The following is a 59,518-nucleotide window of genomic DNA, read 5'->3' on the forward strand; positions in this document are numbered from 1 at the left end:
GTTCCCTTCTCATCGAAATTCTGTTCCTCCTCTTAGAATAAACCATTTTTAAATTTTGTGTGTAAACTTGCAGACTTTTTTTCTAAGCATTTATCTATGGAGATAACATACACACGTTTTGTTTTGCACAAATATTGGATAATGCTATGGACATTCTCCAATTTTTTCCCCTTAATATCTTAGGGAAGAGTCTAGTTCCAGGAAGATGGAGGGAGCACACATTTCCCCCACTTTGTTCTTAACACATCCATAAAATATAGATGGACTGTCACACAGCTATTTGAGGACTCTGAAAAATAAATAGCAACACACGGATTGGGTACACTAGACTTCTAAGGACCACTAAAGTGGTGGTGAGTCTTCCTTTTTTTTTTATTCTTCACGTATCGTCCAGCCTTACAGGCCAAAACACAGACGTGAGCACTGTGGTGCGGAGATCCGGAAGCAGCCTAGCTCGAGGAACAGGAGGGGAAGGAACAGCTGAAGCTCAGAGAGTGGGGGAAATGCCCCCCTTACCTCTCCTTTTCCCCATTTTTTTCGTGCTGAAGCTCCCAGGTAACCCCCTGGCTGCCAGTGGGAGCCTGCAGGAGCCAGAAGCCTGAGGGAGAGCCTCGCACATCTCCACTGAGTAGAGCTGCATCACCAAGAGCGCGGGACTGAGCCGATGCCCTTTTTTTCTCTCTGAAGGATATGGCTGAATTGCAGAAGTGGGCAATTTTGGGCCAGAGGACCAAAAAAAAGGGGAGCCCCAGGGAACTAGAAAGTGCTAGGGAGAGAGCAGAGAGGGAAGAGCTTAAGAAAGTGACTCCACAAAGTTGTTTATGAACACCTGAGCCCTTCCCCACCTACTCACACTGTTCACAGTGCTTATGGGTAGAGCTGATCCTAAGTCCATACCAAAGACAGCCGAGAACCGAGCTTACAGGTGAGCCCTGTCAGGCCTCAGACTGACCGCAAGATGGGGCCTATATGGGATGAATCCAAATAGCATTGCAAAAGCTTTGAAGACTGAAGTGACATTGGGACCAAAACTCACAGAAGGAAGGTTGGAGTCTTCGGCCTGAGCCTCACCTGATCAATTTCCTGCTATAATAAAACAAAAATATCAACATTTTCTATAGGACTTAAAAGTCGCATCTCGTCATGTAACATTCAAAATGTCTAGAATACAATCCCAAATTATTCAGTATATAAAGAACCATGAAAATAATTATAATGGAAAAAGACAACAGAAGCCATTATAGACTTTAAAGTAGTTAATAATAAAAAGCTCAAATATGCAGTCATTCCTGAAACATATTAAAATAGAAAGTATCAGTAAGGAAATAGATGATATAAAGCAGAACCAAAGGAAAATATTAGAAGTGAAAAATACTGTACCATTTTAAAAATTAACTGGATAGACTCAATGGAATGGAGATGATGAAAGAGATTGATAAAATCATCCAATATGAACAGAAAAATGTCACTGAAAAACGAACAGACTTTCAGGGACCTGTGGGATGATATCGACAGGTCTCGTCATGTCACAGATGGATAAGAGAGTGCAGTGCTGGCTGGGTGCAGTGGCTCATGCCTATAATCTCAGCACTTTGGGAGGCTGAGGCGGGCAGATCACGAGGTCAGGAGTTCAAGACCAGCGTGGCCAACATGGCAAAACCCCGTCTCCACAAAAAATACAAAAATTAGCTGGGCATGGTGGTGGGTGCCTGTAATCCCAGCTACTCGGGAGGCTGAGGCAGGAGAATCATTTGAACCTGGGAGGCGGAGGTTGCAGTGAGCCAAGATTGTGCTATTGCACTCCAGCCTGGGTGACAGGGCGAGACTCTATCTCAAACAAACAAACAAAAAAGTGCAGTGCTTTACAAACATCTGTATAATTAATGGCTGAAAAATTCCCAAGATGGGTGAAATCTTACAGATTCAAGAGGCTGAGTAAATCCTAAACAGGATAAATTCAAAGAAGTCAATGCCCAGACACATCATAAACTGCTGAAAACTAAAAGACATCTTGAAAACAGCCAGAGAAAAATGATACATTACCTATAGGGAAACAACAATTTGAATGACATCAGAATTTTCTTTTTTCTTTTTTCTTTTTTTTTTTTTTTTGAGGCGGAGTCTCGCTCTGTCGCCCGGGCTGGAGTGCAGTGGCTGGATCTCAGCTCACTGCAAGCTCCGCCTCCCGGATTTACGCCATTCTCCTGCCTCAACCTCCCGAGTAGCTGGGACTACAGGCGCCCGCCACCTCGTCCGGCTAGTTTTGTATTTTTTTAGTAGAGACGAGGTTTCACCGTGTCAGCCAGGATGGTCTCGATCTCCTGACCTCGTGATCCGCCCGTCTCGGCCTCCCAAAGTGCTGGGATTACAGGCTTGAGCCACCGCGCCCGGCCGACATCAGAATTTTCATCAGATCATGGAGGTCAGAAGGAAGTGGCCCAATTTTTAAAGTGCTGAAAGAAAATAACTATCAATTCAGAATTCTTATCCAATGAGGTATCCCTCAGGAATGAAAGTGAAATAAAGACATTGTCAGATGCATGAAAACAGAGAGGACTGGCAGCAGCTGACCTGCTCAAAGGAACTGCATAGGCAGCTGGTCCTTCAGAGGAAAACAGCACCAAAAGGAAACTTGCAACATCAGGAATGAAGAAAAGCAACCAAAATGGGTAAAATAGAATAGACTAGTCTCCTCTTGAGTTTTTATAACATGTTTGATTGTTGAAAGCAAAAAAATAACATCATCTGATAAGGTTTTCAACCTATGTAGATGCAATATATAAGACAACTGTAACAGAAAGAGGGGAGAGTAAAGGCACCCACACGGTGGGAAGGTTTCTGTATTCCAAGTAAATTTAAGTGACAAAAATGGTTCTAAATAGGTTAATGTTTTCCTTTCAAAACTTTATACAAAGATATGGTCAAAATCATAATAGATAACATGGAATACTAAAAATGTTCCAATATGCCAGGTGCCGCGGCTCACGCCTGTTAATCCCAAGACTTTGGGAGGCCCAGGCGGGTGGATCACCTGAGGTCAGGAGTTTGAGACCAGCCTGGCCAACATGGAGAAACCCTGTCTCTACTAAAAATACAAAAATTAGCCGGGTGGTGGGTGCCTGTAGTCTCAGTTACTCAGGAGGCTGAGGCAGGAGACTCACTTGAACCCAGAACCCAGGAGGCAGAGGTTTGCAGTGAGCCAAGATTGTGCCACTGCACTCCAGCCTGGGTGACAGGGCGAGACTACTCCATCTCAACCAAAAAAAAAAAAAAAAAAAAAAAAAAATTCAAATAACCCAAAAGAAAACAGGAAAAGGGGAACCAAAGAACAAAAAAACAGAGAAAAAGAAGCCACACACGTTAGTAATTACATTAAATGTAAATAGTATAAACACACCAACTAAAAGACAGTATCAGAATGATTTTTCGAAAACATGATTCAGCTATATGATGCCTATAAGAAATTCATTTTAAATGCAATCATATGAGTAAGTTAATAGTAAAGGACAGAAAAAGATGGACCAGGTCGGGTGTGGTGGCTCACACCTATAATCCCAGTACTTTGGGAGGCTGAGGAGGGATCACTTGAAAACAACAAAAACAAATACAAAAATTAGCCTGGTGTGGTGGCACATGCCTGTAATCCCAGTTACTCAGGAGGCTGAGGCATGAGATTTGGTTGAACCTGGGAGGTGGAGGTTGCAGTGAGCCAAGATCGCGCCATTGCACTCCAGCCTGGATGACTCTTGTCTCAAAATAAATAAATAAAATAAAATAAAATAAAATAAATAAATAAATATCATAAAAATGCTAACCAAAAAAGAAAGCAAAGTGAAATTGGTTTCAGAGCAAAGGAAATTACCAGGGATAAAGAGGGTTTTTATACAAAAGGTTCAGTTCACCAAGAAGATGCACCATGTTTAAAGGTGTACGCACCTGGCAGCAGAACTTCACAGAGCTTCTGTGCCCACAGTGCACAAGCATAGTGACACTCTCTAAAACCTGCTGGACTTACTCTAAGTGTGGCAAGCATCATCCCTAAAAAATGAGACAGTACAAGAACAATAGAACATAAGATTCTCCGTATGCCCAGGAAAAGCAGGGTTATGACGGGAAGCAGACGGCGATGGTGGACAGGTGAATTACTGGAAAAAGGCTAACATGACAAAGAAGATTGTGCTGAGGCAATATATGTGAAGCAAATCTGACAATGAAAGGAGAACTAGACAAATTCACCATTACAGTTGAAGACTTCAATACTCCTAACAGTAATAGAACTAATAGAAAATCAGCCAAGACAGAAGAACTGAGAGTATCATTAATCAAGTGGCTGTAATTGACATTTATAGCACTCCACCCAACAACAGCGTGATACATATATTCTTCCAAGGGCACATGGAACATTCTCTAAGACCATATCCTGGTTTATAAAATAAACCTTAAAGAATGTAAAATAACTGAAATCATACAAAATATGTTTCTGACCATAATGGAATTGAACTAAAATTCAGTAATAGAAGGATAACAGGAGAATCTGAAATTGCCTGGAAGTTAAACAACATACTCATAAATAAACCACCAAAGAGGAATTCTCAAGAGAAATCAGAAAGTATTTTAAAGGGAAGAAAAGTGAAATTATAGCATATTAAAATATGTGGGCACACATAATGCAGTGCTTAGAGGGACATTTATTGCATTGAGTGCTTTTATTATGAAAGAAGGTTTCAGATCAATAATCTGAGTTTCCACAGTAACAGAAAACGATAAGTAAAATGAACCCACATCTAGCAGAACAAACGAAGAAAAAAAGCAGACACCAATGAAATTGAAAACAAAAATGGAATATGAATGAAGCCGGGAGCTGTTGCTTTGAAAAAATTATTGAGAAACCGCTAGTAAGACTGAACATTTTTTAGAAAGAAGCCATGCATATCAACATCAGGAATGCAATGATTTATATTTTACTGTTTTTTTTTTTTTTTTTTTTTTTTTTTTTTAAATAGGGTCTCACTTTGTCATCCAGGCTGGAGGGCAGTGGTGCAAACACGGCTCACTGCAGCCTCGAACTCCCAGGCTCAAGTGATCCTTCCACCTCACCCCCCCCCCCAAGTAGCTGGGACTACAGGCATGTGCCACCACGCCCAGCTGATTTTTGTATTTTTTTGTAGAGATAAGGGTTTCACCATCTTGCCCAGGCTGGACTCGAACTCCTGGGTTCAAGGGATCCCAAAGTCAGGTGTGAACTGTGCCTGACCTTACTGATTATTAGTGATGCTAGCATCTTTTTCTTATTAATCAGTTATCTTTACTTCTTTGATGAATGGTCTGCTTATGTGTTTTGCCAATCCTTTAAAATTGTTTTGGAAAAAAATACAGAAAAGCGCACTGACTCTTTTTTTTAAGTGAGTTTCTTTCTCTTACTGACCTTGTTAGGGTCTCTCTATATATCTGATATCCATCTTCAGACAGATATTTTGTGAATATTTTATACAGCCCATTGCTTTCCTTTATGCTTTCTTTTGTCTTATAGAAAATACCAATTTGCACACTCAAATCTCAAACCTTTCGTTTACAGATGGGGGACTTTGTGTCACTTTCAGAAAGACTTACCCTTTGATTATAAAAAATGCAACATTGTCGTCCGATGGTTTAAAAGAAAAACTTTGCTTCCGGTGTTAGTGCTTTAATCCAATGGAAGTTAATTTTTTGTGAATATGAAGTAAAAATCTAACCTTCCTTTTTTTTTGAGACCAAGTCTCACTCTGTTGCTCAGGCAGGAGTAGAGTGGTGTGATCACAGCTCACTGCAGCCTCGACCTCCCTGGGCTCAGGTGATCCTCCCACCTCAGCCTCCCGTCACTGGGACAGCGAGTATGCACGACCATGCCCGACTAATGCTTGCATTTTTAGTAGAGATGGGGTTTTGCCATGTTGCCCAGGCTGGTCTCCAATTCCTGGGCTCAAGCCATCTGCTGGCCTTAGCCTCCCAAACTACTGGGATTACAGGCGTGAGCCACCCTGCCTGGCCCAATCTTTCTTTTTAATCAAATGGTAGCAGATGGGTTTAACACCATCTGGCGAACAGTCCTTACTGATATAGAGTGTTACATCATTTTAAAAAAATAAATTCCTATAGATACGTGGGAAGGTTTTTAGGTGCTGCTCTTCTATGGATCAGTTTGGACAAACCTGAGCTCACCATATTCTTCTAAACTGCAAAATAAATTTCGCATTTACTTCATATCTGGGAGGCCAAGTCTCCACATGCCCACCTTGTTCTCTTTTCTTGGTTATTTTCTAAATATAAACTTTAAAATGAGCACGTCAAATTCTATTTTTAATTCCATTTGGCAGTTTCATTAAACTGCACTGAATTTACTAATTTTGAAAGATTAACAGCTTTCTAATATTGAGTATTTTTATCCCCAAATATAGTATGTCTCCATTTAGGTCGGTCTTCCTATATTTATTTCAGCAGGATTTAAAGTTTTCATGAATAAAAAGTCTTGCACACCTCTCGTTGGATTTGCTCCCCACCTCCATCAAATTTTCTTTCTTTCTTTTTTTTTTTGAGACGAAGTCTGGCTCTGTTGCTCAGGCTGGAGTGCAGTGGCCGGATCTCAGCTCACTGCAAGCTCCGCCTCCCGGGTTCACACCATTCTCCTGTCTCAGCCTCCCGAGTAGCTGGGACTACAGGTGCCCACCACCTCGCCTGGCTAGTTTTTTGTATTTTTTAGTAGAGACGGGGTTTCACCATGTTAGCCAGGATGGTCTCGATCTCCTGACCTCGTGATCCGCCCGTCTCAGACTCCCAAAGTGCTGGGATTACAGGCTTGAACCACCGTGCCTGGCCCAAATTTTCTAAACGGTTTCTGCCAATGTGTAGGGAAAGGACTAAATTGGAAGGAAAATTATTACCTTTTCTGATAAATGGGAGGAGTATATGAGTGAAAACAAAAATTAAGGATGCTGTCATTAACCAAATTGTTTCGCAATTACCTCAAAAGAGAACTGGAAATGGCCCAACTGGAAATGACCCAGTTCATCAATAAGAAACTGGCTAAAGAAAACATTATTTCCACAAAATGGAACCCTACGTAGCCTTTAATGGAAAGCTCTCAATGTACTGAGAAGTGGAAAGAGCTCCAGGAGAGTTTAGGTGTACAAAAGATGGTGTATGTAACATGTTACCTTTTAAGAAAGTGAAGGCTAATGAAAATATCTGTATCTACATTAAGAACCTCCGGATTCACAAACTAACTAGTGGCTACTTTCAGGGCTAGAAGAAGAAATGGAGTGATGGGATGGGCAGGGAGCCTTCAGTGTTCACCTTTTCATGCGGCTTTGATTTTTAAACCGTAAGAATGCATTAACCATTAAAAAATAATCCTAGAGAAAACAAAAGAGAAACAAATACAAACCACCACTCTTCAAGATATGCCCTCCCACTGAAGAGTCTCAGCTGTGTGATTCTGAAGCTAGACTAGTAACTGAGCCGCCTGGAGGGTCCTGCAAGTGGAGCGTCCCACTCAGGAGGCCACGGTCTGGCAGCGGAGAGAACAGCGCGGGACCCCTCCACTTCCTGCTGGTCTGCAATGGGGCTCTGGAACATTACAATATTTAAAACTCTGCAAGTTTTGGATGATAAGGTATAAATCCTGGATTTTCACCCAAAAATGAACCTTTTCTAGGAACAGAATTTTGACATGATTCTGTTAACCCACAATAAAATACACAGTACAGCATCTTCAGACTGCTGCTGATGCTCATCCAGCATTTCTGAAAGCCCTAGGTCTGACTTCATCTCTCCCTTGTTCTGGATCCAGGTTCTGCTTCACTTTCTTCCACAGCAGGGACTGTCGCCGGGGCGTCCCACGATGTGTACATCATAATGCGATGCTCCAGAAGCCTGTGTGACTGCTACTTGTAGAATAAAAGGACACAGTCTTCATGGCTACCATGAAATTGATGGCCAATATTACAATTTAATAAAAACAAAATATAAACCATAAATCTCTTTTAAAATGTTGTGCATTTTAAATAGTTGGGTTTCCTGTTCTGTAAGTGGGAAGGTAAACTGGTCAAGTTCTTCAGAGGGCAATGTAGCTTTATTGGTATTAAGGAGTATGCCTTTGATTTAGCAATTTTGCTCCGAAAAGTTTTCTGATACATCCATACGTGCAGATATACCGAACAAAGGTGTTCACACGGTGCAGGACACGGATCAGAGTGTGTTACATCCACACTGCCTGCCTCGAGTCATAAGCTGGACCTTGACAGGAGGAAATGCAAAAAAGGAAAGCGTGGAAGAGTCTTAAAGCATGCTAAGAACACAAATGGGCCAGGTGCTGTGGTTTACGCCTATAATCCCAATACTTTGGGAGGCCGAGGCAGGAGGATCGCTAGAGCCCAGGAATTCAAGACTGGGCTGGGAAGCATAGCAAAATTCCATCTCTACAAAACAAAAAAATTAGCCAGACATGGCAGTGTGCAACTGTGGTCCCAGCTACTTGGGAGGCTTGAGGTAAGAGGATCGCTTGAGCACGGGAGGTTGAGGCTGCAGTGAGCTGTGATCACACCACTCCACTCCAGGCTGGGTGACAAGAGTGAGATCCTGTCTCAAAAATAAGAGAAACTCACAAATGGAAGGACACTCTGCCTCCAGTATTTTCATATGAAAAGAGGTGTTCAGAGAAGTGCGTCTGAGGTCCTCACACGAGCAGTTCAAGGGGCTAAGGGGTTGGTTGTGGGAGGTAAGCCTGTATCTGCAGCTAGGAGTTTTACTGTGCACATATGCTTTTGATTTTACTAATGAAAGATGGTCCAAACCAGTTAAGGATGACTATTTTGGTTGTGTGCGGTGGCTCACGCCTGTAATCCCAGCACTTTGGGAGGCCAAGGTGGGCAGATCACTTGAGGTCAGGAGTTTGAGACCAGCCTGGCCAACATGGTGAAACCCTGTCTCTACTAAAAATACAAAAATTAGCCAGACATAACGGCAGGCACCTGTACTCAGGAGGCTGAGGCAGGAAAATCACTTGAACCCGGGAGGTGGAGGTTGCAGTGAGCCAAGATCACACCACTGCACTCCAGCCTATGCAACAAGAGCAAAACCCCATTAAAAAAAAAAGGGGGGGGGATGACTATTTTGTGAAAATTAACATCGCTATTAGTTCATGTTTTATTCTTAACACTTAGGTTATTGACTAATACCTGTGACAACTGCTGCATCCATTTCTGTTTCATTGTTTTAGAGTTTCAGGATTTCAGAAGAACTGGGAAGTTCCTCTGTGTCCAGGTTGCTGTCTGGTTTTTGAGAACCTGGGAAGTCTGGACTAAGCACATACTTTCTGGCAACAGCCTCCTAGGACAGCCTCTCGTACTACCCCATGGACAACGCATGGCAACCCAGCCTGCTCCTGCGTTGCCCTCAGGCCTCAGCCTGTGCTCACTTGTGGATACTTACACTCAGCCCCCGTTTGTCATCTGTGCTTTCTACAATGACCACATAGCTAAATGTTTCCTTGAAGCCCAGCTCAAGTATTCCTTTGCTGTGTAGTGTCACCCAGCCATGGAACAAACCTGTATAATATCACCCAGCCATGGTACAAACCAGAGTAAAGTACCATCCCCACAGAAGATCCCTGTGAACAAACACCAGACTCCGTGCCTCAACTTCAGGCCACTAGACGTTTCCTAAAATGTAACTACATATGGTAGAAGTCTGGAGCAACAGGCTAGCATTTAAAGCCAAAATTATTCCTGGAAATAAAAAAGAGGAAAAGAGGATAGCCAGCAGTAGAATAATTGCATAGTTACAGATTAAAGAAAAATTCATGATTGAAAATGTCTTCTACTCTTGCTCAAGGACTAAGTAGAGATGAGTAGCACAGGTGAGGGCTAGCGTGGGTCAATAGTTTATTGGCAGACAGCACAGGAATGCTGCCAGAATGAATACAGTAACTGCTGCAGCTAGAAAGGCAGATCCAATCATACAGGATGGAGAACAGCCTCCCTGCGAAGGCCGCACAGGCACCTTCTTACCTTGATGAGAGGAAGATCTAACCAACACGTCATTACCAGACTGCCTTAACTGCTGAGAACTAGACTGACAGGCATTCTGAAAGTCAATGGACATGCGTTTTCACTCATGTACTTCCAACCTGTAATACTTTTAATTTAACGAATTCAATTTGGTGGAGGCAGAGTCAAAAAAAAGCAAGCTACCAAACTTGCAAGATTTTCTAAAAAATCAAAACATGGTTTCACAATGATGATATAAGTTTACCCCTCACTCCAGATAATTTAGTACTAGCTGGGCGCTGTGGCATATGCCTGTAATCCCAGCACTTTGGGAGGCTGGGGCAGGAGGATCACTTGAGCCTAGGAGTTTGAGATAAGCCTGGGCAAAACAGTGAGAGCCCATCTCTAAAAAAAAATAATAATAATTAGTGGCTGGGCGTGGTGGCTCACACCTGTAATCTCACCACTTTGGGAGGCCGAGATGGGCAGATCATGAGGTCAGGAGTTGGAGACCAGCCTGACCAATATAGTGAAACCCCGTCTCTACTGAAAACACAAAAATTAGCCAGGTGTGGTGGCGTGTGCCTGTAATCCCAGCTACTCAGGAGGCTAAGGCAGGAAAATTGCTTGGACCTGGGAGGCAGAGGTTGCAGTGAGCTGAGATCACGCCACTGCACTCCAGCCTGGGCAACAGTGAGACTGTCTCAAAATAAATAAATAAATAAATAAATAAAAATAATTAGCTGGGCGTGGTGGTGTGCTCCTGTAGTCCCAGCTACTTGAGAGGCTGAGGTGGGAGGACAGCTTGAGGTCAGGAGTTCGAGGTTGCAGTGAGCTGTGATTGTACCACTGTGTTCCTGCCTGGGTGATACACTGAGACCTGGTCTCAAAAAAATATTTTTTTTTTAATGGAAAATACTCCTATACTAATTAAAATCAGAACTGTTTATAGTTCTTAAAACAAATTTTCAAAATATTTGAAATTTTCATAATAAAATGTTGGGGAAAGAAGATTCCAGTCAACAGAAATCCCAGTTCCTCATCTACTGTGCCGTGCAGAGGGACCTGCAACCAGGGCTGCTGCCTGCTCCCTGGGTTTGGCCTTGGGCCAGCCCTTTGCCTGGGCGGCTCAGACCCCTCATTTGTGAGATGGGCCGAATGACCCACTGCAATGGGTTGTTCTGCAGGTTAAATGCTAAATGTGAGAATACTCTCAAGTTGTAAAATATGCTATGCCCCTTCAAGGTTTTACTGTTACAGACATTTCAACTGATAGTATTATAAACAGGTTCTTGTTAAACTAAATATTATCTAGTGTTTCTCCAGCACACTATGGTTTTAAAGAAGAAAAGAAAGGTGGCCACTGAGTCCTATACTTTGTCAAGGGATGGGAGATGCAGTGAACAGCAAAAGGAGCCCTCAGCAACTGCAAATCCTCACAGTGGCATCTCTCCAAGTGCAGGAGTCAAGTTCTTATAGCTCAGATAGGGCTGAAGTTGGGAAAAATCAGACAGAAACACATAAAAAGAACCTAAATAGAATTCAGAATTTAAGTGTCAGGTGAAAAGAGTGAGTCTTAAAATTAGGGCAGGAAAACGATTTGTCATTCCTCTATTCCTCTGAAAAGGCAGCAGAGTTAGTAAGTTTCCAAGATCTAATTATAGTTCTGGCCTCTGCTTCAACATGGGGACTTGTCAACTGTAACTTAGAGTGTGTAATTAACAGAAGTGAGAGATTCAACACATTTCACCCCTAATCATTTATGAGGCAGCATAAAATACTACAACAACTGATCATGGCTACTAGGCCTTAGATCAGAGGTTTATGGACATTATAACCTCAATTGCATCCGACAACCCTCGAGCTAAAGCTCCCCATTCTTACAATATCAAATCCTGCTACGATGGAGAACACAGCAGGCATAACTGCTTGTTCACAGGCTGTGCTGTGAGATGTGCCAAGAGTCAAGAAGGAGTGCACAGACAGAATCCCCAACATGTTGCTGTTGTTTACCTGACAACAAAACATGAGGCCTAAATATTGTAAGCTATCAATCCCGGAAGGTCAAACATGTACCGTAGTCAATATTCAAAAACAAAGTGAGCTACTGCAGGAAGGAAGGGTTTTAACTGCCTGTCTGGAAATGTTGCGAAGTGGGATCTTGCAGTGGATAGGCTGCACCACCGATATGCAGATACGCTGGAAAGTCTTAGGGACATACCTGGCTCTGTGATCATTTTTTCCCACAAGCCCTGGGGTCCCTCCTATGTGCCAGGCATCAGGCACACCAAACCTGTGTCCCAGGGAGCGCTTAGCCCACGAGAGAAGACAAACAAGGACAAGGTACAATCAATGAGATCAAGAGCAAGAAAGGAGGTCCGGACAGAGGATCATGGGCGCTAGGTGTCTGCATATGCTGAGGTCAGAGAAAGCGCCACAGCAGAGAAGTTTTCACTGCACCCCAAAGAGCAGCAGGCCTTTCGCTCGACTGACTTGGAGGGCTGGCTGAGGAGCATTCCGGGTGAGGAACTCGAGTGCCCACAGAGACTGTGAGAAGCCAAGGGTGTTCAGAGATGTGCACGAGTGTCCTATAAAAGCACTATTTTCCCCTGAAAGTGAGAATAGTACAAGGGCATGGTAGGTACCTTCATGGCCACACAAACCAATATGATGACTTTTCTGTAAAAGGTAATAATGTGGTTGATTTACCCAAAATCAATCATATTATAAAATTTCCTATTCAACTTAAAATTCTTTGAGGGCTCACAGACAAACATACAGAAATTAGCATTTTTACCATCATACATCATTCCTTGGTCCATCAATATTTAGTAAACTTCATTATTTTCGTGACATTTTAGAATGTAAAATACTCAGAAATTAAGCAAGTTTGTTTTCTTCACTCTAGTTTTCTTTAAAATGAAGTTTACACATTGCATCAAGAAGTTAGAAAGTTTTGAGAGCACAGGCTTATCCAATTTCCACGGAGTTTTCCACAGACGCTTCATGACAATGCCCTTCAGCATGAGGGAGGACACCGAGATTATTGCAAGTTTAAGAAATGGCGGGCCAGGTGTGGTGGCTCATGCCTATAATCCCAAGGCTTTGGGAGGTCAAGATGGGAGGAATGCTTTAGGCCAGAAGTTTGAGACCAGCCTAAGAAACATGGAGGCAAAACATAAAAAAAAAATTAGCCAGGTGAAGTGGTGCCTGCCTGTAGTCCCAGCTACTCAGGAGGCTGAGGCACGAGAATTGCTTGAGCCCAGGAGGTTGAGGCTGTGGTGAGCTATGACTATGCCACTGCACTCCAGCCTGGGTGACAGCAAGACTGTGTCTCTGAAAATTAAAAAAGAAAACAAAGAACAACAACAAACAAAAAAAGGAATGGCTCAACCCACCTTCTATATAGTTACATATGGTCCAGACAAGCGTGCATCAAAGTTAAATGTTTCCTTAACAGTAAAATACATTCTTCAAAATAGAGTAGTTTGAAGATGAGATCTTTAAATTTGTAGAGATGATTTAAAGTAAATATGCCTCATGTTACTACATTGGCAGGAGTGTTTTAAAACCAGTACAATAAGGAGTACCAGCCCTCCAAAGCCATGCTGGCTATGTATAGCAGGCTGATGGTCCTGGTGTCCCTGCTAAAGGCACACTGCCCCTGAGCCAGGGAACAGCACTTCTGTACAACTGGACACACGCTAGGAAGTCACTGCCTCCAATGCTTCATGAAAGACACATTTTGCTGTTTTAGCACATACCAGAAAACCAACTTTATATGATTGCAAGATATGAAAAACATAAATAGCCTTGGCTTTGTAAGTTCCCAATGGTATGGAAAATTTCATAAAATTTTTAGAAAACGCGATTGTCAAAGATGCATACTGACCTATTTTTTTTTTCTTTTTAGATGGAGTCTTTCTCTGTTGCCCAGGCTGGAGAGCAATGGCATCATCTCGGCTCACTACAACCTCTGCCTCCTGGGTTCAAGCAATTCTCCCACCTCAGCCTCCCAAGTAGCTGGGACTACAGGCACCCACCATCACCCCTGGCTAATTTTTGTATTTTTAGTAGAGATGGGGTTTCACCATGCTGGCCACGCTGGTCTTGAATTCCTGACCTCAAGTGATCCACCCATCTCAGCCTCCCAAAGTGCTGGGATTACAGGCGTGAGCCACCGCACCCGGCCCTGATGTATTTTTGGGTGAAATGACAGATGCCTCAGATGTTTTCAAGTACTATAGCATGAAAACGCTGGGTAAAGATAAAGAAAACAAGATCGCAAAATGTAGGCAATTGTTAAAGCTGGCTGATATAGTGGTTCATTAGGCTATTTTTCTCTATATTTGTGTATACTTGAAAATCTTCATTATAAAAAATTTATAAGTCTATAAAGGGCGAATCTGGCGGGGGCCAGGCATGGTGGCTCATGCCTGTAATCCCAGCACTTTGGGAGGCTGAGGTGGGAAGATCCCTTGAGGCCAGGAGTTTGAGACCAGCCTGGGCAACACAGTGACACCCTGTCTGTACAAAAAATGAAAGAAAGAAAGAAAAGAAAGAAAAGAAAAGAAAAGAAAAGAAAAGAAAAGAAAAGAAAAGAAAAGAAAAGAAAAGAAAGAAAGAAAAGAAAGAAAGAAGAAAGAAAGAAAGAAAGAAAGAAAGAAAAGAAAGAAAGAAAGAAAGAAAGAAAGAAAGAAAGAAAGAAAGAAAGGAAAGGAAGGAAGGAAGGAAGGAAGGAAAGAAAGAAGGAAAGAAAGGAAAGAAAGAAAGAAAGAAAGAAAGAAAGAAAGAAAGAAAGAAAGGAAAGAAAGAAAGAAAGAAAGAAAGAAAGAAAGAAAGAAAGAAAGGAAAGGAAGGAAGGAAGGAAGGAAGGAAGGAAGGAAGGAAGGAAGGAAGGAAAGAAAGAAAGAAAGAAGGAAAGAAAGAAGGAAAGAAAGAAGGAAAGAAAGAAGGAAAGAAAGAAGGAAAGAAAGAAGGAAAGAAAGAAGGAAAGAAAGAAAGGAAAGAAAGAAAGGAAAGAAAGAAAGGAAAGAAAGGAAAGAAAGAAAGAAAGAAAGAAAGAGAACAAAAAATGAGGGGGAAATAATGAAGGGAAAAAAGTACATAAATGCTCTTTTAAATGAAAAAACAGATTCCCTAACCACATTATTTTCTATCAGTAGGTAGTGTTTCCTAACCTTTGAGGCTGGTGACCAACAACTTGGGTCACTTGTCCTACTGAAAGTGGTAAATCTTGTGCTCTCAGATAAATTCCTCTAAAATTCTAAAACAACCCTTTAAAGAAAGAAATACAATAGGGAAGTAACCAAGTCAACAAGTGGAACAAACTCAGATTGTACGTACATGAGTAGTTAGATGGATCAGGAAAGAAGTGCTTCACAAATGGCACCACAAAACATTAAAAATTCACGGTTTTTTTTAAAGCACCTCTAATTTGCCTCTCCAAAACATAAAAGATGACAGAAAATAAGGAAACATCATCTGCTGTGTCACAGTACAAATTACAGATCATTTAGGTTTCTAATTTTAGCATCAGATTCTTTAAATACTATTATTGATCTGCTAGGAATCAATGTTCTTGAATTCAGCAATTCTTATTCAAGCCACAAGTAATGTTTTCAACAAAACCATTACAGATTCCCAAATTGTGATGTTCTCATTTTTACTTAAATGCTGGACTGTAAAAGAATAAATTACGATCTCCAGTTTAAATGGTCTTTATAATCTTTTTCTAGGAAGACTGAATAATTACTTTCCTAGAAATCTAAATTAAGAGCTTCCTGAAAACTTAATGAGTTGCGGGAAATAGAAACATAACATTTATTACTAGCCTGAACAATACCGACTTATCTCCCCTCCTCATTCTCCCTAAAGGCAAAGCCTGATTAAGAACCACCATGGTTTGGTTCTCCAGCAACTTTTATTGGTCAAAGGATGCAGAAGGATATATGGTGTCTGTAGTTTAATTAACAGGATCGTTTATAAAACAACTTTACATTTATCTTATTTTTAAAATTCTTGCTTTTGAATAAGCTGATGTGTTAGAATAGACATGCTCCTATCCCATGCAAAAGCTGTTCAAAATGAGCAGCTTGCAAATCTATCATAAATGAGACATTGAATAAAACATTCTTACAGTGAGGTCTAAGAAGTAGTTCAGTCTGAGAATTTGCTTCAGATACTTTTTGAAATAAAATATTCAAGGCATAAAAAAAGCAAAACTCAAAATATCTAAAACAGATACATACTGATATTTTTATCCTAGTTACTTCCCAGAGTTTTTGTGTGTCTCTGTGCTCTGCTGATTAAAATAAACAACAAAAGCAGTAGGCATCTTCTAACTAAAAGTTAATTTACTAGTCTTCAACTAAAAAGTCACAGTGGAAGAACATATATAAGGTGAAGCAAGCTTTTTAACCTTTCAGACTTAAATAATACTGTATTTCAACTTTAAAGAAAGATTCCACCATATATTTTTTGCACTGACATTTTAAAATATAAGAACAAGTCTTTGTAATACAATATATACTTCAATATACCCAATATACCTTATATGAATTAAAAACATGTCAACTTGATAACTGTAGTAAGGCATTTAAGTATTCAGCAGAAGCCATAAAGAAATTTCTTAATGAGTGGTGTCCTTTTAATATTAACTGGATTTAGCAGGTTTCCTTAAAATGAACAGGAAACAAAAGATATGAAAAACAGGCAGTGATGCCATTCTACTGAATTCCAGAAAAAGCACAGTACAAACAATGTGTTTTCTAGCAGGGAGACCAGACAGACCAGCAAACTGGAAATGGATGAACGGCCCCAGCTTACATGGTCTATTGTATTTTATCCACCGCTGAGAGAAGTATTAGTAGCCCAGTAGGTTTGGGTAAAGGTACCAGAATCCTTAGTGCTAGTCTCATAGCCTAAAACAGAGCAGGTACTCCAGATATACTTCCTGAACTGACCTGGATGAAGAGGCTTTAAAATCAACAGAGCTGGACAGTATAAAGTTCACGGAAAAACTCCATTTTTCATTTTATTTTTTTTGGTATGTTAGTGAATGTCTACTGATCTAGTATTTCAAGTGTGGATCACGTAAACACCATGTAGAATGTAGTAAACAGAATTAAATAAGAAACACACTGGCTATCAATGCCAGAGTCTTTGAATATCAGGTCATAAATATAACCAACTGTGCAATATAACCAACATGATGAGAAGAGCACACCTCACAACTGACAATTTTAGTTCATATGATTAAAAAAAATAAAATCTGAAACTGCATTTAGTGCCACATTCTATCATATCATACATCAGATTCCATGCTGCGGAGTCGCACTGGGCTACAGGACATACAGTACATAGCATGTTTATAGCATGTTTATAGCATGTTTTAAATCAAAAGTGAAAGGGAAAATATGAAACAGAAAATTTTTACATACACATCTAACGGTGTTGTCCATTTAATTCAATTTATATGATTTGCTGTGCCACTTTGACCAGCTTGCAGAACACCCCAAATTCTCTTTTCTCCATAAAGATCTACTTCCATACAGAGTAGAAAAGGATGGTGGTAAAAAAACTTCAGATTCTTCAGGTTCCAACAATTGTGTCCCAAATGCCACTGTATGAACACCTAAAAAGTAATAAGAACAATGTCAAAATCTGCACAATTATAAATGCAAAAGTAAATACAGCTTAAAGCCTAAAAGAGAATTTGTAATTATCTCGACTTTCAATACTTGTCTGTGTCTACTACATGATGTCGACTATAAATAAAACGTCCACTGTGGTAAATGGGAAAAAAGAAGAAGCTTTAAAAAGTTAAAGGGAGACATTTGTCAATTTCATAAATGGGTCTCCTGTTTTAGCAAAAGGCACATTCATTTAGACCTCAATCAATCCAGGAAAGGCTCCTCACTGACATAAGGAATCAGGATATCTCACCCTCTCCCGTCAACCACCACCTGCCCTTCCTTTCTTTCTGAACAAGAACATGAGAATTTCCTATAGGGTGTAAATTATTTCAGTTAGAACATCCAACTTTAAATTATGGGATATTCTCCTTCTCTCTTTTTTTTTTTTTTCTGAGACAGTCTCACTTTATCACCCAGGCTGGAGTGCAGTGATGCGATCTTGGCTTACTGCAACCTCTGCCTCCCAGGCTCAAGCAATTCTCCTAAGTTTCATGAGCAGCTGGGACTACAGGTGCATGCCACTATGCCTGGCTGATTTTTTGTATTTTGTAGAGATGGTGTTTCACCATGATGCCTAGGCTGGTCTCGAACTGCTGAACTAAAGTGATTGGCCCACCTCAGCCTCCCAGAGTGCTGGAATTAGAGCCACTGCACCCGGCTGGGATCCTCTCTTTTTCATACTGCAGCTTCCCAAAGCTTTAACAGGCCTCTGCACTTCAGCTTGTCAGGAACTCAGGGCAGTGAGGTGTCCAAACCCACCTGTGTGCGCTCCCATGGCTCCTAACAACCACACTCCTGAGCATTCGGGGCCTGTGCGCGCCGCGGTGACCTCAGCTGTCTCAAGGCGGCATCTCCGTACTGAATACCCGAGCCCATTCTTTCTGGGTCCAGCTCACCTAAGGACCAAGCGAGTCTTCTTTAAAAAAAAGTTTTATGTTTCTGAGATCCCAAAAATAGATTAAAAAAAAAAAAAAAGCAAAGTACGGAACACTGTGTATATATCCCACCATTCTGAATAAAGAGGAAAAAACAATATACATGTTTGCTTGCACCGGCACAAAACATCTCTAGCACGATACATAAGGAACGGCTGATTCAGAGTTCTAGATGGCCAGGGACAGGAGGGGGTAGTAAGAGCTGGACTTTTCACGGCATACTCTTTTATACTTCTTGAATTTCAAATTATGTGAATATATTATTTGTATAAAATAATTTAAAATTAAATTACAAAGATACAATTTTTCACTTATCGGATGGGCCAAAAGTCCAAGTATGATGATACTACAAGCTGTGAGCATGGCTTTAGTGAAATAAGCCCATCACTAGGAGAAAATGTGACCGCCTCTACACCAAGATCCCAAATGCTTATGTTCTCTGACCCAGCAATTCCACTTCTGGGCATTTGTCTGACACACAGACTCATGCACATGTAAAAAAAAAAAATATATATATATATAAAATTATTTACTGTAACATTATTTATAATAGCAAAATACTGGCAACAACCCAGATGTCCAAAGTACACTGGCTACATAAATTATGGTAACACATACGTGAAATATAGGTTGAGCGGTCCTTATCCAAAATACTTGAAACCAGAAGTATTTTGGATTTTTTCAGATTTTGAAATATTTCCATTATACTTACTAGTTCAGCATCCCTAATCTGAAAATCTGAAATTTGAAGTGCTCCAATGAGCATTTCCTTTCAGTGGCAATGTTGGCAATTAAAAAGTTTCAGATTTCGGAACATTTTGGATTAGGGATACTCAACCCATGTTATGTATTACACACACACATTATGTATGATATTATGGGTTATATATATGTATATTAGGTATATGTATATACGGGAACTATACGCCGATTTGTCATGATTTATAGGTTATATAATAGTAAGTAAAAAAGCAAGGCGTGGTAGTCTATCATATGATATATTTTATATAAAAAAAGGGAAGAAAACAATGGTTTTTGTTACCCATTAAAAAAAATAAAAAGTACTGCTGAAGAATCCTAATTTATACTCTTATTTTGTTTTCACCTAGAGGTACTTATGATTTTGATGATCTCAGAAAGAAACACACCTTGAAGACTGTATATGAGTTGCTCTATCTGATGTATTCAGGGATACAACATTAAAATAGCAAGGTCATGTAAATACAACCTCATGCTGAGCTTAGTAATACTCAACAGCAAGCCAACTGTAATGATTTATGTTACAGAGTCTTGGTCTTTGTACCAAGCTTAGTAATTTTTTTTTCTTTCTGATAAAAAAAAATACAAAAGGATTTTTGTATTTTGTGTACGTGTCCACTTCTGTTGAAACCCAGCACTTCCAACTGGGCCCGACTCTCCTCCCTCCTCCTTCACCCAGCACCCTCCTTCTTCCCTGGCCTCTCCTTGCCCATTCTTCTCTCCGTTCCCCCTGGGCATTTAAACATGCTGCAATTTCTCCCATCACCCACACCCCCGACTTTAAATTAACCCTTTGCACCCTATAGGGCCAGCCTGCGCTTCCTCAGGAGAGGAGTGGACACTCAGCTTGCTCACCTCCTACTTCTTCCTGATGGATGGCCAGCCATCTTCTACCTTCATAATTCTGCTGAAACTGTTCTTGATCAAATTGATCACTGACTTTCTATTCCCCATCCCAATGTATGTTTTTCAGCTCAGTCTTAGCTTATGAGGCTTCCCTCTGTTACTATTTACAGTACATAATGAACACTCCTTTGATTTACTTATAATTAGGGCTTAAGGGACACCCACATTCCCTTGATTTTCTTCACACATTTCTGACCATTTCCTTTTTCATCTTTTTTGTAGATTCCTCTTCCCCTGCTCATCCTTCATCTCCAGGGTTCTGCTGATCACTGCTCTCCTTAAACACTGTTCTCTGGATGATCACATTGCTTCCACAGTTTTAGCTGTTCCTATATATTGATGGTTCCCAAATTTATACTGCCAGCCAAGAACTCTTCCCCAAGCTCCATGTGTATGTCCCAGTGTTACCACAAAGGCTGCATATTCGCAACAGAGCCATCTTTATTTCCTCACACTCCCTGCTTCTCCTCTGGCTCCACCGCATCTCTGTCTAGAGACCCCAGTGTGACAGCTGTGAGTCATCCTTGGTTCCTCCTCCCCTGCTGGCCCCTCCTCCTCACCCTGTCCCACCTAAGAACCAGTTGTCCTGTTCCACTATTGGGCATATGAGTCATAAGATGCTACTGCCTAAATATATCTTAGATCCATCTCTCTCTCTCCATCTCTGCTTCCATATCCTTGTTAAAGCATTAATCAGTCATTTCTTACTAGGATTACTCAAAAATGCCTTATAATTGGTATCCTGGCCTCCAATCCTGTCGTCTCTTCAGTCTGTTTTCAACATAACTCCCTACATACATGACTTATCTCAAGTCACAACCTGATCACATCACCCACCTGCTGACAACCCACCACCTACAGCAGTGGTTCTCAATCTTGGATGAACATTAGAACCGCATGAGTGAACATTTAAAAACGCTGATGCCTCGACCATACTTCAGCCCAATTAATTCAGCATCTCCAGAGGCAGAGCCTGGGATTAGAACTTTTAATGCATCTCAGTGACTCTAGTGCTTATCTAGGGTTGAGAATTGGTAATCTACAAGATAAAGTTCTAGATCCTTGATGAGGACTGGCTGGTTCCTGCCTTTCTTCAACCTTTTCTCCTGCTATTCTATCTTCCTCACTCCCTTTGCTGGCTCACTCTTCCTTATATTCTGAAAGCCTGAGCTCATCTAACACCTTCTCCTGGAAGCCCTCCCTGACACCTCCTCTATCCTCTGGCTGTGGCAGGTCCCCTTCTTCATGTTACCCTGAGCCTGTGCATCCCTCAATTACCACATCAGCCTCGTGATATTGTAATTATCCTCTGACTGTCTCCCACGAAAGACAGTTTCTCGGGGGACAAGGGGTGTGATTTATTCATTTTTGTATCCCAGCATCTGACAAAGAATAGGCACTCAGATGTTTGAATGAATCAATTAAAAGTGATGCCCATATATAGTTACTTTAGTAAATGACAATTACATAGTATTTTGTCAGCTGCCTACATTAGGATTATTTTGAATTATTTTAACTGAAGCAACAAACACAAAAATGAGGCATTTTATAATTGAGGCATGCTCAGTGAGCTTCAGAAATAAAATTACTCTGGACTCCATAGCTCCATGATGCCCGATCTGCAAAGATCAACACTACACCATGTACCTGTAACTCCCTTACACATGACCACTGGCCCAACAGAATTAGCATGCTGTTGACAGAGTGGACAAAGGCCTATTCTTCCTCCTTTTAGTGAAGGACCCAAGAAATACTATAATTCTAAATGCAAACACTCTCTGAAACCTTGACTACTCCTCCACAGCTGAGTTGGTGTGCCCATCCACTTTCATCACCATGGAAACCATCCTGATAAGGAGGGGCTTTCACCTCAGCCAGGAGAACATGACCTTTGAACCCATATGTGATGATTTTAGGTTGGCAGGTACAGAGAGAATAGTCTTTATTAAACCACTCCTGAAACTATTAATTAAAAGGTGATCTACTGAGCTAGAGTGTAAAATATGCAGAAGAAAAGTTGACTAATGGAAAGGCTTTTACCTGATTCAATTTTGTTAAGTATTTTTCTTGCACACTGTACAAAAGCCTCTTCTACATTCTCCCCTGTTAGTGCACTTGTTTCCAAAAACATCAGCTCTAAAATGGACATCAAACAAAATAAAGTCATATTTAGAAGATGATCATACTTTTCACTTACTAAAAGTCTGTACAGCATTCTCTTAGAAAAGCAGACAAAATATCATTTATAACCTAAAACCATATATTTCTGTCAGTATAAAACCAACATATGTCGTTATGTGTTTTTTAAATGTTAGAAGAATTTTAGCACCGGACTGAAAAGTCACTGGAATCCTGTGCTAGCCCTTCACCTGGTGAAAGGCCTGAGCGAGCAACCAGGCTTCCCCAGCTGAGTGACCACCCATCAAGAAGGAGCTGGCTCGCCAAAATGGCCCTGCCACTGATTTCAGGCAAAGTTGCAATGTCCTCCTTCAAACAATCTGAGTGTCACCACAAATATGACCTACAAGTGTTTATACTTTTTAGGGGACTATACTGCAGTTTGTCATACAGCCCACGAAGAGAGCGTATAGGAATTAATATTCTTTCTACCCACTAGAGTGGCTGTTCATCTCAGCAGAAAGGCCTGTTCTGCTTGCTCTCTCAGCAAACCACAGCCTCTCTAGCCTCTTGTATCCTCACTTGTAAAAATGAGTGTAGATGACATCTAAATTCCTTTTCATCTTTGTTAACATTCCAAATTTCTGATTTCTAAACAGCTTTTTAAAAACTGTCATGATGGCGTATGGATTTCTCTCATGTTTATTTTCTTAGCAAGAAACTAGTAAAGTTACAATATAATTTGGAATCTTAGAGTCCAATCAAATATTGATATTAGCATATTATAGTCTTTGGTTCTAAAATTAAAGTTATTTAAAATGTCTGAATTTTAAAAAAATCATTCTCTTATCCATTAATAAAGCAACCATTAATTTTATGTGGCATTTTCATGTATGGAAATTCAAAACAGTTTCAAAGTCACCTATAACCAAATGACTTAAGTTTAGCAAATGAAGCCAATAAGCCAGGTATTTCTTCTGCTTCCCTTTCTATTTGGGCTAATACTTCACCAAATTTCCTTCAAAATACATTAAAAAATAATGACATCATTTGAGTCTTTAATAATGAATCTTTAAAGATTATTGTTATAAATTTCACTTTAGCCCAAGATCTCTAATATTAAAAGACCTTAGACTGAGAAGTCATTACATAATGTTACTACATTTGCTTTTATCATTATAGTAACGTCTGCAGGCAGAATGCAATATACTAAAAATATGCTAAACCGGTCTAATTTATAGTAAAAACAATTGGAAATTCCACATTTCCTAAATCTAGTTTAATCTCAAAATTCCAATATATGTTTTAAATTCAAAGAAATGCTTTTATCCTCGAAGATGCCATTTGACAAACAGTAAGAAGCAAAAGGTCACTTGCCATTTTCTTGAGCAAATCTGGAGGCTTCTAAGAAGGTAACTTCACGATCCGCATCCAGGTCCTTCTTGTTTCCACAAAGGATGATCACAATGTTCTGACTCGCTAGCATTCGGGCATCTGTTAACCAATTAGTAAGCGCATTGTAGGTTTCTCGGCTGCGTAATATAAGATTGTGAAAATAATACATGTATTTTATAAAACTAGCAACTCTTTCCAGTCATTCTCACTACTCATACCACTTTTCAACATTTCAGGGTAATGGCACCAACACCTTTAAGGTAACTCAGACAACGTGAATGCACCAAATATATACCAGAGTTCTGTGGTAATATACTAAATATATCACCAGGAGTTGTGTGTGGTATATACTAAATATATACCACAGAGTTTGTTTCGTTTTGTTTCTGGTAAAATGAGACAGTAAGTCAGATATTTTGTCATTTTTTGTTTGCCCAGTCATGGGGCAAAAGGAAAGAGACATTCCTTCATTCATTTGACATCTACTGAGCTCTTAGCATGTGCAAGGTACTAGACTCTGGTAGGCAAGATTTCATAGCTAACTGCTGCCACTTAATGAATCCTTGCCATGTGCCAGCACTTTGTTTTACAAGACTTTATCACATTGATTCTTTATAAGGATTCCATGACACAGACTGCCATTATTCTCCTTTTCCCTGAGAAATCCAAGGCCCAGAGAGATTAATTACGTTGCCCTAGGACATACAGCAGCCAGTGGCAAAGCCAGGACTTGACCAGCTCTGTCTGGCTCCAGAACCGACTCTCAGACTTACTATTTTTGGTCCTCATGTGTCTAAAGACCGAGTTCTTCTCATGGCACTTTGCGAGCCTGACTGATGACTTCACACTTTAGCAGGCAGAGCCTTTCACTGCTGGGGCAAGTGCAGGAAGGGCTGGGCCAGAAACTGCCTGCTTCCTCTCAGAATGCCTGTCTCCAGGGACACAGATTGGAAGAGGGAAGCGGCTGACCGACAGCCGCTCACTGGACAGGTTCCTGCCCAGAAAGGGCTCCCAGGTGATGCCGTTTAGATGACATGTTTCTGAGATAGTGCTACTCAGATCAGCGCTGTCGAATGGGATTTCTTCATGGATAGGAATGTTCTATAATCTGTTCTGATATGGTAGTCACCAGCCATGTGTAGCTACTAAGGACCTGAAATGTGGCCAGTGCAATCGAGGAACAGAATTTTTTATTTCAGTTAAATTGCCACATGTCACAAACAGCTACTATCTAAGTGCTTCACATTAACTAATTTAAATCTACCAATGACCTCCTGAGGATCATGGGATTATTACTACCTCCATCTTACAGACAAGGAAACTAAGGCCCAGGCAGCTGAAGCAGCTGGCCTGAGAGGGTCACCCAGCTAGTGACTGCAACTGGGATTTGAACCAAGCAATCTCAGCCCAGCGTCTGTATCCTTGCCCTCTCTCAACTCACTTCTAATAACTTACCGTACATAAAGCTTTGTGAACCTGAAGGAAAGTGTCCAAGCATCATGTCAAGAAACGTAATGCAATAAGATAGATTGCTTCATCTACCTAAAACCTTACAAACACATTTCTCTGCATGGGAAAGCAGTGGTAGGGGCTTGTTCAAAGACCTCTGAGACCCCAGATGGAAGGGCTAAGGGGCTTCCTGGATGCCAGCCACACCACCGTCCCTGGACACACAAAGCACACACTGCACGGAAGGCACCTTGCCAAGACCAGCCTTTGGGCTGCAGGGCACTGAGCAGCCTCCTTCACCACGGGGAGCTGGCATTACCTGGTGATATCATAGACGAGGAGAGCCCCAGCCGCGCCTCGGTAATAACTTCTCGTCACGGACCTGGAAGAATTACACTGGTTTTACTTTCAACCAATTGAGACCCTTTACCGTATCCCACCTTCCCATGAAAAAAAAAAACCCACGCTTGCTCTGTAAACCATGGCACAGGGACAGACGCCGGTTTAAAAGAGAAATGATTCAGACACCTGAACATACGTGAGAGGGGTTACTCTGCCTGAAATCACATCACTGCGAAGTAGGAGACTCCTTCAAAGCAGATGCAGCTCTCTGATGGATGTCTCCTTTGAGAACTCCTAGCAGGGTGAGCTGTCTGCAGGCGGAAGCCAGCACCACCCCTTAGATGGGCACTAAGGGGCTCAGCAATCCACTCGCTTCTCTGTGGGCTCCTCATCTACCCCACTCCCTAGCACAACTCTCTCCATCTCTTCCAGTTCTCGCCACCTCTTGGGGCGGTGGAATCCATAGTCACCATGGCCCTGCATCCATCTGCATCCCTGCCCCATTACCATGGGGAAACTGAGTGTGCCAGCATGTCATATCCACTCTCACATTCAAGAAGGCGTCTTTCGTTGAAGGCGTCTTTCGGTCACACATTTTCCCTTACATTGTCAATCTCTCCCTCTTTGCTAGATTTTTCCCATTAGTGGACTGACACCTATAATCCCAGCACTTTAGGAGGCCCAGGAGGGAGGACTGCTTGAGGCCAGGAGTTCGAGACCAGCCTGGGTAAGACGAGAGACCCTGTCTCTATAAAAAATTAGCCAGGCATGGCAGTGCACACCTATAATCCCGAAGCTGAGGCAGGAGGACTGCTTGAGCCCAAGAGTTCGAGGTGATGATGAGCTATGATCATGCCACTGCGCTCCAGCCTGGGCAACAGAAAAAAAAAAAAAAAAAAAAAAGCCAGGAGTTCAGGATTTTCCTATTAGCAAAACAAAATAAATTGGCTCTGGTACCACCCATCTTAAAACACAAAACAGAAATATGCTGCACAATCTTTTCAGCTACTGTCCCACTGTCTGCTCTTCTCCATATCCAACTCTGTTTTCTTGAGACAGAGTTTCGCTCGTTACCCAGGCTATAGCGCAATGGTGCGATCTCAGCTCACTGCAACTTCACCTCCCAGGTTCAAGCAATTCTCCTGCCTCAGTCTCCCGAGTAGCTGGGATTACAGGCACCCGCCACCACGGGATTTCACCATGTTAGCCAGGCTGGTCTTGAACTCCTGACCTCAGATGATCCACCCACCTCTGCCTTCAAAAGTGCTGGGATTACAGGCGTGAGCCACCACGCCTGGCCCCACATCCAACTTTCTGAAAGAGCTGTCTTTACCTGCAGCTTCCTCCTCTTCACCTCCAACCTGGTGTCTCTCTCTGCTACTCCCCAAAAGCCTGTCAAGATCCCCACCCTCTGTGCACCCGAAGCTCACTCACTCGCGCAGCCTCTGCGCCCTGCACTCTGCTAGTCTTCCTCCCGTGCACCAGCCACTTCTCTGTCTGGTCATTCTTCCGAATCTGCCCTGCTGGGATTGCAATTCCCCAGAGCTGGGTCCTGGGCTCTCTTAACATTCGACTCAAATTTTGTATCCAGCTCAGATCCAAGTGCTGCCTCCGTATCTCCATGAGACTGCCTGATAAACATGTCAAACTTAACATTTGCACAGCAGAACTCTTTTTGGTTCCACCCTCCAGGCCCATCCTGGCCTAGGAAGAGGCATCACTATCCACCCTGTTTCTAAAGCAAATCAGCTCCACGTTCATCCTCAACTCCTGTCCACTTTCACATTCACTCCGCCTGTCTAGTCCAGTCTCCTAAACAGATCCTGTGTCTGCCCACACTGCTGTCCCTGCTGCCACGTGTGGCCCACAGTCCATTCTTCAGAGCAGCCCAACTCATCAAGGCCCACGACAGGACATACCCCTCACTGTACCTGGCCCTTTGGCCCCATTCTCTTCCCTGCTCCCAGCCCCTGCCACTCCCATCTGGGCTTGTCACACCGCTGGCTTTCCTTGTCCCTTGGGTCTCATTAACACTATCTCCTCGGCAACGTTCCCCAAGCACCCCCATCCAGTGGACCCCCTCTGTCTATCTCAGTGTGTTGTCTCCTGGGTGGCACCATCCCACTTGGTGGGATGCTCTGTCTCTGTCTCTGTGTTGGCTGCTGCCTTCCCTCCACAGGGCAGGGCTCTGCTGTCTCACTCACCAGAGGACCCCGGTCCCTAGCACAGGGCCTGGACAACTGCTAGCTAGACATTTCCAGAACTTAACTGTGGCCTAGTTTTAAAAAAACATATTTGGTTTTCATCCCAGGTTCCTGGCACAGAGGCCCAAACCCCTGTGATTTCCTTAATGATAAAGGTATCTTTTGTAAGCCAAGGAGGTAACTGTGGGAAGAGGAGCAGGCTAGAGAACCTTGGGATGGGGGCTGTGGCCGTGGGAGCCCTCGCCGTGTGAGGAGAGTGCTGGAACTTCTAGCCTCGCCTCAGCCCTCTGGGGAGGAAAGAGGAGCTGCATGGAGATTGAGTCACTCATCAATGGACAATGTTTTAACCAATCATGCCTATGTAAAAAAAAAAAAACCCACAAAAAAACCAAAATGATGGTGTTCAGAGAGTTCCTGGGCTGGTGATGGCATGGAGGTGCTGGGAGGGTGGCCCATCCCCATACCGTGTCCTCCTGAGCACCTCCTCCACTGGGCTATGCCTGAATTGACACCTATCTAACAAACCAGTAAATGCCAGGAAAAACGTTTTTCCTGAGTTGTGTGAATCATTCTAAAGAATTCTCCAACTTGACAGGGATGTGAGGGATGGAGGGCGTGGGAACTGTCAGATCTGCAGTTGGCCAAGAAGTGCGGGAATCCTGGGCACTAAAGTGGTGACTGGCATCTGAAGTCGGGGTGGCAGTCTAGGAGACTAAGCCCTTAGCCTGGAGGGTCTCCATTAACTCTGGGTAGTGTCAGAAGTGAATTGAAGTATTGGACACCCAGCTGGTGTCAGAGAATCCGACTGCCTGGTGTGAAGAAAAACCCCATAGACTTGATGTCAGGAAAAAAAAAAAAAAAAGACACCACAGAAATGAACAGTGCCTATCCTTGGAGAACAAGGAAACCGTGGAGCTTGCAACAAACAAACAAAATTACTAATTATTACTTTGCTACTTGGAAAAGAAGAGCTACTTTTAAATGCTCTTTTTAGCCCTTAGGAAGCTTCAAACTCTTCATGTAGCTTGAAGCTTTTCCTCTCTGCCTTGAGACCGTTACCAAGAGAGGCACACGCTTTAAGGACTGGCGGCAGGTACAGGTGCAGAGTGGACTGTTTGCTTCCCCCCTACAGCCTCCTAGGGCAGGGGGAAAGGCCTTGCTTCTCCATGTCTATTAAGAGGCAGCGCCTTTCTATTCTTGCTCAGCAGGCACCTGGCTTCTAGAGGAAGAGGGAACTAACAGTTCTCTTCAAGATAAGCTATATCACATCTACTTCTTAAAATTTTACTTTCAGATTTATTTTACAACACTGTCTTTTGACAAATGGTTTCTTATACAAATTATTCAAGTATACAAATTTACACATTTAAGAGTACTACTCTGAGGTGTTCAATTTTCTTACAAAAGTCATTTTAACCAACATAATACATGTGGATAGTTTTCAAGTGAAATGTTATGAAAAGTCTCTAAATTAAATACAGGGATCTCCTGCCTCACTCCTCTATGGGAGCCCTACTCTCCACAAGCAAGGTGAGTTCTCTTTCTGGTAACCGGGTTTCCTTTAAGTCATTACAAGAGCACATACCGCACCCCTATGTGCCAGACACTATTCTGGGCACAGGGGGAACAAACAAAACTCAAAAACCCTTACACTCATGGATCTTACAGTTTCCTTCTTCTCATTTCTACAAAAGGTTTAGGAAACTGTGAATTTCAGAGCTGTTTCTTCCCCGCTCTGACAAGAGTCGTGAGCTCACTTACAGACTCCTCACTTGTTCTCCTGGTCCTCCTGGAAGGACAGTGCCATCACATACTGACTGCCGTCTTCGTCTTCCCTCACCGTCCCTCTAGACCTGTGCCATTCTGAGCTGGATCTTCCTGCTGGCTTCATTTTCCTCTTTCTCAGTTCATGCCCTTGTCCTGGTGAAGTATGTCCTCCTAAACTTCCTAAGAAAGTACATTTCTAAGAAGTCTCTAAGAAAGATAATCTTGGCTTCCTCCTCATTCTTGCACATCTGTTGGTATTCAGCCTTTACTCGCACAGTTACAGTTTGGCTAAGTTTAGAATTTTAGGTTGAAGAATTATTTCACCCTGAGTTTTGAAGGCAATACTTCCATTTCTTTTAGCCTCCAATGTTGCTGTGGCAGGGTTCGAAGCAATTCCATTTCTCACACTTTATATGTGGCTGCTTCTTCCCTCTTGGAACCTTTTTGGTCTCCTTTACTTCATCTCTGGTGTTCTGAAATTTCACACGACATGCTCTGGTCTGGACTTTTTCCTTACTATGTTTGATTTTAGGTGGGCCAATTAATCTGGAACCTCATTCCTTCAGTGAAACATTTTCTACTGTTTCCTCTGCTCTTCTCTCTTCTGGAACTCCTAATAGTCAGGCATTGCATCTTCTGGATTAATTCTGGATGACTCTTTACGTCACCTCTCCCATTTTTCACCATGAGTTTACTTATTACTCTGATTGCTCTTTTTAAGTATGACTTTGTTTCTATTACATACTTCAATGCAATCTCTGCTCTTCTTTCTGAGGATACTGTGGTTTTAGTGTGATTTTCTTTTTTTTTTTTTTTGAGACAGAGTCTCGCTCTGTCGCCCGGGCTGGAGTGCAGTGGCCGGATCTCAGCTCACTGCAAGCTCCGCCTCCCGGGTCCAAGCCATTCTCCTGCCTCAGCCTCCCGAGTAGCTGGGACTACAGGCGCCGCCATCTCGCCCGGCTAATTTTTTGTATTTTTTAAGTGGAGACGGGGTTTCACTGTGTTAGCCAGGATGGTCTCGACCTCCTGACCTTGCGATCCGCCCGCCTCGGCCTCCCAAAGTGCTGGGATTACAGGCTTGAGCCACCACGCCCGGCCAATTTTCTTATTCCCTGAAAGTTCCAGCTTCTTTCCTTTGAGCTCTCTCTTTTGCTATAGAAACTTTCTTCAAATTTCTGCCTGATCATTAAGAGCAAGGAATGAAAAAGTCTAAAAGCAGCTCTTTATGTGTGGGTGAAGCGGGTGGGCTTGGAGGGTTTCACTGTCAGATGACTGGATAGAGATTGGGCTGTTTCACCGGGAAAGCAAAACGCAGTACCTTTAAGGCTTTCCTTTCCGACTATTCATTCTTCTGCAGAGAAGGCTCCTTTCTCCTATGTGGGACATACACACCTGGCTGCTAGTGACCAGGAAAGAGGTTGCGGGCAGGGGGGGTGCGGTTGGGGGCCAGAAGCTTTCACTTTCACTTAATTTCCCTCTTTTCAGGCCTGACCCCGTGCCCTCAGGTAGGCCTTATGACCTTGAGTCTAGACTCCATTTCAACGTAAAAGACTGAACCTCTTATTTCGTGTGTAAACATGAACCTCTGTAAGGTCTACCTCCTGTAGAACCTGATGCTTCCAAATGCTGACCTTTTCTGGGACTCTGGAGGAGGAAATGGCTTCCCCCATTACAGCGCTTAAGGCAGAGCTCCTTCTGCTGTCAGAGCACCATCTACTTCCTATCTTTAAGAATTTTTTTTTGGAAATCTCTCAACCATAATTGTGCACTCTCTCAATCTTGGCCTTTTTGAGTTAATTCAATTTCAGTTACTTAATAGATATTTCAGTGGGGTTCTGAGAAGGAAAAGGCATACATGTCTAATTGAATCCACCATGTTTAATCATTGCTTCCAGAAAATGATGGTGATTAAAGGTGGTTATGGCATTTTTGAAGCAATTATTGAACTTCAATTACTTAATTAATTTTTGAGACGGAGTTTTGTTCTTGTTGCCCAGGCTGGACTACAATGGCATTATCTCAGCTCACTGCAACCTCCACCTCCCGGGTTCAAGCGATTTTCCTGCCTCAGCCTCCAGAGTAGCTGGGATTACAGGTACCTGCCACCATGCTCGGCTAATTATTTTTATTTTTAGTAGAGAAGGGGTTACACCATGTTGGCCAGGCTGGTCTTGAACTCCTAATCTCAGGTGAGGAAGTCTACCTTGGCCTCCCAAAGTGCTGGGATTACAGGCATGAGCCACTGTGCCCGGCCAAACTTCAATGATTTAATATAAGATATATACTCAACTTTAAGTGAAATGTTTACAAATGGGGTGGATTTCACTGAATTATAAAACTATCTGTTCTGACTGTGCATCTGTGCAAAAACCACAACTAAAATATTAATCTATTTTCTTGCTTTAGTAGTTACAGAATACTAAACATGTAACCTCATTTGCAGTGACTGAAGTCATTCTGAGCCTCAATTATGACTCTATTGTAATAGAAGTGTGGACAGAATATTTTGTGGAGTGTGTATCAAACATCAGAACATGCTCTAGTTAATGTAAAACAAAACAAACCCTCACAAGAGGTTTTAAAAAGTTCTTTAAAAAAGGAACACAGAAAAAAACAAGCTTGTGCTTTGATGTGAATCTAGAAACATACTGTACAATACACAGTTGTCACATCCTCCTGAGAACGGGTCAGCCTCCGAATGATAATGCAGTTGCCTGGAAATCCTCCTGTATTCTTTAGTAATCCATGCTGCAGAGAGCTAACCTGAATTTTAGCTGTCTTGTCAATCAAAGTTTCCAAAAATGAAGTTTCTGAGATTAGGACAAGGAAGCGGTGTGTTGGGGAGGGGGTGAGACCTTACATATTGAGAGAATATCATCAAGTATTTCAAATCAAATTTTCAAATATTTTCATTAAGTTAGAGAAAAGCTACCTGAATCGTTCTTGTCCTGCTGTATCCCATATTTGTAACTTTACATATTTACCACCAACATTTATTATCTTTGAACCAAATTCCACTCCTATTGTATGATTTGAGTCATCTTTGACTAAAAAAGAAAAACAAGAACAGCACATTTAATTTTAGAACATTAACAGGCTTATCAATTTAAACAAGTGACACTAAAACCAAGAGTTACATCAATGAGGAATGGACATTGCTCTAGCCATTCATTTCTCCAACATTCCACTGAGAAGATGCATTTAGTTTAAAAGATAATACACATAGCCCCTATTCTCCAACAGACATAAAAGTTTTTCTCAAAACCCCTAAACAAATCATACATTTAAAAACCTATACCTGAAGGTAGCCCTGCCATACCTGAACCACATGCAATTGTGCACTGTGAAGATGCTCACAGATGGCGACTGCTGACGTACCAGGGTACCATTCTGAAGGGCGTAATGCCCAGTGACAGGTCTGGAACTCAGGAAGTAATGAGGTGGAGACAGTTTCAACTACTGTATTAAATATTCTAAAGAAGTAACAGTGAATGGAAGGAAAAGCAGGGGAAAAGGGAAAAGGAGGAAAAAAACTGAACCAAAGAATAAACACCCTCCAACAAAGCCCAAAACAAAACCCTACGCAATCTACAGGTGTTTGAGTTTTCATTCATTGTAGTGTTCTATAGAAATGATTTGGGATGAATTTGTTGGAGAAATTAGTACTACTTGAATGGGCAGGAGAGAGGCAAAGTAAGTATTTTGCTAAACCCAGTGGGAATACACTGCCTACGAAAGAACATTTCAGTGATGATGAACAGATAAGCTAAAATTGAGTATCATGGCTATCCAGTCCATTGGCTAGTTTGTATTTTGTAATTGCAGAACAAAATTTAATTTTTCCAGGGATTTATTATTCACAGGGCAGAGGGTGGATAAATGGTTACAGTGATTATGCTCGTCTGTTTCATGCCCAAACAGTATAGAACTAGTATGGAAATTCCATTAGGAGTAAACTACCAGGAAAAATGCAGAGTAAAATCCTTCAAAAAACAATAGCTAAAGGCCAGGGGCATCCTGGTTACAAAGAGAGACGTTCCGTTCATCACTGTTGTGAGGAGCTGTGGGGAGGACCATGCAGGGGAATTCTCTGAGGAGGAGAGAATGATTACATAAGCTGAGTACCTGGCCCAGTACCCTCTGGGTATTCTTTTCTAAGACTATACCATGCAAAGTCTTGGCAACATGTAAATAAACTATGCAGTGAATGAATACTTGTTAAGTTCAGTAAGGACCGGTTCTGTGACTAAGCCACACTGGGTCCATGTCATTAAACAAACAGGCTCCAACAAGCTCTTGGTTGATGAAAATGGAAGTAGCAGAGTAAATTTCTAGGATTTTATTATTCTTCAAAGCTTTCTGCCAAGCCACCCCATACTGGCTCTTTCTCCTTTTTACCCACCACCTACAGTGTCTCACGTATACTTTCTTAAGATACACTTAATTAAAAAAGACATTCTGTTTTTGAGCCTTCACCCACCTGCCACTAATTAGACAGGTCTTTCTCCACAATTCTTTCCATTATGATAAAAACTTTTTTTTATTTTAAGGGCCTTTCAAACCTACAGTCTTCTACAGCTTTCCAAGGTCTCACATAGTTTGAAATAAAAAATTCAACCTCCCTTACCAAAACAGTGAAGGTTGATGTTAAGATGGGCTGTGTGGTCAAGAGGTCTGTTCCTGGCCTATAAAACAGAATTGATGACAGCAACTGCCTTAACTACAATACAAGCCCACTATGAAGACCAAATGTTGTTATTTTATCCAAAATGTATGCCTAGAGTTTCTCTGGCCGCTCTGTCAGGAAATGGGATTCCCGCCAGAGAACCCCTTTGCTATCTTCAATATCACTATAAGATCTCTCAGCATTTGGAAAATGTACAGTATAAATAACCATATATTGAACCATTGTTAAACTGAAATGCTAACTTAATAAAAAATCACATCACCCAAAGTTTAGTAACATAACCCTTTAACATACTTTCAAACTATTACTTTTCTCCTCTGAAAAGAGTTTAAGTTTTACTGTAAACAACTCTGAGCAAGAGAGGGCTCTCAGAAGACATGCATGGGAGAATGACCATTTGATGACACTTACATTTTTTTTCAATAAACTGATGAAGTAAGCAAGATTTGCCAGTTCCTGCATTTCCAATAACCAAGAACTTAAACAAAAAATCTGAAAGATAAAAAGAGACTGTGAAAATAACTTCAAAATGGTGCTGTGAATTTCTTCTTAGATCATGATCATAAAATTTAGTATCTTAGTTGTTAATACAACAGGAAAAAGAGGTAACTGAGTATCTTGTGAAATGACAATATACGTGTTGACTTACCTTCTCACATTTAAGGATTTTAGATATTTGGCTGACATGTTAACTCAGCGGTTTTCCAAACTGTGCTCTCTGAATAATTACTTTGCAAGCTGAAAGTTTGAAAACTACTGTTGGAATGAATAAAACTTGTCCCTCTGCTAGCCACTATTCAAAGAAATATGCATATTCAGTTGGCAGCAAACTTAGTTTAGAAATTTCAAGTGTTTTCTGTACAAAAGAGTAAGCCTGGTAGACTTTGAAGAGTCTACTTCTTTCTTCTTTTTAAAAAGCAGGGGAAAAGGGAAAAGGAGGAAAAAAATAAGTTTTGTCTGCACTTGCAGATTTATGTGGTCTTGCTTCTTTTCCCTCATCTGTAATTTGTTAGCGGCATAAGCCAAGTTTAGGTCAGCACTTCAAGTGTGAAATTTGTCTGATTCAATGACAAACTGAATAATTTCTTCTTTACACATAGTAATACATTCAATTTGGGATATTATTTTTTATAAAATGGAAATAAAGGATTTCCAAATGGAAATTGTTAATTAGCATGATGTAGTATCGGTAACTTCATATTACCCATATTAATTCACTTTGTTTTTTGTGTTATCAGAGAACCGTACGTAGTTCTGCATAGCTTAGGAGCTGAGGAGCTCGGGAGCACCAGAACACCAACTCCCTCCCCGTTTCACTCAGCTGCTAAGTCCACTCCCTACCCTTGCTCCTGACCCACCACTGCTAATCCCCACTGCTGCCTGACTCCTTCTGTGGTCTCAAAGGCTCTGCTCTGTATTCCTGGCTCCCCTGTTTGTACCTTTGAAAGTGTCACCTCCACACTCTTTTCCAGATCAGACCAAGCACTCCCTCCTCAATTAAGCTCCAAGAGTGTGTTCCTTTACTGATGCTTGGCCTAGCTCTGTCACCTGTTTCTTAAGAACTATGTTAATCACCACTGAGAGATGAAGCCTATTCAACCTCTCATGATATTCACATGGTTACAGGCAATCAAACTAAAAATAATGCTATTAGAATTTTGTTGGCATTAAAAAATTCCAGGCTAAGCGCGTTGGCTCACAACTGTAATACCAGCACTTTGGAAGGTTAAGGAGGGAGGACTGCTCGAGCTCAGGAGTTCAAGGCCAGCCTTGGCAACATATGAAATTCTGTTCCTAAAAAAAATAAAAATAAAAATCTTAGCTGGGTGTGGTAGCACACACCTGTAGTCCCAGCTACTTGTGAGGCTGAGGAGGGTACACACCTGAGTCCAGGGGTTCAAGGCTGCAACGAGTTAGGATCACGCCACTACACCCCAGCTTGGCTGACAGAGCACTCTGTCTGTAAACTAATTATTCAATGGATAGGTTAAAGAGTAAAATGGATAAAACTGAGGAGAGAATTAGTGAATCAAAATAAAACCTGGAGATTTCAGTAGGCTGTACTGAGAGCTGAAGACAGAACATATAAAAGAACTCAAGAGACATGGAGGATTGAAGGAAAAGACCTAACATGGGTCTAACAGGAATTTTAAAATTAAAAAAAGAAGAGAATGAGGGTAGAGAGACCATATTTAAAGAAATAATGGCTGATAATTTTATAGAATTAAAATTAAAGGATTGTTCAAATAAAAAAAACTCTGAACCATGAGAAGAATAAATAAGGATAAACCTATACATAAATACATAATTGTGAAACTGCAGAATAAACATGAAGACTGTAAAAGCAATAAGAAAGAAAGGAAAAAAGGCTTATAAAGAAACTAGGTATCTTGATTCCAAAGGTCCAAAAACAAAGGCTTACTATCCTCACATGGCTGAGAAGAGGGGCAACACTGTTGCATTTGATGTGCAAAAAAATTACCCTTAAAGCCCAGGTGGTCTTCCACTTCCAGGACAATGGAGTAGAAGAACTTTTTCCTATTTTTCTCACTAAGAACAACTAAAAACCCTAGAAAAGGACAGGCGTGGTGGCTCATGCCTGTAATTCCAGCACTTTGGGAGACCGAGGCAGGTGGATCACCTGAGTCAGGAGTTCGAGACCAGCCTGGCCAACAGCGAAACCCTGTCTCTACTAAAAGTACAAAAATGAGGCAGGCGTGGTGATGGGTGCCTGTAATCCCAGCTACTCAGGAAGCTGAGGCAGGAGAATCGCCGGAACCTGGGAGGTGGATTGCAATGGGCTGAGACTGCGCCACTGCACTCTGGCCTGGGCGACAGAACAAAACTCCGTCCAAAACAAAACAAAATAAAACAAAAACCACCCTAGAAAAGAAATATAAAAGACTCTGAGGCCGGGCTAAGACAGGCGGATCACCTGAGGTCAGGAGTTTGAGACCAGCCTGGCCAACATGATGAAACGCTGTCTCTACTAAAAATCTTTTAAAAATTTAAAAAAATTAGTCAGGCATGGTGGAGAGCACCTGTAATCCCAGCTACTCAGGAGGCTGAGGCAGGAGAATCGCTTGAACCTGGGAGGCAGAGGTTGCAGTGAAGCAAGATTGTGCCACTGCACTCCAGCCTGGGCAGCAAGAGTGAAACTCCGTCTCAAAAAAAAAAAAAAAAAGACTCTGAAAGGGTGGAGCACTAGAAGGCCAGTGTACCAGAGATTTCAGTGTACCAGGGATTTCAGGGCCCAAGGAATGATCTGGAAGGAAGTTCCCTGGGTTCTTTTTGCCTCTTATATCCTAGGCTTGGAGCAGAACAAGCTGGCAACCCAGAAATGCCAATGGATGCAGACAAAAGAAAGTCCTAGTGAAAGCCTGCTCTCTGTAGCCATGGGACCAAAAAAGGGGCAGCCAAGCAAGAGAGAGGAAAACTCTTCCACAATAATGACTCTATTCTAGCCAAGCACCACAGCAAAAACTATGGTCCAACCCGTACCCATGCCAACAAAGGCCGAATGGGGAGCTTAAACTTCCACCCTTGCAAGGCTACAACCAAGCATATCAATATTCCCATAAAGAGGGTGTCAGAGAAGATCAAGTAGGGAGCTAGGGCTTTCATCTCTGCTGGCTGGGTAATGAGCTCTTCTGTGCCCCTGCCACAGTGTCAGTGGAGGTCACCAGGGAAAGGGGGATGAGAAGAACATTCTAATCCTTACCTAGCAGTAACAAGATGAATTCCTCTCACGTGTCAATGGAGGCAAGTGGGGAATCTGAACTTCTAGATTCCAGAATCCAGACATGATGGCAGTGATAAGGTAGTGTCCAAGAGAGGAAGACAACTGAAAGACTTAAATAAAGATCTAAGGTCCTATAATATCCGTATTGACTGGGATTGTTTATGGATGCTCGGTTAAAATGTGCTATGTCTGGTAAAGAACTTAATGTACTATGTACGTTGATGGAAATTTCGTATTAGTTGGTATTCCAATAATACCAACTAATAGAAAAATATCCAGGTTTCAGTTGAAAACTCCTCATCATACCAAGAACCAGGAAGACCTCAAACTGAAAGAAAAAATATAACAGACATATTCCTATATCAAGATGACAAATGTCAGAATTATCTGACAAAGATTTTAAAGCAGTCATCATAAAAATGTTCCAACAAGTAACACAAACATGCTTGAAATAAATGAAAAAATTAGAAATCGTCAGCAAAGAACTAGAAAGTCTCAGCAAAGAACTAGAAGATACACAGAAGAACCAACCAGAAATTTTAAAACTGAAAAATAAAACTACCAAAATAAAAGTTCAGTGGATCGGCTTGACAGCAGAATGGAAGTGACAGGAAAGAATCAGTGAACTAGATGACAAAATGATCAAGTATCCAATCTGAACAACAAAGAATAAAAGGCTGAAATAAATAAACAGAGCCTCAAGGACCTGGTGACAATAAAAAGGATCTAACATTCATGTCACTGGAGTCCTGGAAGGAGAGGACAAAGAGCAAGTGATTGAAAAAAGCACTCCAAGAAATAGCACTGAAAACTTAAATTTGGTGAGAGACATCAATCTACAGATTTGAAATGATGAATGAACCCAAAGAGGATAAACCCAAACAAGTCTGTGACAAGACCATAACTAAACTTCCGAAAACTGAAGAAAAATAAAAAGTCTTAAAGGTAGCCAGAGAAAAACAATACTGTATCTACAAGGGAAATACAATTCAAATAACAGCAGATTTCTCATCTGAAGCCAGGGAGGCCATAAGCGAGTGATTGTATTTTTCAAGTGCTCAAAGAAAGAAAACCTTTCAACCCAGAACCCTATGTCCTGTGAAACTATTTTTCTGGAATAAAGGGTAAATGAAGACATTCTCTGATTTAAAAAAAAAAAGTAACAGAATTTATCACCAAGAAATCTACCTGTAAAAGAACAGCTAAAGGAATTTCTCTGAACAGGAAGAAAATGATAAAAGAAGGAATCTTGGAACATCAGAGTGGAAGAAAGAACACAGAAAGCAAAAATATGGGCAAATACAATAAGGCTTTCCTTCTTATCTTGAGTCTTCTTCATTACGTTTAACTGTTTAAGAAAAATAGTATTACCTATATGATTCTAAAATAAAGGAAATACTTAAGACAATTAAAATAAGACAGGATAAAAAGATGACAATAGTGAACTATGATATATATACATAACTATAAGTTATATATACATATAAAGTAAGACATAGAGTGACCACTGAAAAAGCTATGAGCAGAGATACATTCAAAAACACTCTTGGTAAATCAAACAGAATTCTTTAAAAACAGCCAGTCAAGGCAGGCTGGAAAAGAAAACTGAGAAATAAAATGGCAAACCTGAGTCATACAAGATCAATAATTATATTAAATGTAAATGGAATAAATACACCAATTAAATGACAAAGATTGGAAGACTGACTTAAAAAGCATGACCTAATCATACACCATCTACAAGAAACTCACTTCAGTTATAATGATATGGGCTGCTGAAAGAATGGAAAAGGATATATCATGCAAACATTAATCAAAGAAAAACAGGGCTGGTATATTAATATCATATAAAATAGACTTCAGAACAAAGAAAATAACCAGAGACAGAAAGGGCCATTACATAACTATTAATACATAAGGGTAAAGCCACCAATAAGATATAGGTATCTTGAACGTGTATATGCCAAACAGCTGTAAAATATGTCAAGCAAAAACTAACAGAATTAAAAGGACAGACACACCCACCATTATAGCCTGAGATTTTAACATTAAGTAAAATGTTAACTGTATGGTCGGCAGTTTCTTACAAAACTAAACATTTAAGTACCATATGACTCAGCAACTGCACTCCTAGACATTCATCTCGGAGAAATGAAGACTTTGTGTCATATAAAACCCTGTACATGAATGTTTATGGCAGTTGTATTGGTATAGCCCCAAACTGGAAACAACCCAGATGTTCTTTAACAGGTAAATTGTTAGACAATCTTTGGTACACTCATAACAAGGAATGCTACTCAGCAATAACAAGGATTAAATTGTCAACACACGCAATAACCTAGATGTATCTCCAGAGAATTACACTGAGTGAAAAAGTCAATCCCAAAAAATTGCAAGTGCAAGATTCCATTTATATAACATTCTTAAAATGACAAAATTATAGGAATGGAGAATAGATTCGTGGTTGCCAAAGGCTAAGGAAAATGTGGTGATAGGAAGGAAGTCTGTGCCTATAAAAGGGCAACAGGAGAGATCTTTGTGGTGATGGAAGTGTCCTGGATCTATGTCAACGTCAATATCCTAGTTGTGATATTCTGCAATAATTTTGTAAGTTTTTCCCATTGGAGAAAACTAGGAAAAGGGTGCATGAGAACTCCGTATTTTTTCTTTCAACTATATGAATCTACAATGATCTCAAAATAGAAAGGTTAACTGAAAAAAAAAATACATTATATTATCAGACAATGACTCTGTAAGTTTACTATGCACAGTCCCCAAACTGGAAGAATTAGCAAAGGATTCAAGAAGGAAACAATACCAGAAGGAAGGAGTAGCAGAAAAGAAGCTGAGCTGTCTATTAATTCTTTTTCTGTGTGGTGATACATGTATTTAGATAACATAGATAATACTGTAAGGACAATGAATTATTCCTTGGTAGATGATGAGAATCCAACTTCATGAGGAGTTTCAGTTAGTGCTGAATTAATTACCTGGATCTCACAGAAATCATTCTGGCAGGAATGTATGGCATCATGTTCTCTCAGAGTGTTCAACATTTGCTGGTTTGCAGCAATGATGATCTCACTCATCAGGACTCCATATCAGAATATGGCAGAATCTGTACTGTTTATTTTGCATTTTTAATCTGTGGTTTTCTTTTTCTTTTTCCTTGCTTAACAGTGGATGACATATATATAGCATACCAAGTGTATGTTTTATATGTTAAGTGTATAGTGCTTAACAACTACAGAAAGGCTTAACAGGAACAGGTGAATAGCCATATTACAGAGTAATTAATGCAGGGAAAATGCATATGTAGGTTATATAAGAAAACTAAATGTGAACTGGTTAAATAATTGTGTCCACTTAAATTAGATGTGGTGTTTATTATAGTGAACGTTAACTTGAGGGCTCAAACTCACGATAAATTTTTCTCGTTCAGTTTATAATTACATTCACCTGATGAGGGTTTCCTACAGAATGAATTAAGCTTGAAGGGAAAGACCACACCCCAAAGCAGAAAATCTAAAAGATACATCCTACTAATGTACTTTTAACTTTCCATATGAGAAATGTCAAATGAGATGACAGGAAAGATATCAAATAATTAGAATTCAATCTTGGGCAAATGTCAGCCATTCAGGAACACAGACAAAATAAAGACTAGGAAAAAATGGCCTCCTACCCACTGAAATAGCAAACATAAAGCCAAAAAAGATTAACTCTACAGAAGACACCTCATTTGGAATTGACTGACTTGTTTTACATTCACTTCAAACAGCCTCTATTACCTAATGCCCCAAACTGCAGCAGATCAAAGGCATATACTGAAGTAGGACTGTGAACTACAGGCACAAAGGCAGATGGGGACAGCAGGGGATGAGCTAGAAAGTGACCATAATAGCACAGCACATTTTGTGCAGCAGTTGATAGTCAATGATGACCTTGAGTGTTCAAGAAAATTAAGCTATATTCAGCAGACAAGATGACCTCTGTCTTCCCAGTTTTTTTCCCCAAGCAATGGTCTTGCTTTCGAGATTTCCAAATGTCAGAAAGGAAGCACGAATGTATGCCCTCTGACTGTATGATGCATTTCATGTGTCTTACTTCCTGGCAGAAGAGGCTAAGTGCTGTGGTATAGCATTAGAATTTGGGTAGAATGGAGTCATTTAAACAAGGTTTGTTTCTTTAGGAATTAAAGGCTTAGGGTCTGTGATTATGAAAACTGAGATAAGAGATGCTGAAGATTCTGAGGAGGAATAGGCTTTAAGGCAAAATAATAAATTGCAAATTCAGAGATTAAGTTGAAAATACCTGTAAGCCAACACAGTGGAGAATTGGGGAAGCAGTTCTTATAAGGGCTGAATGTGAAAAGAGAAGCTAAGTGAGAAAAACGCTGCCAAGTGTCCACTGACTGATCATCAGCATCCCTGGTGAAACCAACATCACTTCAGGTGGGGGCAAAATCCTAATTACAGTCAGTTGAAGAATGAAGGAAGACAGACACTGTTGACAAAAAGTACTGACAGCTCTTATAAGCAGCTTAGCTGTGAGGGAAAGGAGAGGCAGAGGTAGTTAAAGGAGGAAGGCGCAAAGCCAGGAAGCTACCAGTGGAAAGAGAAAGGAGGGGAACAGACATGATGGGTGAAGTGGGGACCTGAAGCTTTAGAGATGGGGTCCAAAGTAGAAGGCTGGGGTTAGTTTTAGACAAGAGAGACCTTCTTCTGAGACGACATAGAAAGGGTTAAGGATGAGGTAAGCAAGTTTGCAGACATGGCATCGTTTCCTTACATCTACTGGTGGTCATCTACTAGGAGTGAGAGAATGGGCTTGAGGAGATGTGTGAAGGTTTAAAACAGCTGATGTGGAGAAAGACAGAGGTGACCAGGATAAGAAAAATGATTGCTAAGTATTACTGAGTACCCAGCTGGAAGCAGAGACCATACATCTGCAATGATCTCAATCTAAAAGGAGCTCTGTCTACACAGCATGCAAGGCAGACGCTGGGTAGCCAGGGCTGGAGCTGTGCAAAGTGTGTGTAGCTGAAAGAAAAAGAAGGACAAGGTGGAAGGAAATGCCATGGGTGTCTTATTTGAAGAGAGAGCAGCTCATTGCCTGAAAAGAAGAAAGGGGCCAGGCATGACGGATCATGCCTGTAATCCCAGCACTTTGGGAGGCCAAAGTGGGCAGATCACTTGAGGTTAGGAAATCAAGACCAGCCTGGCCAACATGGTGACACCCGACTCTACTAAAAATACAAAAATTAGCCAGGTGTGGTGGCGCACACTTGTAATCCCAGCGACTCAGGAGGTTGAGGCACAAGAATCACTTGAACCTAGGAGGTGGAGGTTGCAGTGAGCTGAGACAGTGCCACTGCACTCCAGACTGGGCAACAGAACGAGACTCCATCTCAAAACAAACAAACATATAAAAAAAAAAAAAGAAGAAGAAACGGAGGAGATGGACCAGCAGCCTGCAGCTCTTACAGTGAAGAATGGATGGAGTTGGAGTGGTCAGAATGACAAAGTCCAGGGAGCAGCCAGGGAAGGGAGTACCTGAAGAGGTGGCAGAAGAGATGTGACTTCATCTTGACTAGAGATCAAGTCAAGGAACTGTGGAGCTGAGTTGTTGAATGACCTCTGCAAGGACATTGCAGTGACCCAGGATCCATCAGGAGTTGGAGCAAAGAACAAGACCATATGACAGATGACCTTGTTGAGTAAGGACTATCCCCAGGGTCATCAGATAACAGCAACGAGGAGCTGGCAGAGGACAGAATATAAGATGACATGTACTTTAAAGGACAAAAAGTTTTGGTACAATGGTCAGGGAGGAATTGAACAGTGGAAACCTTGAGGAAATGCTGGTTAGGAGAGGTGGAAGGTTTGGGCAGCAGAGGAGTACATGACCCGTGGAGGAGAAGACTAAGAAGTAAAGGAGGTGGAACAGGCAGCAGAAGTTAATCATGGGACTCTGCAGTGTGCCTGTGGGAGCCGCGGTTCACCTAAGCCTGAATTAAACGTTGTCAGCACAGCGGAATCCTGACCCTTGTAAATTTAACATTTGCAGCACAGACTCCCCAACAATTGCTCCAGGTTCGCGACTGGGTCTTTGGTTTTCCTGACCCATTCGTTGGAATCACACGCACTGAGGAGGCTGATATGAGGAAGCCAGTTACTTAGCAGGCCAGCTCTTTCCTATTTTCCACTGATATAACAATTTATATATACATATAATAATTATATATAATTCTAAATAATTTATATATAAACTATTTTAAAAATATATATATATTATGTATCTATATTATATATAGATATATAGTTCTTCTAAAGCGGAAAACTATTCCCATCCTGGCCTAGGAGGCTCTCGTATCCTCATGAACCCAGGTTCCAGGTGCTGTGGAAGCTGCCACAGGGGCAGTGGTGCAGATGCTGTATGGCAAGCTGTAAGATCGTCAGCACAGCTGCTCAAGTCACTGTGACGAAGAACTTTGGAATGAAACCCAATTTTCTTACCTTTTAATCATGTAAACTGGCCCTAATTTAACTTTCCTTTGCATCTTTCAGGGTAAACAGTAACTTAAACCATGTTAAGAAGTCAGCTCAAAAGACTCTGAAACCAAATAGATCCAGGGGATAAGGATGCGGAAGAATTAAAAATGGACTCTAACTTTATCTTCTAGGCAAACACAGGAAAAATAGAAGACGGGTAGAGGCGTGAGTAATTTGTTGGGTTTGGGACATACTGTGTTCAGATGCCAGGAGGCCACCGAGGTGTAGTCAGGTAGCTGAAAACAAGATCTGTAGTTTGAGTAAAGGATGCGACGAGAAATATAGATGTTACAGTCATCAGCAGTAAATCACAGGCATGGACTGGAATACTTTACAGTTCAAATGACCATGAGAAAGAATAATATTTTGTTTTTTCAAAAAATCGTGTTTTCAGAGTTCTCGAGCATGGAGTCATTACGTCTCCCTGGACCAACAGCACCTGCATGGCCCAGAAGCTGGTCAGATGCAGATCTCCCTCACCCTCTAAGTCAGGATCTACATTTTAACACACCAGGGGTCTCATGTGCACATTACTTTGATAAGCACTGGTGCAATGTTTCCCAAACTTTGGTACTTGAAATGTTCACCAGCTTTCAGTGAATGAGAAAAACGAAATGACAAACATGTATAATCATGTATTTATTCAAGTTGAAGAAATGTCTTTTGTTTTGGTGTTACAGGATTTCTTTGCTGACATGTTTACCTGTTCTTGCATGAAATTAAGGTAAAGGGCAATTGGGGTGATTTCCCTAACAGCAAGTTATTTCATACTTTATTGGAACCAGGTGACTTTGAAATGCTATTTACAGAAGGGCACAGTGGCTCACGCCTGTAATCCCAGCACTTTGGGAGGCTGAGGAGGGCAGATCATGAGGTCAGGAGTCTGGAGGCCAGGAGTTCACCTGACCAACATAGTGAAACCCTGTCTCTACTAAAAATACAAAAAAAATTAGCTGGGTGTGGCGGCGGGCACCCGTAGTCCCAGCTACTTGGGAGGCTGAGGCAGGAGAATCACTTGAACCCAGGAGGTGGAAGGTGCGGTGAGCCGAGGTCGCACCACTGCACTCCAGCCTGGGTAACAGTGCTGAGACTCTGTCTCAAAGAAAAAAAAAAAAAGGAAATGCTACTTCCTTTATCAAGAATATCTTCTTCACTCCATCTTGCTTTGTCATCCTAAATTTCTCCATGAGTCGTATTTTGATGAGCAAAGCCTGTATTTTAGTTTCTTAGGGCTGTCATCACAAAGAACCACAAACTGGGAAGCTTAAAACAACAGAAGTTTATTGTCTCACGGTCTGGAGGCCAGGCGTTCAAATTCAAAGTGCTGGTAGGGTCAAGCTCTCTCTGAAGGCTTGAGGGAAGGATCCCTCCTTACCTCTCCCTAGCTTCTGGTGGTTGCCAGCCATCCCTTGGCACTCCTTGGCTGGTAGATGCATCCCTCCAATCTTGGCCTCCATCCTCACATCTCTTTCTCTCTGAATACATGTGTGTCTAAGTTTCCCTCATCTTATAAGGATACCAGGCACCGAATTAGGGCCCACCATAATTCAGTATGATGACCTCATCTCAACTTGATTACATCTGCAAAGATCTTATTTCCAAATGTGGTCACATTCATGGGTACTAGGGGTTAGGACTTAAACAGATATTTTGGGGAACACAATTCAACCCAAACAGCCTACAATGATACAGTTTTAAAGGAAAATATTCTGATAATTCTCAAAATTATATGACAAATACTGTAATACTGCGCTGTTTTCAAAATGAAGCACAAAATAAAAACATTAAGAGTATATTTTAATAAAAATGAGCATAGAACCAGCAATTTGAGTTGTATTCTTCTGTTTCATATATTATTCCCATTGTAGATGGCATAAACTCTAATATATATAGAGATTTTGTATTAGATTTTTCCTCACTCTCAAACTGTCCCAGCACTTAAATTTTAAAAGAAATTTCTGGCATTTTCCCACTACATATACTTTTTAGCTCCTTTCTGAACATTGCTGCTTGGCATCAAAATTACTTTCAGCCAGTTTGTAATCTCCCAGGTCTCAGATGGCTGAAGCAGAGTTCCTTGGGAAGTCCCAAGCCGTACTAACCGGCCAGGGCTTTAAGAATGTAGTGTATCTAATGACATTTGGGAGAATTTTGTTTCATATTCAGATGAAGGGTTATATCCGAAACCTAAGATTTCAATTTGTTTCACAATATTACATAAAGTACAGTATTCATGTGGTGACTTCAAAGCAACAAAAATGTTCAACGCTACTCAGTCTATGGAAGGTGAAATACTGTTTTAATATGTTAAAAAGCATATTAAATGAACACATTAATGAAAGGTAGCTCATTAACAGTACATTTTAGCAGGGCACAGTGGCTCATGCCTGTGATCTCAACACTTTGGGAGGTGGAGGCATGAGGATCACTGGAGCCCAGGAGTTCGAGATGAGACTGCAACAGTGAGAGACCTCGTCTTGACAAAAAAAATTAAAAAAAAAAAAATAAATTAGTCAGGTGTGGTGGCATGCACCTGTGGTCCCAGCCTCAGGAGGCTGAAGTGGGAGGATTACTTGAGCTAGAGAGGTGGAGGCTGCAGTGAGCCATGATTGTGTCACTGCACTCCAGCCTGGGTGACAGATTGAGGTCCTGTCTCAAAAAAAAAAAAAAAAAAAGATTGAAAAAACAAAAAACAAAACCCAGTACATTTCATGCACTGGCCCTTGATTTTTCCTCCTCTCTCTGTCAAGCTACACAGAGCCTCCTTTTAGAGAAGAGCAAATGAGCACAGAGTACAAAGGAGTTTAAAGGTTAGGCAAACATTCCTTCACCAGCTCAGAGGCACATATCCAGAAGGGAGCCTGACTGTTTCACTTTTAAGGAACAATGCTATATAAATATGGCCACTGATACGTCAAAGTGACAGCTTAGGACTTGGTTCTAGGTGACTTTTACTTCAGCTTGGCAAACTTCAACTGTCCTGCTTGCTCCTTCTAAAGCTCATTTTCTCTTTTTGAGACTCTCACTCTGTCATCCAGGTTGGAGTGCAGTGGCGCAATCTTGGCTCACTGCAACCTTTGCCTCCTGGGTTCAAGCAATTCTCATGCCTCAGCCTCCCGAGTAGCTGGGACTACAAGCGTACCACCATGCCCAGGTAATTTTTCGTATTTTTAATAGGGTTGAGGTTTCGCCATGTTGGCCAGGCTGGTATCGAACTCCTGAGCTCAAGTGATCTGCCCCCTCGGCCTTCCAAAGTGCTGGGATTACAGGCGTGAGCCATCACGTCTGGCCTCATTTTCTATTTATTAGTTTCTACTAGTTTTCGATTAATTTCCTCTATTAGAAGAAAAGATTCAATTCGGGATTGCAAAGTAAAAACATACTTGGAAGTTATCATGAAATAAGAATACTAATGGTCAAAGCCTTATGATCAGAATACAATCAATCTGTGAAGCTCAAAAGTTCAGTTAACTGTGTCTGAAGTGGAGGTGCCAAAGATATGCTCTATTTTATCAGTTGTTATCATTGCGTAAACGAAAATGAAACATAAAACTCTATCTCCTGAACTCTTCCAGTCCTTTCTTACTGATTCATGACCCCCACTTGCTTTTCTTTGGACATTCCACCCTTCCCTTGTGCTCTGTGCTCCTTACTCAGGTTAAAGAAACTAAGCATGGGCTAAAGAGCACTTGAAAATAAAGAAGTGCAAAAATGCAACCAAAAATTGCTAGAGCATGTTTTCCTTACAACATTTCTGACTGTGGTTCTGTACAGGAAGAACCAGATCACTGCCATTTGCAGAAGCATTTGCAAACACTTGTCCTGACGAAGGCATCGACTTACTGGAGGATTTCCTAAGCCTTCTAGGAACAGATGTCATGCCCCTGTGTCACCAAGAACAGGGCAGTACCAGTCACAGGAGTCACTCACTGAAGGTGGACCAAAGGCACTGTGACCCCAGCATGGAAGCCCTTCCAAAAGTTCCCATTTTTTCTTACAAGACAGACTGACGCCTTCCTCAAGGCCCTCTCCTCTCTGTCTCCTCATCCATCCCTCCAGCGTGGTGCTCAAAACACACCCTTCTTGAGTTGCCCTTCCCACAGGCCTGAGATGTGCTGTGTGTTGCCTGGTTAATGCCTCCCCGACACCCCTGTCTGGCTCACCTTTCTTTCTAACACACTTTCACAGACCACACTCCTTAAGAACTCTTGCTTGGTTTTTAATTATTCACTCATTAGTATCACAATTGGATTAATACTGCATTGCCTCAATAGACTGTACGCTCCATGAGACTAGAGCCGTGTCTGCTGTCTTTCTGCAGGACTCACAGCCCTCCCAGCACGGTGCCCGCTTCCCTAATGCCATTCCACAGTATTTGTTGCCGAGAAGGAGGCAGCACGCCAGGACAGATGGAGACAGGGCTAATTTGGCTTGAGGTATGTAATTTTGAACTTGAGCCTCTCTCTGGGACTGTAAAACTCCAAATCAAAGTCTTAACCTGAGAATACACACATCTGAAAGAGTGATTAGGGACTGGTAAACATCTATTAATATTCAACTCTGATAGAAAGTACAAGTTGTTTATTCTTACCACGCAAGGCCAAAAAAGGGGAGAAAAAAAAAAAAACACCACACAGTATATGCACTGGGAAAGCTTTCACTTATTCAAAACAGTATTTGTCGAGCACCTCCAGGTCTGGGTGCTGCAGGGGAAACAAAGATTAAACAGCCAAGACTTTGCTTCCAAGGTGCTTACTGTCTTAAGGATACAAGGCATGTTTATAAATAGCCAAAATGCAACCCAGAAAAGGCTAAAAAACACTGAGAGGGAGGGAGAAATAAACGAAGAGGTGTCCGGGGGGAGAGATGAATTAGTCTATCAATAACTCCTCACCGTAATCCCAATGTAAAGCAAGGAATTTCAAACCAGGAAAGGTCAAACTGAAGTATTTGAGGAACACAGGCGTCGCCCTAAGCCCTTCACACGGCTCGCTGGGGATAATATAGCAGCTGAAAGGGAACATCAAGCTGGCTTTCCAAACCTTCAGTTATTTACATTAGACTGAGAGAGGAAAAGCGCTAACTGTGCAGGCGCAGAGAAAGAGCAAGAGAAAACTTGAAAAGGCGGATCACGCCAATGCGCCGTGCACAGCCCCGCCCGCGCCCCGCGCACCCGCTACCCCACCCCAGCTCCCCGCGGCCCGCGTCCCCCATCTCGGTCCTAGGCCCAGATACCTCCGAGACCCGTCCCCCGGCTCCGGCCGGCGCCACTGCCACCCTCAAGACCCCCGCAGCCCAGGCCCGGCCCCGCGCCGGCGACGCCCCCTGCGGCCCGATCCGCGCGCCCAGCCAGCGCGGGCCTCGTACCGTAGGTTTCGGACATGGCCGTCTGCGACATCTTGGGAGCGGCGCCGCCTCTCGCCGGGTCACCGGCTGCACTCGCCCGCGGTCCGCTGGCGCGTCTCGGTGGGGAAGGACCTGGGACGGGGGACCGGAGGAGGGAGGGGCCCGACCGGTCCCCACGGCAACCGCCGGCCTCCCAGCGGCTGCGGCCCAGCCGGACTCCAGCTCCGCGCAGGCGCAGAGACCTCCACCGTCCGTCCGGCCGCGACCGCGAGGAGGAAGAGGAGATGGGCTACGCGAGGCCCGGCCCACGCCGCGTTCGCGCGTGCGCACGGGGAGGCCGGGGGGCGGGGCGCATGGGGACCTCGGCGTGCGCCGGAAGCACGTGCGCGGGCTGGGTCCCCTGGCGGTGTGCACTGAGGCTGGGCAAGCGGTGGGTGGGGGCGTTGGGGGCTGAGTCCCGATTTCCCTCAGGGAAAGTCGGGTAGAGGCAGGCGGTGGGCAAGTTTGGGGGTGACAGAGGGCTGGAGACAGTGGGGTCCAGTTACCGAACAGAGGAGGAAGGTGCCCGCACTGGGGAGGAAAGCAGTCCATTTGCCAAACTGGCTCGTCTCAGTTAAGACATTGTCTTCGGTCATCATCTGAGGCTTTCAGCCAGGAAAAAACATCCCTGACGCAGTTACGATCGAGGCCAGAACTTGGTTAATGTGTGACAAGGGGGCAGTAGGCCCCAGGTGTCCAGCCAGAGGCCGCCCTGCGAATGGGAGGCAGGTTCATGTACCCGTTGGGAAGCTAAGCTTTCACTCCAAACTGCCGGGCCCTCTTGAATGGAGCTGAGCGGGTGTGGGCACAATGACAGAAGCTCAAGATGCCCAGATGCTGAAGGGTCATCGCAAGACTACAGACAGCAGCCTCTCCACATTCCCATTTTAGAGGGTTCTGGATTATGGCTGAGAACTATCTCCTGGCCCTCAGCTGGGGATGTGTTTCCAAATTTAGGAGTTTTTTTGTTTTTATTTTTTAACAGGGTCTGGTTCTCTCAGCGGAGCCCTGCCGATTCTCCCGCCTCAGCCTCCTGAGTAGCTGAGGCTAGGGGCACACAGCATCACACCGCGGCAATTTTTAAATTTTTTGTGCAGACGGGGTCTCGTTATGTTGCCCAGGCTGTTCTTGAACTCCTGAGTTCAAGCATCCTCCCTCCTTGGCCTCCCAAATTGCTGGGATTACAGGCGTGAATCGTCTCACCTGGCCTTGGATAGTTTGGTTTCAGAAGCAAAACTGAGTTAGAATCCCCTTCTGTGGGAAATGTAGAGATAAACATTTATGGGAACGAGAATTTTGGTTGAGGATTTGGCCCATCTGAGCTTGATCAGGGCCACATAGCACCTCATAGTTCCAACCTTGTTCACAATAGGTTGTCGAATGCTCAAAATATCCCTGGCTAAGCTCCCAAGTGACCTGGACTGTGTGGAAAATGCCAGTACAAAGTTTTTTTTTTTTTTTTTCTGAGTCAATTTGGCTCCATCCTCCACATAAATTGGCATCAGAGTTTCCCTCTTCCCCAGGGGCTATTTGGGTCGGTATTTTTCTCTTCTCTCCGATCCTAATAACAAATAAATGCAGTTTTTTTTTCTAAACCACAGAGAAGGCCCCATGGTGAAAGGTTGTGAGAGCTGTGATTTCCTAAAATTGTTTTGTATATATTTCTTGTTCAATGGCTCAGATCATTTTTTGCTTTCTTGTTTGGCTCTCTGCATGTTGTGTTTGATTTAGGCTCCTGAGTATAGCAGATTGGTTCTGATTAAAACCATTTCAGAGGAAAGACAGTGATCCCAGGAAGTGGGAAGAAAACAGCATCACCTGAAGTCATTCCTATTCGTTAGATGTTTTCTTCCTGCAAAACCCACTATGTACAAGAAAGAAGTCAGTGAGCTGCAGTGATATGTGTTATTGACTAAAACTGGACCAGAGATCCCTGAAACCTGCACAAGCTGGTAGAAATACAAATTATGCTGCCACTTCACAGCTGTGGGCAGTTTTCTACTTTGTGGAAAATGAAGACTTAGGTAGGCCTTTGAGAAAGACTTTGTTTTGGAAAAACCACCCAAAGAGATCATTTAGTTTGCAAATGTAACTGCAGTATCACAATTGGAAGAAGAAATATGCAAGGGCGAGGTTTGAAGGAGCCGTTCAGTTCAGTATCCTCGAATGATACTATGGAAGATTCTTTGCATCTTAGTAACTTTGAGTCTTTGAAAGAAAACAAATTTCTTCAAAATGTTTTTAGAGACTGCTTTGATTCTGAGGCACTGCTGATTATATGGAAGAAAAAATTATTGCAAAATTAATTTGTGTTTTCTCCAGTTATCGTCTCCTTTCTCTTTGGGGGAGGTTTGTGACAGAGTAAAAAGAGATATACAAAAGCCTAGACATGTTGGAGATTTGTCTAAGGGAAATGTAATTATGGAGAAGGATTTTTTTGAGCTGAAACTAGATCCCACTTTTTTCCAGGTCAGTGGTCCTTCAAGTATCTGGTACTTTCCTTCCTGCTTCCTGACAAGGCTAAAGGATGTGGCAGGACCTCGCATTTAATGCCCAACGTGAGGAGCCCTAGGGCTTGATGCATGGGATTCTTGGAGTGAGGCCTGGTGGAGGGCTCTGGTCACAGCCTCGGTGGAATGGTGACTCTCTTTGGTAACTGGAATTGAAGAAAATGAGTGGACTTGTGTCTGAGCACTTGGGAACTCAGCAATCCCTGGGTGTTACCTTGAAAAGGAGCCACATTCTGGACATACAAATGGAGGCTTGAAACTGGAAGCTCAATTCCACAGCCAAGCTGGTGGAGACTATGACATGTAACTCACATCTTCAAGAAAGTAGAGACCTCAGAGGTCACTGGGCCACTTTACCTTCCACTGTCAAAAAAACTATGTCTGTGATCAGATACCTCTGTTGCTAGGGAATATTCGTCAGAATGGGCTAGATTGACTGCAGTAATGCAGATCTCTCAACCCATTTATGACTTATACAGCAAAGTTCCTCACTCAGACTACCTGTCCACTCCCACTAGCAGAGACTTGCTCATGGGCCCTCCTAGACCCAGGCTGACCGAATGTGTTTTATCTAAACACATCTCCACAGTCACTCAGGTAGGAGTGGCAATGCACTAGGACCAATTGTGCATTAGCTAGAGAGGCACTTACCAGGAATTAATTGCTATGAGAACTTGTATTTACATTTTGTGGGCCTAAAGCAAGTCATGTGGCAATGCTTAATTTCAAAGAGGACAGGAAATGCAATATTATTGTGTCCCTGAAAGAAAGGAGAAGAGAAAGTCTATGGAAAGACATTATGGCTACCACTGGAATTTTCCCCTGTCCAGGCAGCTCACCGTGCTTTTATTTGAAACAATTTTATTGAAGTATAATAGGCATAACTGCACATATGTATTTATGTATGTATTTATTTTATTTTTTGAGATGGAGTCTTGCTTTGTTGCATAGGCTGGAATGCAGTGGTGTGATCTCAGCTCACTATGATCTCTGCCTCCTGGGTTCAAGTGATTCTCCTGCCTCAGCCTTCTGAGTAGCTGGGATTGCAGTCATACAGCCACGTACCACCACACCTGGCTAAGTTTTGTATTTTTAGTAGTGACGGGGTTTTGCCATGTTGGCCGTGCTGGTCTCGAACTCCTGACCTCAGGTGATCCACCTGCCTCGGCCTCCCAAAGTGCTGGGATTACAGGCGTGAGCCACGGCGCCCGGCCTGCACATATTTAAAGTGTACATTTTGATAATTTTTGATATATATGTACACTTGTGCTTGCTGCTCCAGGAGACCGCTATTTCTAGGCCTTTTCTGTGGACGGAGGCATTTTTGTGATTGTTTTATCTCATTTATTGCTTAGGACGAATAATTTCTTGTGAGGTTTAGTGGTGGTTTTGGGGTTGATAGTATAGGTGTTTATCACAGTCCACCTCCAAGTGATAATACACTACTTTATACAGAGTGTAAGAAACAACCATTTACCTCCATCCTCCCTCAGCATCTGTGCTGAGGATGTTGTACTTCTACGTATGTTGTACACCCACATACATTGTTATTGTTTTTACTTAATGAGCTACTGATTCTCTCTCTCTTTTCCTTTTAATTGTGGTAAAATAGACATAAAATATACCATCTCAACCATCTTGAAATGTACAGTTCAGTGGCATTAAATACATTCCCATTGTTGTGCAACCATCACCACCATCCATCTCCAGAACACTTCATCTTGCAAACCTGATACTCTGTACCTGTTCAACAACAACTCCCCATTCACTTCTCCCCCACAGTGCCTGGCAACCACCATTCTACTTCCTGTCTCTAGGAATTGGCCTCTCTAGGTATAGTACCTCATATAAATGGAGTCATACAGTATTTGTCTTTTCCTGACTGTCATATTTCACTTAGCATAATGCCCTGAAGATTCATCTGTAACATTGTAGAATGTGTCAGAATTTCCTTCCTGTTTAAAACTGAATAATATTCAATACTTCGTACGTATATACTGCATTTCCAGCCAATTCTTTTCAATAGATTTAAACGATAAGAAAAAAGTGTTTTATATTTACTCATGTAGTTACCATATCTAGGACTCCTTTTTCTCTTGTGTAGATTAGATTTCCATGGTCTCATTTTCCTTTTGCCTGCAGAGCTTTCCTTAACAGATCTTGAAGTGTAGATCCGCTGGTGACTAATTCTTTCAGCTTTTATATATCCAAAAAAGTCTTTATTTCACTTCTGTGTTTGAAGTTATTTTTGCTCAATTTCGATTTTTAGAGTTTTCAATTTTTTTTTTTCTAACATGAAGATACTGTTTTAGTGTTTTCCGGCTTGTTTTGTTTCCGATAAGGAGTCAACTGCCGTTCTTATCTTTATTTCTTTCATGCAGTGTGTCTTTTATCTCTGCTTGGTTTTAAGATTTCATCTGTATCACTGGTCTGAAGCAATTTGATTATGATGTGCCTTGGTGTTGATTATCTTTAAAGTTCTTGTCCTTGAGTTTCACTGAACTTCTCTGGTCTTTGAGTTTATAGTTGCTATCAGATTTGGACTTTTTTCAGCCATTATTTCTTAAAATGTTTTTTCTGCCCCTGCCTCTCCTTTCCTTTGGCGATTCTACTGCACAAATACTAGGTCACTTGAATTTGTCTCACAGCTAACTCAGGCTTTGTTCATTTTTTGTCAGTCTTTTTTCTTTCTGTTTTTCATTTTTGTGTAATTTCCATTGCTGTGTCTTTAAATTCACTCATCTTTCCTATAGTATCTAATCTGCTATCAATTCCATCCAGCGTAATTTTCCTCTCAGGCATTGCTGTTTCACCTGCAGAAGTTTCACTCCGTGTCTGGACCTACATTTGTGTCCTCTGGTTTCCATGTTTAGTACTCACGCTCTCAGGCCCTCCTCCAGCTTCTTGAGCATATGGAACATGTGTCATTTCTACTAACTTTATCATCTAAGTCATTTCTGAGGTTGTTTATATTGGTTGGCTTTTCTCTTCATTGTAGGTAATATTTTCCTACTTTACAAGCCAGATAATTTTTTATTGAATGCCAGACATTGAGAAGTTTACTTTGAGATGCATATAATGTTTATTTTTATAAATATTTTTTAGCTTTGTTCTGGGGTGCAGAGAAGTTCTTTGGAAAGAGCTTGAAGCTTCAAGTCTTGTTTTGAGGCTTTTTTGGGGGGTGGGCCCTGAGCAGCATTCTACTCAACAAGCCCTTGAGTTAATGAAGGTTTTCACCATGATTGGCGGAATTGGGAGTTCCTCTGGGCCGTGCATGAGTGCTTGGGATTGTTTTCTGTAATATTTGCAGGTGATTCTTTATCTGGCATGGGGTAGGAGTGCCTACCACGGTAGGAGAAATGCAGGTATTTCTTCACTTGCCTGCACTGCTCAGTAGAAGACTTGAAGGGAACCCTCTGCAAACCTCTGGCACTCTCTCTGTCTCTGTCTCTGTACAACTCTGCGCAACCCCCAGCTCAGGGAGTGCTGCTGCTTCCTCCTGTCTTGACTCCAGAGCTCAGTCTGTGGCACTCTTTCTCTGCAGTCACTTACTTGCTCATTCATTTCATCTGGTCTTAAGGCTTTCAATACGATCTAAAGCTGATGATTCCTTAATTTCTAGCTTGCCTAGGCTTCTGTGTACAATTGCTTACTTGATACGTCCACTTGAATGAATGCCTATCAGGTTTCTTAATACTAACGAAATAAAAACTAAGGGCGGGCACGGTGGCTCACGGCTGTAATCCCAGCACTCTGGGAGGCCAAGGCGGGTGAATCACGAGGTCAGGAGTTCAAGACCAGCCTGGACAATATGGCGAAACCCCGTCTCTACTAAAAAACACAAAAATTTAGCCAGGCATGGTGGCGCGCACCTGTAGTCCCATCTACTCAGGAGGCTGAAGCAGGAGAGTCGCAGGAACCTGGAAGGCAGAGGTTGCAGTGAGCCAAGATCATGCCACTGCACTCCAGCCTGAGCGACAGAGCCCGGGCTGTCGCTCTGGACGGAGCCATTCCGTCTCAAAACAAACAAACAAACAAACAAACAAAGGAAACATCCCAATTTCTTGACCAAACTAGTGCCTTCTGCAATTTTTTGTATCTCAGTAAATGGCAGTTTGCCAGGTGTATTAGTCAGGGTCAGAGTTCTCTAAAGGGACAGAACTAATAGGATACATGTATATATGAAAGGGAGTTTATTGAGGAGAATTGATTCACACGATCACAAGGTAGAGTCCCATGATTGGCTGTCTGCAAGCTGAGGAGCAAGGAAGCCAGTGGTGGATCAGTCTAAGTCCCAAAACCTCCAAAATAGGGAAGGTGAAAATGCAGCCTTCTATCCGTGGGCAAAGGCCCAAGAGGCCCTGGCAAACCACTGGTGTAAGTCTAAGAGTCCGAAAGGTGAAGAACTTGGAGGCTGATGTTTGAGGGCAGGAAGCATCCAGCACAGCGGAAAGATGAAGGCCAGAAGACTCAGCAAGTCTGCTTTATTCTAGCCTCTCTGGTACCTGATTAGACGGGTCCCACCCAGATTGAGGGTGGGTCAGCCTCTCCCAGTCCACCGACTCAAATGTTAATCTCCTTTGGGAACACCCTCACAGACACACCTAGGAACAATACTGTGAATCCTTCAATCAAGTTGACACTTAATATTAACCATCACACCAGGGCCAAACCTTGGAGTCCTGCCTGACTTCTCACGCCCACATTTGATCCATCAGCAAGGCCTACAGGCTCTACTGTCAGAGCATCCAGAATCTGCTTCTGCTACTTGCACTGCCCCCCCACCCCCACCCTGGTCACCTCCTGCATCAGCCTGCCTCACCTCTCTCCTGCCTTTTGCAGCTACCTCCCCTTCCTGCTTCTATGCTTGTCTCCCTGTGATGTCTTTTCTAAACACAGCTGCTAGAGCAATCCTATTAAAATGTAAATAAACAGAACCAAAAATAAATAACAATTCCCCTTTAAAACAGCCAGTGTTGCCTATAATCCCAGGACTTTGGGAGGCCAAGGTTGGTGGATCACTTGAGGTCAGGAATTTGAGATCAGCCTGATCAACATAGTAAAACCCTGTCTCTGTTAAAACTACAAAAATTAGCTGGATGTGGTGGTGCACGCCTGCAATCCCAGCTACATGGGAGGCTGAGACGGGAGAATCTTTTGACCCCGGGAGGTAGAGGCTGCAGTGAGCCAAAACCATGCCACTATACTCTAGCCTGGGTGACAGAGAGAGATTCCATCTCAAAAAATAAAAAATAAAAAAATAATGGATCTCTTATATGTCACCACGTGATTGTGGGAAGGCTATAATAAAACTAGAGTATCATCTAATACTAGTATAATTTATTGAGTACTTGATAAACACTAGGTATAGTGCTAAGTGCTTTACGTGTATTATTTTTTGTTGTTGTTTTTTTTTTTTTTTTTGAGATGGAGTCTTGCTCATCGCCCAGGCTGGAGTGCAGTGGCCCGATCTCGGCTCACTGCAAGCTCCGCCTCCCAGGTTCACGCCATTCTCCTGTCTCAGCCTCCCGAGTAGCTGGGACTACAGGCACCCGCCCCCCCCCCCGGCTAATTTTTTTTTTTTTTTTTTGTATTTTTAGCAGAGACGGGGTTTCAGCATGTTAGCCAGGATGGTCTAGATCTCCTGACCTCGTGATCCGCCCGCCTTGGCCTCCCAAAGTGCTGGGATTACAGGCGTGATCCACTGCGCCCGGCCGCTTTACGTGTATTATAAAACTTAATTATTACAACAGATTTATAAGGGAGGTATTATCCCATTTTACAGATGAAGAAACAAAGGCCCAAATGGATTACATATTTTGTCCAGTTTCCACAGCTAGTATGTATCAATGTTGGAATTTCTCTCTCAAACCAAACCAAACTGAAACCTCTCCTTTTTAAAAATGCGGTATAAAAAGCCCAAAACACAGAGCTATGATTCCAAAAGGCACTGAATTATTTAATGCCTAAGGAAAACAGCTCTCCTTTGATCCAGACCCTGTTCTGGATGCTTTATGTCACTTCCCTTGATCCTTATACCACCTGACAAGGTTACTCTTCTTATCTTTGTATTATAGTCAAGGGTGACATCCAAACCAGGGCTCTTTATTGCACTGTGGTGCCAAATAAGTGTGGAGACACAGATGAGAAAGGGTTTATGGTAGAAAACATTCCCAGAGCACTTCTATAAATTCAACATAAGCTCAGGTTAGCTTTAAGATAGAAAGTAGTCCTGAAGTTGACATCCAGTCGTCTAATATTAAACTCAGATCTTTGAGTTTGTCATCCTCCAAAGCATATAGATTTTGTTTATCTAACAGGAATATGCTACAAATGCTTGATGTAACAGTCTACAGCATTAAGCCAAGACTAGAGTTGTGGATAGAGTTCTTGAGTTCAGTGATATGATAATTTCCTACTTTCACCTTCTCATTTGAAAGTTATGAGCAAATCTTCCATCCATTCTAATATGATGCGTCTCTGCTTATTTCTGCATTTAACAGCATTGATACCCAGGGATTATTCATTCGAGTCATTTAAATTCTTGTTTTGTATTCAGAAAAAGAGGATTTTCTGGTTCCTCTTTTCTTTTTAATTATATTTATGTGTTTCCTCCATATTGATAAAAGTACCATAGAATTATCTTTTATTTACTTATTTATTTTCAAATACTGTGTTTCAAATTAAATGGCCTGTTTTCAGCCTGGTTTCTTATGAAAAAGATAGTTTACACAACAACTGCTTAAAAAAAAAATTCTCCATAGCCCACGCCTGTAATCCCAGCACTTTGAGAGGCCGAGGCGGATGGATCACGAGGTCAGGAGTTCGAGACCAGCATGGCTAACACAGTGAAACCCCCATCTCTACTAAAACTATAAAAATTAGCTGGGCATGGTGGCAGATGCCTATAATCCCAGCTACATGGTAGGCTGAGGCAGGGGCATCGCTTGAACCGAGGAGGCAGAGGTTGCAGTGAGCCAAGATCCTGCCACTGCACTCCAGCCTGAGGAACAGAGTGAGACTCCGTCTCAAAAAAAAAAAAAAAA

The 59,518-nt window shown here is 42.1% G+C and overlaps 2 protein-coding genes across 4 annotated transcripts; both read right to left on the minus strand.

Moving 5' to 3' along the window:
* Positions 1 to 15,926: 15,926 nt before the first annotated feature.
* Positions 15,927 to 16,330, minus strand: LOC108537853 (protein SPHAR; the record flags this gene model as incomplete). Its single annotated transcript, XM_017885604.1, has 1 exon — positions 15,927 to 16,330. A coding segment is annotated over one exon (264 nt), but the record flags the coding sequence as incomplete, so codon positions are not given.
* Positions 15,927 to 50,253, minus strand: RAB4A (RAB4A, member RAS oncogene family). Of its 3 annotated transcripts, none has more exons than XM_017885601.1 (8): positions 49,945 to 50,253; positions 34,693 to 34,773; positions 32,527 to 32,641; positions 25,601 to 25,663; positions 23,815 to 23,969; positions 22,360 to 22,455; positions 18,479 to 18,615; positions 15,927 to 17,658 (listed from the first exon to the last, which is right to left on the minus strand). In XM_017885601.1, exons 1-7 carry the CDS (start codon positions 49,973 to 49,975, stop codon positions 18,500 to 18,502), a joined length of 657 nt encoding a protein of 218 aa, XP_017741090.1. In that variant the 5' UTR covers positions 49,976 to 50,253; the 3' UTR covers positions 15,927 to 17,658; positions 18,479 to 18,499. The 3 variants fall into 3 exon arrangements, with proteins under 3 accessions (XP_017741090.1, XP_017741091.1, XP_017741092.1); XM_017885602.1 differs by having other exon boundaries at positions 23,815 to 23,931; positions 49,945 to 50,224; XM_017885603.1 differs by lacking the exons at positions 32,527 to 32,641; positions 34,693 to 34,773 and having other exon boundaries at positions 23,815 to 23,931.
* Between the last annotated feature and the right edge of the window lie 9,265 nt (positions 50,254 to 59,518).

This window comes from Rhinopithecus bieti, unplaced genomic scaffold (genome assembly GCF_001698545.2).
Source record: "Rhinopithecus bieti isolate Rb0 unplaced genomic scaffold, ASM169854v2 scaffold_14839, whole genome shotgun sequence".
In the NCBI taxonomy this organism is placed as follows: Eukaryota; Metazoa; Chordata; class Mammalia; order Primates; family Cercopithecidae; genus Rhinopithecus; species Rhinopithecus bieti.

Coding starts and splice junctions, on each gene's coding strand:
- RAB4A (XM_017885601.1), bottom strand. CDS start 49,975: ATGTCGCAGACGGCCATGTCCGAAACCTACG. Junction 32,642..34,692: donor TCAGTTTATTGAAAAAAAAT/GTAAGTGTCATC, acceptor TTTCTTTTTTAG/TCAAAGATGACTCAAATCAT. Junction 23,970..25,600: donor CTCGTCTATGATATCACCAG/GTAATGCCAGCT, acceptor TATATTACGCAG/CCGAGAAACCTACAATGCGC.